This window comes from Urocitellus parryii, chromosome 13, assembly GCF_045843805.1.
Source record: "Urocitellus parryii isolate mUroPar1 chromosome 13, mUroPar1.hap1, whole genome shotgun sequence".
Taxonomy (NCBI): Eukaryota; Metazoa; Chordata; class Mammalia; order Rodentia; family Sciuridae; genus Urocitellus; species Urocitellus parryii.
The window spans coordinates 59,654,408-59,724,357 of record NC_135543.1 but is presented as its reverse complement, the minus strand read 5'-3'; the positions used below and the strand labels follow the sequence as shown (position 1 = coordinate 59,724,357).

The 69,950-nt window shown below is 52.0% G+C and overlaps 1 protein-coding gene and 1 long non-coding RNA gene across 2 annotated transcripts; one reads left to right on the top strand and one right to left on the bottom strand.

Moving 5' to 3' along the window:
* Positions 1–16,759: 16,759 nt before the first annotated feature.
* Positions 16,760–58,341, top strand: Impa2 (inositol monophosphatase 2). The gene is made up of 8 exons (XM_026379196.2): positions 16,760–17,041; positions 31,247–31,380; positions 38,074–38,178; positions 40,395–40,440; positions 42,633–42,741; positions 55,668–55,776; positions 56,442–56,593; positions 57,844–58,341. Exons 1-8 carry the CDS (start codon positions 16,946–16,948, stop codon positions 57,957–57,959), a joined length of 867 nt encoding a protein of 288 aa, XP_026234981.1. The 5' UTR covers positions 16,760–16,945; the 3' UTR covers positions 57,960–58,341.
* On the bottom strand, positions 26,460–42,624 carry LOC144250022 (uncharacterized). The gene is made up of 3 exons (XR_013342384.1): positions 42,455–42,624; positions 27,278–29,346; positions 26,460–26,548 (listed from the first exon to the last, which is right to left on the bottom strand). It is a non-coding gene; the product is annotated as an uncharacterized LOC144250022 (long non-coding RNA).
* Positions 58,342–69,950: the final 11,609 nt, after the last annotated feature.

Genomic DNA, 69,950 nt, shown 5'->3' with positions numbered 1-69,950 from the left:
TATAGCTGGAGGAGGGCATTTCCTCTGCAGTCTCTGCAGGAGACCTTCTGCCCCTCCTGAAGGTGCCCAGTGCTGTGCTCACCTGCCCCTCCTGAAGGCTCCCAGTGCTGTGCTCCCCTGAGTGCTGCAGCCCTGCCCAGGTTTGAGTAGCATTGATTGGGTGAGTTCCCAGACCCTGAATAATGTCAGGCCTCACTGCTCTTCTCTATTATTAGCCCTGATGCATGCGGCGGTGTGTGGACTCATTCTGGCTCTGGGGAGGCCTCGCTGTGGTGGTTGTGCCAGCCCCATTCAATCCCAGGGCCTCCTTCAGAAGAATACCAACCACCATGTGAGTTAGATGGAAGGCTGGGAGGAGGCAGGCAGGGCCTGGGAGCTTCTGTCCCAGGAGAGCCCTAGCAAAGGCAGCTTGCTGTGGCCCCTTCTCCTGAGAGTCCTTCTATCACCCCACACTCTACCTGGCTGCTGCAGGGAGGGAGTGTCCTCTCTACCCCCCAGGGTTCCTAGGTGGGTTCTTCAACTGCATCCAGGAACCCAATTTACACAGGAGCTGATTAACAAGAGCAAAGCATAAAACTTTATTAATTTCATATGTACATGCGGACCTTCACAGGACAGTGAGATGACCAAAGCACCCTCGTGGCAAGGGGTGACAGCCCAGATGGCCATCTGGAGTCAGCAGCAGTGAGTTCCAGGGGTGTCACTTAGAGCCAGGAGGAGAGCAGGGGACTGGGGAGCTGGGCCAGCCCATCCGCTGCAGCCCAAGCACAGGCTCTGGTGAAGAAGGCCATTTCCCTGCCTTCCCGGCTTGCTGCATACAGACAGGCCGAGCCACCTTCTCCAAGACTATCCTTTCTCAAAGGATATCAGCTCAAAATCAGCAACAGACCAATTTGGCATATTTTGAGACAGTTCATCCTTAGCTCCTTCACTGCTATGTCTTTTCTTTCCCCCAATACGCATCCTGATTCACACCATTGTTTCCTTGGACATGTTCTTGTTGGTCAATGGCCAATGGGAGACAGCTGACTGTGGTGGAAGTTTCAGTACCTGCCCTCCTGGGTGGGGGGGGAAACTTGCCAGGTGCAAGATTGCATGTTTGAATGTATTTCATCGCATAGTTGAATAAGTAACCCTCAGAGCTTGCCCAGAAGTCATTGGGATACCTCCAGGCAGGTCTTGCTCCTTGTGCTCCAAACATCAGGCCCTTCAACATGCTGACCTTACAATGGCCAGTCAACTCCACATCCCCCTTCCTTGTCCATATCTGAGATCTAAGGATTTAAGTTTCCTTTGCCAAGTTGTCCACAAAATTTCTTGAAGCCTTATCCCATCACTCATGCCCAGTGATCTCTCTTTAGGTTTGTCATCTCGAAAACAAAAACCTGCTTTTATTCATTCAATTCTAAACTCCCTTGCTGGGCGTGATGGTGAGCACCTGAAGTCCCAGCTACTAGGGTGGCTGAGGCAGGAGGATCATTGGAGAGCACAGTTAGGGGCCAGCCTAAGCAGCACACAGCAAAACCCTATCTTTTAAAAAATAAATAAAGATAATCATTAAGTGCCAATCAGATTTGAAAACCAAGGAAACCAAATAATTTCCTGATGTGAGTATTTCTAGACTGAGCTGGAATAAAATGGGCTGCCAGGACCCAGAGGCCTGGGGACAGGGCGGAGCAGGGAGGGCTGGGTGTGGAGAAGTATGAGCTCTGGGCTAGGCTGGGAGAGCATCCTCAGGGTCCCAGAGTGCACACAAGAGGGAGAGGAAGCCAAGAGGAAGGGGCAGGAGAGTGTCCTCGGAGGCAGCCTCCCTTCTTGGAATAGGTGGTTTCTGAGTCCTGCACTGAAATCCGTCCATAAGCTGGGGTCACCAGCGGCACACCAGGTCCAGTGAGGGAGGCAGCACCTGACCCGCTGAGCAAGGAGTCGCCTTGGGCCAGGTCTGAAAGACCACAGAGTTTTTTCTGGAGCTGGACTCCTCAGTGTCCAGGACAAAGCTGCTCTGACCGAGAACTGAGCTTTCCACTGATTAGTCTAAACAAAGGCATATGTGTTTGGGGGTCACCCTGTATTTCAGGAGTTTAAGTTATTCTCTCATTTTATTTGTTTTTCCAGGCTGGGGACAGAACCCAGGGCCTGAAGCCGGCTGGGCATACGCTCTGCCGCTCAGCTACTCCAGGCCCCTCTTTGACATTCTGCTTCTCTGGGAACCCTGTTGACATGGTGCTCCCTGAGGACTGGGACCTCACCTTTGTCACGTGGCAAGCATGCACACACACATACACACACACACACACACACACACATACGCCGCCAGCCTGGCACTTGGCAGTCGTGCAGAACGTGGCCAAGAGTGGACAGGGGAGGGGGAGGCGAGCGTTTTCGCGGAGACCAGAAAGTGGTGTGGAATGCACCAGCAGACACTGTGTCCTGAAGCCCAGAGGAGAATTCCAAGCAGTCGTCCCCAGAGTGAAATGCCATCGAGGAGAGCCATCTTAAAGGGTTCCTTGTGTGCAGCCCTTGGAAGGGCACTGGTGACATTTGCAAGAGCAGCAGCTCACACAGGGCGAGGCGTGGGCTGAGGAATGACGGGGGTGGTGTCTATGTGAGGAGGGAGCGCTCCTTGGGGGCCATTGGAATGAAGGGGGTGGCATCTATGTGAGGAGGGGGCGCTCCTTGGGAGACATAGGAGTGACAGGGTAGCGTCTATGTGAGGAGGGGGACGCTCCTTGGGGGACATTGGCTGCAAATCAAAGGAGAGTGGTGGAACCAGAGGCACAAGGTCAACAGGAACATTCAGGGAGAGGAGCCTGAGCAGAAGGGGGACACGGTGCAGGCAGATAGACGGAGGGCATGCACTCAGGAGGGACAGGAAGTGAAGAGGAAGGGGGGCAGCAGGGGGAGGCAGGGAGGCCCCCAGCACAAAGAGAAGGGCAGGGTCTGGGCAGAGGAGAAGCAGGAGGAGAATGGGATGGTGAGGCTGCTATGGTCAGCTTGGACCACGGCAGTGGACGCAGTGTGAGGCTGGGGTTTGAGCAGAGAGCAGAGGGCTTGGGAGAAACCAGTGGAGGGAAAGAGTTAGCAAGAACAAGCAAATGCACCACCAAGCAGCACTAAGGTCAGGCAATGGAAAGAGGCCAGCGTTTAGTGAGCACCTACTGTGTGCAGGTCCTTTCCACAGTTTCACTGACTTCTCCACACACCCCACGCAGCTGTCAGCCACCTTGCGGACAAGCAGGTGAGGACCATTCTTTAAATGTTGGCGACACCTTGAAAGTTGTGTTGGGGTTGGGCGAAAAGTCACAAGCCAAGAGAGACACGAACACACAAGACGCCAGCTCACATAAGACGGTGACGGTGACCCGAGAGGCAGGGACCTCCTGGGAGCTAGAGTTCCCGCCTAACACAGAAGAGCCCAAGAGGAGCCAGGGTGCAGTGGGAGAAGAGGGCATGGCCACCCACACACCAGCCTCACCCCTGCACACTGGCCCTGGGAGTGCCCACGAGCTTCCAGAGGACTCCACTGTTAGGGGCTGTTGGGGTCAGAGGGAAGAGGAGAAACTGGGAACATGTCGGAGCAGGGGACAGGGTACTGCCTGTAGGGACCTGAGGGTGACAGAGGCTGGACGGGGCATGAGAACGAGGCAGTGTGTGAGAACTGGGAGGGGCTCGGGGGCCTGGAAGGAGAGTGGCCTTCTAGATCTTTTTTCTTTTCTTTTTTTTTTTTGTACTATGGGGATTGAACCCAGGGAGCTGAGTGGCTCTACCACTAAGTCACATCCCTAGGTCTTTTTATTTTTTATTTTGAGACAAGGTCTGGCTAAGTTGCTGAGGCTGGCCTTGAACTTGCCATCCTCCTGCCTCAGCCTCCGCAGTCACTAAGATGACAGGTGGGAGCCTCAGCATGGCGCCTTCTAGCATTTGTGTCTTGGGAGCTGGTCTAAGCTCTGGATACTACTGACTGTGGAATGTCCAGGAACAGACTTCCTGCTTCAGACCTCTCGTCCCTCAGACACGCAGGCTTTAGCTCCGTCACCAATCGCACTACCTGAGAAGGATGGTGGCGGATAGAGGAGACGTAAAGGGATGTCGACAAAGTTCTGAGATGGTCCCTCCTGTGGTGTTCCATTCTCCTTCATGTCCTGAACCACGGAGAGGGCAGGCTCAGTGTGCTGAGAAACCCCGTCTCTGACACCCTCTTCCCCGGAAGTCATGGGGCAACCTGTTCTGGAACAAGTGTGATTTTTAGTGTTCTGGACGTCCTGAGCCACTTCTGCTGCTCTGGTGTTTGGGGACGGAGCCAATCTTCCTGCCCCTGCACAGCACAGCCGTTTCCACAGAGAACCTTTGGCAAAGGATGAAAAGGAAAGTCTCCTGGAGCCTGGGAGTCGGTGACAACGCGGGCCATCAGAGCCTCAGTGCATCAGCCTGTCTTTATGGCTCATGCGGATCCCGACTGGGGAGGGCCAGGGTCAGCCGGCCTGGCCCACACTGAGCCTGCTTCCTCTCCGAGCCCAGGCACCCACTGCATGTGGGATTGCCTTGGGACAGGCTTAGGTTATACTTTTGGAGAAATCTGGTCCTATCCTAGATCTCTTCCTTCTATTTCCTCCTTCATCCGTGTCTCAGGCGACAGACCATTTGATCCAGAATGACTCGGTGAGAACTTGTGGATCTAAACAATGCTTCGGATTAAACAACACAGATGCAGTTTGCTATTTTTTTTTTTAATTCCTCACTTGATTCTTTTTTCACTCTACTAATTCGGCCATGCCTTCACTGGTTGTTCCATTTTGCAAAACTGTTCAAAATCATTGTTTCCAATCACCTGTTCATATTGGTGTAATTGTTATGCAAGAGAGTGGCAGTGGGTGTAAGTTATTGATAAGTCTAAAGCAATTGTGCCACAAATACAGGCGCTGAGCTGCGGTCCAGCAAACCAGGCATAAAGAAAAGGAGACTCCTGACCGGCTGGCTTTAGGCAGGCCTTTTCTGACCAGCTCGACCGGGGGAATGTGTGTTGGGAAACCACAGCACAGAAGGCTTCTGAGACCTCCTGTGAGGTAGGAGTTCAGGGACACCAAGAGAGTGGGAGCAGGGTTCAAGAAGGCTGCTGCTGGAGGACAAGATGGGAACGTGTTCCTGTTAGACTAAGTCCCATTGCCATGACAACTCCTGCCACTGAGGATGTATCACCATAACAACTCCCACCACAGATGTGGTGCTTTAAAATGACCAATGGGGGTAAAGTGGGCAATATTCTAGTTAGGTTTTTTAGAGTAACCAGTGGGGGGAAATTGGATACTATTCTAATTAGGTTTCACAAGGTACCCAGTGGGGGGACATGGGGCAGGTCTTCAGTCAGGTCTGCACAGGGAAGAGAAGGCCTCATGCTCAGCTTGTAAGACACTAATTTCCAGACATCGGGGTCTTGAGCCTCCTCTCTCTCTGCCCTCTCCACTCTACCTTATGGAGTGCTGCCTGCAATAGATCTGCACTGTGGCTGTTACTTAGGTGTGTCTTGCTCAGTTTTTTATTTGGGACACCAAGAACCTGGACTCCAGCTTGACACCCCAACGGCAGCCAAGTGTCCTCTATGACAATTTAATTCTGTCACTGTCTACCTGGAGGTAGGGTCAGGTCCCAAAGGTGGAGAGCTCAGTCCCAAGATGGCACCTTTACCCTTCAGATGCCAGTCACAAGCCCCAGGTTGTCTGACCCAGACTTCTGACCCACCAGCTAGAAATAAGGATTCTTAGGACCCTCCTTGGGCTGGATTATTTTGTTTGAGCAGCTTGAAGAACTCAGGGAACACACCTTGCCATTTTATTCTAGAGGGTATTACAAAGGACACATGGAACAATTGAAGGTCACGGTATAGAGGAAGGGACAGGGAGCTTGCATGCCCTCTCTGGTGGTACTACCCCCCAGGAACCTCCATGTGTTACCATCAGGAAATGCTCCCAACCCTGCTCCTCTGGGTTTTATGGACACTTCTTTGCATGGACGTGATTGTGACTGCACAAAAGGTTCCTGACCTAAAGCTAGTAGACCAGGTGAGGGAGCTCAGCAAGGCCTGAGCATTAGGATCCCTCGCAGTCTTCCTCCAGAATGGGCAGGATCCCTCTAGCAGGAGAAGTCTTATGACCCACTGTCAGAGAAGTTCTTAAGGGCAGGTTAGAGGCAGAGGAAGAGCCTCCTTGGGGAAGGAAGCCAGGAACCGAGGTTGAAAACCAAAACCTAAATAATATCACAGGGAACTTCTGAACCTTTCCAGGTTCTGAAAGCACCGTTCATATTGCAGGACGGGAATGTGTTCACTTCAGCCCTTGCAAGGGTCTGAAAGGGTCCCACCCAGGCTCCCATGTTGGAAACTTTGTCCCTGGGTTCCCATGTACATGCTAATTGGAGGTGGGGCCTCTGGAGGTAAGTAGAATTAGACAAGGGTGGCCCCTTGCTGCCTCCAGGGCTTCCGAGAGAAGGAAGAGAGACCTGAGCTGACCAAGTTTGCTGTCTCCCAGGCAAAGCCCTCTGCCTTGCCATAACTCAGCAAGAATCCCTCAGAAGAGGCTGGCGCCATGCTCTGGGACTTGCCAGCCTCTGGGACAGTGAGACCAACAAATCCCGATTCTCATCAGTCACCCAATCTGGTTGGGCCATTCACACATTCCCCAGGCTGGCTTGAGAGTGGCCTCGCTGGCAGCCAGGGGTTCACCTGATGGGCACACTCGCCACGGGGCTGGCAGCAGCCTTGAGTCCAGGGCCCCCAGGTTTGTTCTTGCTGAGCACCTGCAGGGGGGGCACTGACACGTGGGTCCTCATGCCCTGCCTGATCTTGATGCAGTCACCTCCAATGCCTCTCCTGGTCAGTTCCTTCTGAGATTCGGGGAGCAAGGGACTGTATCCCGTTTCTCTTTTGCATTGTTTTCTTAACCACAAAACTATTCAGAATCAGGGCAGAAATATGCTCTTGTCTTAAGTAAAATATTTTTATATGGATACAAAATAACAAAACTGTAAACTGTGTGAAATGATCCTCCTAGAACTTGGGCTAAGTGTGGCATTTGTTGAAACATTAGAGGGCATTGTGACTAGTCAAAGGAAAGGTGAGAGCTGTCCCGAAACACGGTGACTTCAATGCTCATGAACACACAGAAGTTTTTCTAAATAAGGAAACATTTGGACGGACTTTGTAGAAGTTAGCTTTACAAACATTAACACAGCTCTCCAAATGGAAATAAAAGGCCTGTTTTCTGTCCCACCTCTACTCCAGGAGAAATGGTCTCAGGAGAGTTGTATGACCTAATACATTTTCATTGTAAGGATTTGTGTGTGTGTGTGTGTGTGTGTGTGTGTGTAGAGAAAATGTTATCCGGAGGTGACTTTAGTCTTAAAAATTCATATTTGAGGGGCTGGGATTGTGAAAGATTCAGTGGCTTGTTTCCTTGTGGTGTTGGGGATTGAACCCTGGGCCTTATACATACAAGGAAAGCACCCTATCAACTGAGCTATACCCCAAGCCCTGGCCTGCTGTTATGTTTGGAGTTTTTTGTTGTTTTTTCCTGCAGTGCTTCCCCCTTAAGGTGAGGTTTCTGCCCAAGGCATGGAACTGACTAGTATTCTGAAATGTTTCCGCACTCCTTGGAGTCTTCCTGATACGACACATTACCACAGGACCACGATAGCTGACTGAACTCCTTTGTCTCTGAAACAATGGTCAAGCCCATCCGACAGAGCTTGTGGCTCTGCCTGGCCCTGTCATCTTATTCCTGTTCCCTGTGTGGTATCTTCTCCTGTCCAGTCCCACTGCCAACTCCATCTGGAACCCTCCGGGTGTGGCCTTCAACACACAGGACACAGCACCCCAACCTCCCCTCCCCTTTTTTGTTCCCTGTGACCGTGGCCAATATTCACCTGTGGAACAAGTGAGTGAACAAAGGACAAATCACGTACTTGAGGGTGCATCCACACACAGAAGTAGGAAATTTGTTTGTTTTCCCCATTAAATTAGGTTCCTCTCCTGACAAATGTTGGTACTGATCATGATTCCTCCTCCTCCTCCTCCTCTTCCTCCTCCTCCTCCTCCTCTTCCTCCTCCTCCTCCTAATCTTCCTCCTCCCCCTTCTTCTTCTTCTCCTCCTCCTCCTCCTCCTCCTCCTTCTCCTTCTTCTTCTTCTTCTTTTTGGTACCAGGGATTGAACTCAGAGGAGCTTAACCCTGAACCACATCCCCAGCCTTTTTATTTTAGGTTTTTTTTAAAGCAAGATCTTGCTGCTATGTTGCTGAGTCTGGCTTTGAACTCAGGATATCCCCCTGCCTGCCATCCTGAGCACCACTACGCCAGACTCAGAATTCCCTTTTGAGACACAAACAAGCAGAATACATTCATCTCACTCGAATCCCACGCTCATCCTTGGCGAAATGTATTCTCTATTAGTAGTGCTGCCTTAGAAGTAGAAAAAAAATATTTCTCTTTTCTTTTTTTGTGCCTCACACATGCTAGGCAAGCACTCCACCACTCACTGAGATACACACCCAGCCCAGAAGTAGAAATTCTTTTTTTTTTTAATTTGTTCTTTTCAGTTACACGTGACAGTAGAGTGTCTTTTGACACATCACACACACGCGGAGCACAACTTCCCATTCTTGTGGTTGCACAAGACCTGGAGTGTCACAGGTCATGTGTTTATTACTTTTCTCTGTCAGTTGTTTATCCCTGGAAGCTAAATGTGTGTGCTCCTGTCCTCTTGCTTACTATTCCTCCAACTCTCTCCACATACATGTGCACACACACCCCTATACTAAAAAGAATTTTAAGTTTAGATCAGGTTTTTTAAAGTGTAAAATAAAACACTTTCTCAATTAAAATATGACTGATTTTGACAGTTGTCAGAAATTCAATAAATATTTTTTTAAAATATCCATTGGTGCATTATAGTTATACATAATAGTAGGATTCATTTTGACATATTCATAAATGCATGCCACATAGTTTGCTCCATTTCAATCCCCAGTACTTCCTCCTCTCCCCTTCCCTGCATCCCCTTCCTTTACCCTATTGGTCTTCCTTCTGTTTACTTTTTAAATTGGCACATTATATTACATGTAAAATTGGAACGCATAGTGATACATTCATAACGTGCCTAGCATAATTTGCAGGAATCATTCTCAGAAACTTAATCTTTCTTCGAAAGGCCTGTGAACCTAAAGCATTTCATGCACAGAGGCCGGCTCAGGAAATTTGCTCCTTGTTTTTGTCTTTAAGCATGGGAGCTAGACACGAGCTATTACCAAAGAGGGAATATTTTAAACAAAGAGTGATTTGTGAGAGATCTGTTCATCTGTTAGGGTGAAGGAAGCTGGCAGGACTGAGCACGTCCTGCATTGGCCCTTCCTGCAGTTACCAAAACCAGGAGAAGAAAGCTTGGACCTCAACACTCCAGCACCAGCTTGAGAAACCAAGACACAAAGCCCCACCCGGGCTTCCTCCAGCATGGTCCTGTAGTGAGTAGGTCAAGTGCAAGATCCCTCCTGGGACAGTGCAGCCCAGCCTCCTTGCATCTCCCCTCAGATGTTACCTATAACTCTGAAGCATCTTTGTGTGCACCAACATACAACTTTCCCCAGGTAAAAAGATTGTTTTTCCTCTATTTTCTCTGTAGTAAAAATACACCCAAACTGAATGGAATATTTTTTTTTTTTTTAAATATTTATTTATTTATTTATTTTAGTTCTCGGCGGACACAACATCTTTGTTGGTATGTGGTGCTGAGGATCGAACCCGGGCCGCACACATGCCAGGCGAGCGCGCTACCGCTTGAGCCACATCCCCAGCCCCACTGAATGGAATATTGTAACAAAATATTTTTAGTTGGGGGGATAGGGGACCACATTGCATGCAAATGAACATAAGTCTGCAATAAAAAAAAAAAAAAAAAAAAAAAAAAAAAAAAAAAAAACAGAAACATTTCCTAGAAAACAACCCAGTTTTAAACTATAGGCAGGAAGAGAGTTTGTCAGTCTATGCCACCTCCACTCATTTTCACCCCAGGAGTCGGCAGCAGATCTAAGGCTTCAGTTACCCAAGGGACAGGATGCCTGTTTATCACTGAAGAACTCAGAGTGAAGCACTGCCCAGTAGGTCAGGGCCAACAAAGAAGATAGGAGAGATAAGCAGCTGTGTACAGGGGACGCAGATGGGAAATCTCTGAACCTTCCTCTACATTTTGCTGTGAACATGTTATGGCATTCGCTGGTAAATAGGTGGAAATGGAGGATACCATGCTCAGTGAAATCAGCCAGACTCTGAAGGTCAATGGTCTAACATTTTCTCTCCTATGTGGAAGCTAGACCAAAATCAGGGGAAGGAAAGAGGGGGTATCCCAGGAAAACAGATAGCAGTAAAGTGTAAGACCATGGGGGAGGGAGGAAGGATGGGAAAAGGGAGGGAGGAGGGAAATGGAAGGACTACAGAATGAAATGGACCCAATGATTCACTACAGTGGGTTTCACCATCTATAAAGCACCAATTACAGTGAATAAATACATAGAATAATAATAGATCAGCAGAGTAAGGGGAACAGTGGGAGGGAAGAGGGGAGGGAAAGAAGAAGTACTGGGGACTGATATGGAGCAAATTATATTCTATGCATGTATGATTATGATGAAATGAACCTGCTATGATGTACAACTATAACACACTGATAAAAACATTTTAAAAAAGAAAAAAAAAAAAAGAAAACTGGGCCATACCCAATGGCACATTCTTATAATCCCAGTGACATGGGAAGCTGAAGCAAGAGGATTACAAGTTTGAGGCCAGCCTGGGCAAGTTAGTGAGACCTTGTCCCAAAATTAAAAATAATTAACTTGTTATTAAATAATTAAAATTAGGGTTGGGGATGTAGCTCGGTGGTAGAACACTTGTCTAGCTCATGTGAGGCACTGGTTTTGATCCTCAGCACCACATAAAAATAAATAAAGGTATTGTGTCATGTACAACCAAAAAAAAAATGTTTTTAAATAATTAAATTAATTATTAAAATGTAGCTCAGCAGCATGTATGTTGTGGCAATTGAATCCAGTGCCTCTGGATTCAATTGCCACTACTAAAATATAAAATTAAATAAAAAGTAAAAAGAAAATTGGGGGAGAGGCTGGGGACATAGCTCAGTTGTGTCACCTACCCAGCATGCATGAGGGACTGAGTTGGATTCCCAGCACTGAAAACAAACAAACAAAGTTCTTTGAGGGGGAGGGGAGATGTGCTGGAACATAGCCAGTGTCCCTTTCTCTCCTACAAGGGCACAGCTGCCTGCAGAGGGGGAGGAGAAGAGGCAGGATTACCTCCCACAGGGCACAGAAGCCCTCTCTCCTGCAGAGGTGAGGAGCCAGGTGACAATGAAGGCTTGGGTGCCTTCCTGTGGGACCTGGGGAACCAGTGAGCTCCTGGGTTCTTCCACAGACACCAACACAGAAGAACTGCATGATAGCAAAGTGAGTGTTCAGGCTCTAGAGGCCTCCTGGAAGCAAACAAGAGACCCACATGAGCAGGCCCAGGATGGTCAGGCTACCCAGGAGAGGCCATGGGGGCTGGGCCAAAGCCAAGGCACAGTGGGCAGATCGGGTCTCAGCTTGGCCAATGTAGGACTCAGCCAAGGCCAAGGAGTATGGGCCTCTCATGGCCAGGTCCATTTGTGCAGACCCACCCAGGGAAAAAGGAACAGTTCGAGGTGGAATTGATTGAATTTTAAACCTGAAATGTCTGAAAAATCACTAAAGTGTGAAATGAAGCATTTCCCAAGAAACTATTGCACTAGAATTCTTTAGCAAGCACCAGTGAGATAACTTCTTCCTCCCCAGAGAGATGAAGCCCAGGCAGATGGACCTGCAGGACAAAGTACCTGAGGCCCTAAGATAAAGAAGTCATGGTTCTGACCTGGTGTCTGGCCTAGCACTGACAACCAGGTAAAAGAACAGGCCCCTGATTTTCCAGTCTTCTCCTAAGAATGCAGCAAGGTACCACCCACTTTATCAATGTATTCCCTGAATGAACTGGTTTGTGATTAACTTTGTTCTCTGCCAAAAGGGTCCTTGCAGGTCCTTGTTCTTCAGAACACACCTTCAAATAACTCAGAATCTGTGTTCCCAGGCCTAAGCTACTTATATTTGGTTCAGAACAATCTATCTTGTTTTTCTTTAAGGCAGAATTGATATTTTGCACAGGTGTGAAGAGTCTGAAAGTAAGTAGGTGCAGTTTTCTGCTATCAGGAGGGAGGTGAGGCAAGAAAGTTCAGTTATGGGGAAGTGAATAGAGTTGCATGTTGTACAACTGAATGTGCAGGTTGCAAAATATGACCTCGAGTCTAGCCTGTTAATTTTCACTCAGGCCATCAGGCATGGAATTGGAAGTGCTGGACAATGATTTCATAGGTCAGAGGGGACATCAATTATTTTTTTTTTAATTTTTTTTTTTTTTAAAGAGAGAGTGAGAGAGGGGGGAGAGAGAGAGAGAGAGAATTTTTTTAATATTTATTTTTTTTTAGTTCTCGGCGGACACAACATCTTTGTTGGTATGTGGTGCTGAGGATCGAACCCGGGCCGCACGCGTGCCAGGCGAGCGCGCTACCACTGAGCCACATCTCCAGCCCAAGGGGACATCAATTATTGAAGTACAATTCCTTACTCTCCAGAATCTATGAATGTGGGACCCTGAAAAGTGATAAAAAGGCAAACCAGGAAGAAATGTGAGTCTGTGAATTCTCAGAAGTTAAAGGTTCAGCTCAGCAGGAGAAGAAGGACTACCACATTAACCCCTTCCTCAATGGCAAGTAACCATTTAGCAGATTTCCCCAGAGTAGGAAAAAGCACCTCCAGGGTTATAGTGGGAATATGTGAGCAGTGACGTAACCTGGCGGTTAACAGCTCTGTGGGCACACAGCTTTGCAAGGACTACTAGAGGCATGTGTTGCTGCCTGTCCATGTGCAGGTCAGGTGGCACCCAAACACAGAGCACTTGTCGGCCATCACCCACCTGACTCTGTACACTACCGTGTGGTGCAGGCTGGCTCCCATCACTGCAGAAACGACCCCTCACTGCTGGGCCAGGGGTGGCAGCAGGGTTGGCTCTGGCCCTGTGAGCTCTGTACTCCCCACTCCCCTGCGCAGTCTGGGCTGAAAGGAGCTCCTTGTGGTCTGTAGTATCGGGGTGCACAAGGTAAATCCCCTGGGTTCCCATTGGAACATGTAGCTTGGGATTTTGTAACAAAGTCCCACAGCCTGCAAGGTTTCCATCGGGTGTGGGCAGGTCTGGTTTCTCCTAGGGTCTATCTCCTTGGCTTGCAGATGATTGTCTTCAAATGATCTTTCCTGGTTTATGACCACTCCCAGTGTCTGTCTTTCTTTTCTTCTTCTTTTTGGATACTGCGGATTTAACTCAGGGGTGATTTATTTGCCGAGCCACATCCCTAACCCTTTTTATTTTTTTGAGACAGGGTCTTACATTGCTTAAGGACTCACTAAATTGCTGATGCTGGCCTTGAACTTGTGATCCTCCAGCCTCAGCCTCCTGAGTCACTGGCTTAATAGGTATGTACCATCCTGTCAGGCTCCCGGTGACTTTCTGTGTGTGCAAATTCCCTCTTCTTATAAGGACATCAGTCATCTTAAATTGGGGTTGGCCCTAACAACCCCAATTTAACTTAATTACCTCTTTAAAGGTTCTACCTCCATCTTCTCCTTATATCCAATTCTCTAGCTTCCCAGAGTTGCTCTGAAACCTAATCTTATTCTGGTTTGTTTCATGGACTGCTACTGGACCCTGCACATGCACAAAAGGCATCGCATGACTCCAGCAGTGCTTGCAAAGCTCTGTGCCCATAGAGCTGTTAAAAAGTTCTCCACCAGGTTACTTCACTGTTCATTCTGGGGTCAGAATTTCAGCGTGTGGATTTTGTGGGAGGGGCACAGTTCAGCCCATAATATCAATCTTCTACAGTAAAGTTAACACTGGACAGAATTTTCCCGGGACTGCTCCTAGGGACTTAGATGAGATGAAATAAACCAAAAATTTATTCAGTGTCCAAGTCAGCTCTGGAGAATAAGATCAGATTTCAGAACAACTGGGGAAGCTAGAGAAACGGATAGAAGAAAACTCTGCCTGAGATTTTGCTTATTTAGCCTTTGTTGTGTTCCAGAGAAGACACCAGGGGAGGGGCTCCTAGGACAATAAGGACATGCAGTCCATCTTAATGCCCCCCACCCTCCCTCTGTCACCCCATGTGATCCCCTGAGGACCAGAGCACTCACCAGGCTGTGGGTGGGAAGTGTCAGTTAGCAGAGCTCAGGACCCTGAGGTTTGTCCTGCAAGATGCAACATGAAGAGGACATCTAAGGCATCCTCATTAAGGATGCTCATTAAGGCAGGAGAGATTTGCATTATCTGTTAGAAAAAGATGATGTTGTATTCAATGACTAACAGATTTATTAAGTACCTATTATGTGACAAGCAACATGCTGATTTTGGAGGTCAGTCACATTGGTGCTTGAGTGACCAGCTTTTTTTGTTTTTTGGTACTGGGGATTGAACCCAGAGGCTCTACCACTGAGCTACATCCCTCCCCCCCTTTTTAAAATAAAGATCTTTTTATGTCTTTGTTTATTTTTATTACTGTTGTATTTATTATAGTAATATTTTTATTAGTTTTTTATGGTGTTGAAGATTGAACCCAGTGCCTCACATGTGTTAGGCAAGTGCTCTACCACTGAGTCACAGCCCCAGTCCCCCTTTTAACTTTCTATTTTAAGGTAGGGCCTTGCTAAGTTGCTCAAGCTGGCCTTGAACTTGGGATCCTTCTTCCTCAGGCTTCCCTGTTGCTGAGTGCCAAACACATGTATATTCCCTCATATAATAGCTACAGAGACCACTTTATAGTTGAGAAAAGGGGCTTCGAGGGCTGGGGATGTGGCTGGGCTGAGGATGTGGCTCAAGCGGTAGAGTGCTCGCCTGGCATGCGTGCAGCCTAGTTTGATCCTCAGTACCACATACAAACAAAGATGTTGTGTCCGCCGAAAACTAAAAAAAATAAAATAAATATTAAAATTCTCTCTCTCTCTCTTTAAAAAAGAAAAGAAAAGGGGCTTCGAGGGCATTTGTAACTTGCACACAGCAAGGAATAAAGTACCTCAATTCAGGCAAGTCTGGCTGCCCCAAGCTTCACATCTTTAAAAAGTCACACTATTGCGCCTTAAGATATTTGTCAGTTAGACAAGGAAGTTATCAAGTCTTTTAATGTAGATGTTTAGATATGCTGAGATCCATAATAAAAGTTTATCAAAAGATATAAAGAAGCTTCCTGGTTGGGTCACAGTTCAGAGAGGAAGGAGAGAGATTCAGAAAGGGGAGCTGAGAAGAGGCCAAAGAGAAATTTCATCACTTCCTGACTATGATCTCTAATGAAAACTTGTAGCCTGGCACCCTGGCACGTGGCTGTAATCCCAGTGACTCAGGAAGCTGAGGCAAGTTCAAAGCCAGCCTCAGCAATTTAGCAAGGCCCTAAGCAACTTATCCAGACCCTGTCTCAACAAAAAATTAAAAAGGATGGGGATGTAGCTCAGTGGTAAAGCATCCCTGGTTTCAATCCCCAGAACCAAAATAAATAAATAAAATAAAAAAATAAAACACGAAAAGGACTGGGGATATAGCTCGGTGGTAGAGCATCCCTGGGTTCAGTCCCCAGCACAGCAACACACACACAAAACCTGCCATGAAGATCAACCACTGAGCTCATTTCGTTTTAAAACGAGTCACTCAGCATAAGAAGGATGGAGTAGAGCACCTCTTTGTCTGTCCTAAACTGGCCAGGGCGATCCTTGGCCTCCTCTTCTGAACCATAAGATGAGCAGGCTTCTTGAGGTAAGCCCTAAATCTGTCCCTACTTCCTCCTGCTGTTTGGAATTTTTGTCCCAGAACGGTACACCTAAAGTTTCTCCACAAATGCCCACTCCCATCCTTAGGTTAACTGAGTGAACAACCGTCCCTTCAGGGTTTCTACACAAACTCATCGTCTCCCCAGGCTCTGGGAAGGGCCAAGCCAGAATGCTTCCACCGAGTCAGCAGCTTTTGTAAAAGGGCTGGGCTGAGCTGCTCCGCATTAAACTCTTGGACACCGCCGTTCCTCTCAGGAAATGCCTGGAATTCACTTTTTCATGGTGCCAGAGGTGGAAGCCTTGCGGTTTAAAGGGTCATTCCTCACTACGGACAGGCTGGCCACAGTCACAGTCCAGGCTCAAGTTCCAGTTTTGATTTTGAGCAGTTCCCGCACTCCGGTGACTGTCACGTGGGTTGGGCTGCAGCCTGAATGGCAGCTCCTGTGCATCCAACCCGCCTGCTTGCTGCCCACATGGGACCCGAGCAGGCGGCCGTCCAGCGACCTCCGCGGACAAATAGCGACCGGTTGGAAGGTGCGGGCCGGATCGCCGCTGCGCGCAGAGGCGCCCCGGGATGGACGGTGGTGGGCAGAGCCGTGGCCTGGTCCCTGGGCTCACCTGGCAGCAGCCCGCCGGGACCCAGCCCCACGTCCCCAACCCTCTGCCCGGCCAGCGCCCGCCGGGGCGCGGGGCCCTGCGGGACGGCTCCGGGCGGGGCCTTAGGGGCGGGGGCGCCGGGCTGCGTGCGGGGGTGGGGAGGGCGGGGTCGCCGCCCAGGGGCGTTCGGGGCACGCCCAGTGGGGCGGGTCGGGGGCGGGCCTCGAGGCGCGGCTACCCGGGCCACGGCCCCCCACGCTTCCCTTCCTTCGGGCGCGGCGGTGCGACGTGCTGTGGACAGGGCGCGAGTTGGCGGGAACAAGAGGAGGGCGTGCGGAGCCTGGCGTCCGGGCGGCGGGAGCCGGGGTCCCTCTTGGACCCTGGAGGACGGACGGAGGTGGCGGGACCCGGCGAGGCCGTGATGAAGCCGGGCGGCGTGGACGAGGCGGCGCTCGCTGGGGGCCCCTGGGAAGAGTGCTTCGAGGCGGCCGTGCAGCTGGCGCTGCAGGCGGGACAGGTGAGCGCGGTGGCCGCGGGCAGGCGGGCCAGGAGGGCGCGCTGCAGCGTCACCCCCACTCGGAGCTCTGGGCGTCCCGCAGAAGTCCCGCGGGGCGAGGGCCCGGCTCCCGGAGCGAGACGTGCGCTGGGGTCCTGTGCGCAGCAGTGCGCGCCGCGCCGGACGAAGTGCTGGGTCGTGATGGGGGAGCGAGTTCTTTGTGTTTGCTCCGGGGACACCTCCTTCCCTGCCCCTTCTCCACCCAGCAGCCCGAGGCAGTGAGGACCTAGCGGGTGCGTGGGGCGGGGGCGCCCCCTCTCCTTTGCCAGTTGGATGGTAGCTGCAGCGTGCTTGACCTTGGCGTTCGGGAGAGTCACTTTGCCAAGGCTACAAGACCGCAGCTGCTGTTTTAAGGACCTTTGAATTGATCCAGTGGCCAGGTCGAGGTTACCCCAGCTTTAAGCCCCAGGCGCTGGCAGAGCTGGCGGGGCTGGTGCTGGGTTGTCTTTCTCCAGGCATCCGGGTCCAAACTTGCTCCCACAAACTGAAAGTGGTTTCACGCAATGATTGGCCCAGACTCAGCCTTCAGGAGGAACTTGTTAGGCTGCCGAAAGGATAAAAACCAAGCCATAGGACTGAAGAAACCCAGCCACGAGGATTTAAAACAGGAGCGGAGCTTCTCTCCTTTCTCCTGTGCATTTTTGTATTCGTTTCCTGCGTGGTCCCCGGTTCCTGCAGTGCAGCCGCACGTAGTAGGGAGCGGCAGCACGCAGTAGGGAGCGCCGGCAGTGTGGCAGGGATAAGGGGGCCTCCCGCTGGGCCTAATTTGAGTAGGAAGAAGCCTTGTCCCAAGTTCAGCTTGTTAAGGTCTGTGCTTGGGCTCGGAGGAGGAGTGTGGGCAGATTGGCCTTCCAAAGAAAAGGCGTTTTTCTTTTCTTTCTAAAAGTCCGAAAATGCTCTAAAGATGCTGGAGTTAAAAAGCGTTTCACTTTGCTAACCATCCTGCAGGAGAAGGGGGCACCCCAGTCCCAGCTGCACAGGCGGTAAAGCAAGAGCTTCAGGGCAACATTCTTCTTGGAAAGCAGATCCACTTGTGTCTGCAAGCCAGAGCTGGCCCGCCCTCCTTCCCCCAGCCTCACTTTGCTTCCAGATCCCGCATCCTCAGAATAGTTAGGAACTTTAGGATTTTATTATAAAACTTGGCTTCCTTGGGGCTTTGAGGGGATGACAGTTTAGGATTCAGTCACTGTAGTGCGAGCTGGTGAGTTGTTACAGGTTTCAAATTTAGATTTTGAAGAACAGAAGTCTTAATTTAAAAAAAAAAATTAACAAATGTTCCTATAGAGCTTGCAGTATCACAGGCCAGTTCTTCACGGTCTTGTGAACTTTAACTTATTTAAAAGGTCATTTATGTTTTTACAGCATGCCAACACAACAAAGAAGCTTTAAAAAAAACAAGGATGGGGGATAAAGATGCTGCCATTAGGAGTCTGGTCAGGAAACCCTGAACTCTGGGCTTCCTTGTGGGCATTATGCTGATGCTGCCCGCCTGGCTGGCAGCGGGTGAGAGAACAGTCTGACAGGGCCAGACATGGCCACACAAGGTCATCATAACCGGTGCAGAGAATGAGGGTCTTTAACTCACACTCCTGTCGTGATCTGGGTGCTGGCTGGAGACACAGCCTTCCAACAGACCGCCCAGGGAGGAAGGAGAGCAGGCCCCACTGCCCACCCTCTCACCTGTACCCAGCACCCTGCTGTCCTGTTAGGGGCTTCTTCTGAGGCCAAGAGTCTGATGCCAAAAGGTAGGGGAGCAGAGAGACAACCTCCCAAGAGGTGGGCTTTGTTGCTTCTGGTCAGTGGAGGCTGGTTCCAGCCAAGGCGCCCTGGGAATCTGCCAGACCTCTCTCTACCCCATCCCCTGCCCCTGTTCCCTCAGCTTCCCTGCCCTCCTCCCTGGTTTTCCACCTCCCTTTCCTTCAGCAGCTCTGGGAGCCACCCTGCCCCTCCAGTCCCAGCCTTTATGCCTTTGCAGAAACCTCTTCCTGGCTGGTAGGCCACAGCCTCCACCCACCCCACTGCTGGTTCAAAAAGCAACAGTCACTAACTTGAGTGTTTATCACATGCAATGTACTTTATGTTTTTTTAATTCTCCTGGGGGTGGTGGTGTCGGGGTTTCTTTAGGCTTGAAGCTTAGGCAACTTAGGGGGCCCTCTTTAAGAAAATACTAATTTACAAATTCCAATTTAGATACAAAAGTCATTTATTTAGAATATGAACAGTCACAAGTGGTGGCCCATGCTTAGCATCCCAAACACTCAGGAGGCTGAGGTAGGAAGATCACAAATTTGAGGCCAGTGGCAGCAATTTAGTGAAACCTTTGGCAACTTAGTGAGACCCTGTTTCAAATTAAAAAATAAAAAGGACCAGGAATGTGGCTCAGTGGTAAAGTGCCCCTGAGTTCAATCCCCAGTACCCCAAAACAACAACAACCAAACAAACAAAAAATCAGCAGTCACAACTATGCATTTTAAGATTAACAAATTCTGCCAATGTGTCAAAACATAAAAAAAGAACAATTTGTTTGCTGCTTCTCGTTATTCTATGTTTTTCATCTTCTTTTTGGCTTCATATTCTTTGCATCTTTGAATGACTATGATTTTTTTTCCATTTTCTTTTGTGGTGTTGGGGATGGAACCCAGTACTTAGAGCATGCTAGGCAAGCACTGTACTACTGAGTTACACCCCAGCCCTTGTATTTCCTTCCTCCCTTCTTTTCTACTGAGGATTGAGCCAAGGGACACTCTTCCTCCTGAGCTATGTCTCTAGCCCTTTTTCCTTTGAGACTAAGTTTTCAAGCTTGGCCTCCAACTTGTGATCCTCCTGTCTCAGCTTCCAGGGTTGTTGGGATTCTTGATGTGTACCATGGCTCCTGGCTGCCCTTACTGTATTTTCTATGGAAGGGAGTAGAAAGGTAAACTCAGCCTTTCCTGTAGCATGGCTGATGGAAATTTATTACCAATAGTCTGCAAAAGTCATTACTGGTAAACAGATATGTGTTTAAGGTTGTCATCAAATTGAGAACTTTCTGCCAATTTTCTTTTCTGTGTTAACATTTTATATGCTAGTGTAAGACATGGAAGACTCTTCCACAGACTTGCGCCTGGGTCTTGCAGTGGAAGCCTCATTTCCCCTGCAGTCTCCACACTCCATCGCCAGCGGCCACACATGGGCTCGTGTGCTCTTCTGGGGTCCTGCCTGGTGGTGCTGACAGCACCAGGCAGGACCCCAGAAGAGCCAGGTCAGTCCAGTGGAAGATAGGACAGGCGTTTTGGACACCACTCCTGTAGAGGATGGTTAATGGGAAGTACAGGTGTGGCTGTACACCCCACAGACAGACCCTACCAACCACAGCAAGCGTGCCTGGCCAAAGCTGCCCCTGCCAGGGGAGGTGGGAGGTCACTGTGGAAAGAGGCGAGGTTGGCGCAGCTGTCAGAGCAGCTGATCTGTGCCCATCCGTCCGAGGTGAGCATTCAGAGATGAGCATTGGCACTTGGAAAAGGCAGAGCACAGCAGGAGAACAATACCCATGGTGCCATCCTGGGATTCCCGACTTCCCTGGTGGCCTCACCCCTTAGCAGGTTGCATTTCCCAAGGCCATTGTCCTGATACCTGGAGGGGCTTGGCCAGGCCCACTGGCATTTTCTTTTTTTTCTTTCTTTTTTGGTGCTGGGGATTGAACCTGGGGTGCTTCACCACTGGGCCAGGCCCCCAGCCCTTTTTGTGTTTAGAGACAGTGTCTTGCTGAGTTGCTTAGGGCCTTGCTGAGTTGCTGAGGTGGCTTTGAACTTGAAATTCTCCTGCCTTGTCCTCCTCAGCTGCTGGTTTCTTTCCTCCTCTTTTGTGGGGCTGAGTGGAACTCCAGGTGAGTGCCCAGTGAGCTCCTGGCCCTGCCATTCTTCCTTGTGTCCCGCGGCTACCTCCACTGGAGTGCCCTCGCTGTGAGTGTGATTCCTGGGGGAGCAGGGTATTGCAGTGTATAGCATTCCTTTTTTTCTTACACAACTTTTGTTTTCCTTAAAGTTAAAAGAAAATGCGTGTGTTTTTTCATTTGCTTGGTTTTCTATACGTAGAAATGTATGGTCAACTGTCCAACTTCCCGACAGAATTTTTATGTGTGGTAGTGCTGGGGATGCAACCTGGGGCCTTGCATGAGCTAGCACGGGCCCCACCACTGAGCTATGCCCCAGCCCCCCAGCAGAGTTTTTAAAATTAATATCCATGAACTATTTGAATTAATGGGTTTCAATGTGACCTTTGCAAGGAGCATTGATCATGCCTTGGTCATGACCATCACCCTACCCTCTCACACCCTCCCTTTCCCCCACCCCTGCCTTGTCTCAGTAGTCCAACTTGCAGGTCACCTGTATTTTTTGGTTCTGCACAAAAGAGAAAACGTGAGACACTGGTCTTTCTGCACCGACTTGTTTCCAGTTCTGTCCATTTTCCTGCAAATGACAGGCTTCCATTCTTCCTTGAGGCTGGATGAATACTTGATTGTGTCTATTTACCATGTTTTCTTTACCCATCCCTCTGGGGGCAGCACCTAGGCAATTCCGCATCTTGGCTGTTGTGAATAGTGGGTACAGGTTCCCGTAAATACGGGCACAGGTGCCTCTTGTATTCTGACTTCTTTTCCTGCCAATATAAACCCAGGAGTGGGATAACTGGATCATGTGATATTTTTAGTTTTTTGTGGAACTTCCATACTGTACTAATTTACACTCTATTAACACTATATAAGTGTTCCTAGTTGGCCTTTTTTTTTAAATGATAGCCATTGTACCTGAAGTGAGATAAAATAAAATTTTAATTTGCATTTCTCTGATGGCTACACATGTTGAGAATTTTTTTTATATATTTATTGGCCATTTGCTATACTCCCAGCCCCTTTTATATTTTATTTTGAGACACCACCTCACCAAGTTGCCCAGGTTGGCCTTGAAATTGCACTCCTCCTGCCTCGGCCTCCTGAGGCACCAGGATGACAGGTGTGTGTCATCACACCCAGCTGCTGTTCCTCTGGATGTTAATCATCTGTAAACGAATAGCTGCAAAGGACTGTGGCTGCAGGAACCTTCCTTTGACGCAACCCCACTGGTCAGTTCCTGTGTGAAGAGGTTCCTCTGTTTTTGTCTCATTTTCAACTCCGGGTCTCACGTTAAGGTCTTTGATGACTTGTGCTGTGGGAGAGAGGCCTCTGGTTTCAGTAGTGTGGACCTCGCTTTTCCCAGCACCGCTTGCCACTTAGGCTGGCCCCTGTGGAGGGTCGGTGGGCTGGAGACCTGTGGACTCCTTCATGGGTCCCCGCTGGTTCCTTTGGTCTGTGCATCTGTTGTGTGTCAGTGCCCTGCTGTTTTGTCCGGTGGTGTCTGTTGCTGTTGTTTTGTGGAACTAGAGAAGGAACCCAGGGCCCCAGGCTTGTTAGGCAAGCACTCCACCACCAAGCTAAATTCCCAGCCCTTTCTTTTTCTTTTCTTTTTTTTTTTTTGCTGCAGGGTCTTGCTAAATTGCTCAGGCTGGCTTCCAACTCTGCAATCCTCCTGCCTCAGCCTTTGAGTTGCTGGAATTTCAGGTGGGCCTGGCTGTATGTTTTGAAATCAGGTATTGTGATGCCTCCAGGCTACACCTTCTGCTCAGGGTGACTTTGCTATTCCAGGTCTTTGTGTTTCCATGTGAACTGATTTTTTTTTTTTTTTCCAGCTCTGTGAGGAATGCCTTAGTGCTCTAATGGGGACCATGAATGTGCAAACTGCCCTGGCCCTCCAGCTTGAGCCACCTGAGGGGTCTGACTCAGAGGGCCTGGAGGGGCTGGGCACCAGCATTCCTAGGGTTTGCAGCTGGCTCTGGGGCTAGTGTGGGCCAGACTCTGGGGAGCACTGCTGTGTGGGTGCGTGGCCCTTCATGCTTGGCTCTCGAGGAATCTCTGGGTGATGTCCAGGTTGGAGCTGAGATGACTAACGTGAATATCCTTGCCTGTGTCTTTTGATTATGTATGAATGCATTTCGCTGGGGATGGGAATTTCTGTTTCATGACCCGGAATGGAGATTTTGCCAAGTGGTTCTTGAGAGGGGTGTCCAGGTCACGCTCCTTGCCCGGGTGGGTCGGGCGCCCAGGCTCTTTATCCTCCACACTGTGGCCCTTCTCCTCCTTAGCCATGCGATGGACATGAGCTGGTGTTTTACTGCGGTTTATTCATCTAGTTATTTAGTGTTGTGGTGCCGGATGGAACCCAGGGCCTCCAGCATGCTGGGAATCCTGCACCAGCTGGTTATTGTGGTTTTAAATGCTTTTACATGTTTATCAACCTCTGTGATGTTTGTTTTTAGAATGGGGTACAAAAACAGTGATTAGAAATATAGTTATTCACCCAACAGTGTTTGTCCAGCAACTCTGGACTTAGCCTTTGCTCCAAGTGTGGTATGCAGTTTGGGGTTGAGTGCCATGTGGCCCAGAGAGACCTAGTTTGGGGGGCTGAGGTGACAGTTTGCTATTGGATTGGATGTAGGGGCAAGACAACAAGAAGCATCCAGGATGACTTCAAAGGTTCACATCAAACTGGGCACAATGGCATATACCTGTGATCCCAATGGCTTAGGAGGCTGACTCAGGAGACTGAGACAGGAGGATTGTAAGTTCAAGGCCAGCCTCAGCAACTTAGTGAGACATTCAGCAACTGAATAAGACCTTGTCTCAAAATAAAAATGGCTGGGGATGGGGCTCAGTGGTAAAGCCCCTAGGTTCAATCCCAAGTACTCCCAAAACAAACTTTGGTCCCTGAAAATCTCTGGTCGAATGGGTTGCCATATCCCCAAGATGACCTTCACCTTCATGTGGGGAGGTGAAGGTCAGGGTTTAGCTCTGGGAATGGGAGGCAGGAGCTGCTGGTGGTTTCCAAGTGGGGAGGCTGAGTGTGCCCAGAGCCAGAGAAAGGCTGAGAGATGTAGCATGGAAGTCACTGGTGGGTGGCATTTAGGGCTGAGTTTGTCCCTGTGGTGAAGAGAGCAGGCTTGTCCACCCATGAGCTCCACCATAGCATGGTCAGGGAGATTCCCGAAGACCAGGTGTGGGTCGTCTTGGGTGGTGCCCTTCTCTGAAGAGACTCCCACTGCCCGGCCAGCACTGACTCACCTGTTGCTGGAGAAAGTGGGGAGGCCGGTTGTGATCTTGGGCTCCCTTGTCCATCCCCAGTCCCTGTGTCACCTGTCCCCATGTCCCAGTTCCTGCTTGGCTCTACAGGGTGGGTCTGTCTGCATGAATGTTCTAAAACTTTCCCCACCATTGAAAACATGAGCAAAGAGAGCGTCCTGGTGAAGCAGCTGGTCTTCCAGTGTCCAGCCCACGGTCCTAACCTGGCCCGAGAGGACACCTGTTGTTCTCCTTAGATAATGTTGTGAGAAAAGTGACATTTTTATGCCCATTTTGCTAACGAAAGCTTTCCGAGGAAAATGGCAAGGAGTGCCTTCCTTCCCAAGGTCATCGCACCTGTGACCTTCTGCCCCTTGGGCATGCCAGGTGTCCTGGCCTCCGGGGGCCTGAGAGGGGCACTTGGTAACCCAGCTGAAGGTCTGCCTAGTGGAGACTGTGCCTCAGGGGTGGGGAGAGGCAGTAGTAGCCAGGGGAAGGTCGTGGTGAGCTCCAGGCCCCGCTCCCCAGTCCTGGGATAGAGGGCTGGGTGGTGGCCCAGAGGCCCTGGGACGGGAGGGGGAAGAGGATAGGAGTTGGCCCTGTTCTGTCTGAGGCCTCGTGTTGGGTCTGAACCTCAGGCTGGCCTGGTTTGCAGCTTCTTTCCTCCGGAAAGCGAGGGAAGGATTCAGCTGGTAAAGGCATCGTGAGCTTGAGCTTGAGGCTAAGCCAGTCTCAGGATGCTCCTGTCACTGTCCCAGCTCCCTCCCAGCCTGCTGGGGCCACCACAGGTGGCCCAGAGATGGAGGCCAGTCACAGCAGCAAAGAGGAACATGAGGGTAGGGGTCACGCCAGGGCCTGGGAGGTGGGGACAGCTTCCTGGAGGAATGCGGCTGAGCTGTGCCCTGTCAAAGAAAGGCCAGTCGGCTGGAGAGCTGGCAGTGGGCTCTGGAGAGCAGAGGGGAGGAGGGATCTGGCAGGGGCATAGGAAGACAGGACAGGGACAAAATGCCCTTCCAGGAGTCGCACGCCTGTCTGAAGCCCAGGGTGGAACGGGGAGGCTCGGCCCTGGGCAGGAGAACCTGGGGTCACAGGGAAACCCGAGGTTGAGGGTTGAGACCGACTGAGGTCTGGAACTCAGTGATGGGTTGTGGGTCAGTGGCCTTGGGACGAGCTGTGATCTGAAGGGGCCTTGGAAGAAAGAGCTCCGCGTTTCTGTCTTGGCAGGAGGACCGTTTCGCTCTTGCTGTGTGGCCCTAGGCAACCTGCTGACGAGTCGGCCTCAGTTTCTGCCCCCTCTCGTGGGGCTGGGGTGGATCCCAGGCCCTACACGTGTAAGAAGGTGCTCTGCTGTTGAGCTGTACCCCAGCCTGTTTCCTCATCTTGATCGTGAGACTTCTTCTCCGTGATGTAGCGGGGATTAAATGAGTTGGTACGTGTGAACTCTCAGGATGGGGCCTGGGACACGGCACAGTCAGGATGAGCCTGGCCCTCTGGGGAGCACAGCTGCCCAGGGCAGGCCCAGGCCTGGTCCTAGGGCTTTTCTCCCTGTGGTGGTGTGATCAAGTGGATAAGGGACAGTGCGGTGGGGGTAGGAGGAAGCTGCAGAGGAGGACTGGCCAGAGGGCCTGCTAGGTATGGCTGGACTGGGTGAGGAGTGACCCTGGCCCTGAACCAGGAGGTGGAGGTCCTTTAACACTGCAGAATTCCTGCTTAGTCTAGGGAACTCTGGTCTCTTTGGGCCTTTAATTGATTGGGTTCAACCCACCCATGGGAGCCTGCTTTATTCTGCCCATTGGAATGCTGATCTCATCTGAAAATACCTTTGCAGAAGCCCTGGGAATAGTAGTGTCTGACCAGGTATCTGGGCACCCTGTAGCCCAGTCAGGTTGGCACATCAAGTGAATCATCACACCACACTCACGTGTTTTCAGGGCACATCACAAGGGCCACGCCTGAGGAAGCAGCGACTTTCCAGACTGACAAAGCGGAGGTACAGTGCCCCCCTGGAGATACGGTGCCCCCACCTGGAGGTACCCTTTGGCTGAGCTATTCCACATGCTGGAAAGGAAGGAACCTAGACCTCAGGGCAACGTTCTAAGCTGCGCAAGCTGCTCCGCAGTGACAGCGTGAAGATTGCCCAGGGCCAGGAGCACAGGACCACGATGGTGTGCGGGCAGGAGCAGGGCCTCTGGCTGAACATGTTGGCCCTGGGTGTCTGGTGCTCCAGCCAAGGTGGGCCTCTCTTCTGGGCCTGGAATTCAGTCTTCAGCGACGGAAGGCCCGTGTTTTATGAGCTAAATGTTTACCGAGTGATGTTTGGAAGGAGACCCGGACCAGACCTGCCAAGTGCACACTGCATTAGTGAGTGGCTGAGGGCACCAGTGGACCCACAGCCCACACTGCCCATCGCCCCAGAGCAAGAAGGTCTTAACCTCCACGGCTGAGAGAGGTGTAGTCACTCCCCAGGGGTCACCATTGTCCCGCCCCTTCCCCGGGCTGGAGGGCAGGGCCCTGGGTGTGTGAAGTGCAGCCCTCCCGTGGAAGCGCCATTCTCTCCTTTCTCAGTGTAGGAAAGCTTAGGAAGCAAACCTTTCTTTCAGCATCCTGTTAGGTTTGGGGTTTTGTCTGAGGTGTCACGTTTTGTCAGATCCGTGTTCTTTCAGAACTGGCGTGGTGAGGTCTACATGCCAGTTGAAGGCGGTTTGTGTGGCAGGACCAGGATTGAACCCAGGACCTCGCATAGGCTGGGCAAGCGCTCTACTCTGAGCCACGCCCCAGCCCTTTTTTATTTTTTATTTGGAGACAGGGTCTTGCTACCTTGCTGAGCCACGGGGAGGTGATGGGGCAGAGGTGCTGCCTGCCGCGGCCTTCCTGAAGCTTACACACAGCGGGATGTTCTGACAGAGCAGAAATGAGCAACTGAGTTCTGAAAAGCCACGACAGAACGTTGCTCCTCAAGTCTCATGTCTCCTGCCTTCGCAGGCCTGTGGCCAGGCCCTGTCCCTCTGGTGGGCACTCCTGGGTTTCAGCAGCTGTCCCCAAGCCGCCCACTCACCCTGAGCACCTACCTCGCTGTCACGCAGGAGCCGAGTGTGATTTGGAAGCTTGGGGTTAGAGATGGCTCTGCAGATGCCCCTGTTGAAGGGTCTTCCTGGTTTGTCAGGGGGCGTGGCGTGCTGGCCTGGCCCGTGCAAGGCCCTGGTCCGTCCCCAGCATCGCCAAAAACAGTAAAAGAATGTGGTGTCTCCGGAGTCTGCAGCGTCTCGGCCACTAGTGTGGCCCTCAGAAAATCCCTGTCTGCTCATTCAGCGGACACTCACGGAGACCCTCCATGTCTGTCCTGCATGACTGCATGCCCACCTGTGGGCCGTGCACCCAAATGAGTAGACCCCAGGGATTCCTAGGTGACCGTGCTCTGGCAGCCCCTGGGCTGGCTCGTGCAGTGCTGAGGTCTTCCTCTGGACGAGCCAGGTTGGCAGGAGATGGCTTGTTGGGGGGGGACCCTTCAACTAAGTTGGAAAGGAGGACAGTAGGCCTGGAAGGGCTGGCGATGACCGTGGCCCTGGAAGGAGACTCTAGGGCGAAAGATGCCATGGGCAGGAGCATGAATGTGAGGTGTGGTGGGAGGTCATGGGGCCGGGTTGGAGGCTGATCCTCCGCCTGCCAGGCTCACAGGCATCAGCGACAGACGTCCGTCCAGTGAGTAGGAGGCAGGGTGCAGGTGGCTGTGCTTCCTGGGCCCCTCTCCTGGTTCTGAGGTGGTGGCATCTTCCTGCAGTGGCCATGGCTGCCCTGTCAGCGCCACACATCACAGACTGGTGGGGGGGGGGGAAGCAGGGGACATAGGAACTGACTGCAGTGTCCTCTGAGGGTGGGACTCAGCTTGCAGGTGTGGCCACTGTCCATCTGCTCTTGGGCAGCATTGAGCCCCTAGCCACACCCAGCAGCACAGGGGGCAGTGTGGACCCCCAGGCAACTCCACACCTGGCTACAACATGGGGGTTTTGTTCCCAATAGGGAAAAGGGGGGCCTGGGTAATCTGGGGTCAGTTCTCTCTACCACAAGGCCAAGTTGAAAGCTGTCTGCCTGCGAGGGCTGACTTCCCCTGCCCAGCAGGGACACTGCAGGGCAGCGTGTGTGCCGAGGTGTGGGAGCGCGTCATGGTGGGAGCTGGCGTGAGGGCCTGCAGCAGTTTCTGGCTGGCTCCAGAGGCAGGGCTCCCTGGTGAAGCCAGAAAATGTGGCTTTAGGCCTGTCGGGACTTTCTGTATATGTGTCGTGGTGCTGGGATGGAACCCAGGGGTGGCTCTACCACTGAGCCACATTTCCAGTCCTTTTTATTTTGTTTTGAGACAGGGTCTCACTAAGTTGCTTGAACTTTGGATCCTCCTTCCTCAGCCTCCAGAATTGCTGGGATGTTGGCGTGTGCCACTGCACCTGGCTACTTCAGAGTCTCTCATCCAGACAACAAGAAAGTCGACCACAGGGAGCAGACAGACGAAGGTTGTCAGTGTCCACGTTGACATGGTGGTGCAGGGACATGCGTGGCCCAGTCCACTCCTACTGTCTGACGTCTTTCATTCCTTCACCCCTTGACTTCTGTGCACCCCCTCCACACCAGGCGCAGCTCCGGGCTGCAAGGGGAAGAGCCCGCAGCAGAGTCAGTCTGCTGGTGGAAGCTTCCGGTGCAGGGAGAGAAGCACAGTCAGCCCCCCACTCATAGGAGGACTGCAGCTGGGGCAGGTGGAGACAGAAGGCCAGCACAGACAGAATCCCTGGTGCCCTGTGGGAGTGGGACGAGATGAAGGGCCAGAAGGGAGCAGACCTGGCGTGGGCGGGGGCCGTGGTGCCCAACGATGCCCGCAGTCCCTCCTCTGACGTCCTTGCAGTGGCCCTGCTCTCTCTGCCTCTCCTAGTGCTGCCCATCCCTCACGGAGCTAGGTGGGCATGGTTCCTCAACTCTTGGTTGCAAAAATAACAGTTGCTTATTATGGGATAGGTAGGATGTAGGCATCAGGAGGGAGGCTGGCACAGCTCTCTACAGTGGAGAGATCCATCTGTCTGAACCCTCAGGCCACCTTCCGTAGGGCAGCTGCTGATGGCCATGGAATATGTGCCTGTGGCTTTGTGACCGCTTCCTGAAAGGACACACAGTCCAGGTGAATTGCCTGACGCCTGCCTGCCAAGTGACCATCCCAGCTCCTGGGCACCCTCCTCCCTGGGTGAGGGCTGCTCCACCCACTGCACCCAAGTGTGCTCCCAACACTGGTGTCCAGCAGAGTCTGTCAGAAATGTTGCTCTCCAGCCAGGCACCGTGGTGCTCACTCCTGATCCCCACAACTTGGGAGCCTGAGGCAGGAGGATCACAAGTTCAAGGCCAGCCTTAGCAACTTAGCAAGAAGAGCCTGTCTCAAAAATAGTAAAGCGCTGGACAGGTAGCTCAGTAGTAGAGCTCCCCCGGGTTCAACCCTAGTACCTCAAAAAAAGAAATGTGGATCTCAGACCCCAACCCATTTCAACAAGATCCCAGAAGCTCTGGTGCCAAATCCACTCAGACCACATCCTCTGGTTAGGGGCCTTTCTGACTACACACATGCACACACACACACTCTGTCTGCAGAAGCAGGCCCCTCCCACACTGAATCGCATCACCATACAGGATGCCAGCTGCGTGCCAAAGAGCCTGTGTGGACCAGCCCAGAATTCAGGGTTCCTGGAGACCCGCAGAGGCTATGAGAGTGTGAACTTTATCATCAAAGGATTGTGGTGATGCTTTTGGAAAGAGACTGCCGTGTGCAAATTGGAGTGAGAAGGACAGGGTGCTGAGCAGGATGTTGCAATTGCCAGGTGTCAGAGGGTGGAGCTGAGGGGCGGAAGTGGTCCTTGGAATGTGGACTGTGTGCCTCTTGTACTTCCCATCACGTTCCAAATCCATTCTGTGCATCTGTTTAGCAACCAAGATTTGTACCTGTCAAGGCTCAGGTATGGGACCAGCCAGCACTAGGAGGGCCTGCTGGGTGCTGTGGCCCTGGGGCCCTTCAAGGTCCCATTTGCCTGCCTGCTCCTCTCTAAGGCCTCTGCTCCAGTGCAGTCATCCATACATGGCCTGACCCCAGAAGGGCTCAGGAGGTGTGTGCAGGTGGCACGGGGTGGGCCAGGTGCTTGAGGCTGGACAGTTGGTGCAGCTTTTGAAAGAAATAAAGGATTTTTGAGTGGCAGCTGGTAAGCAGAGATCTCCTCATTAGGTGTTCTGCCTTCCTCACGATGAGGGCAACATGCAGTTGTGGACAGACAGAAGTGGGGAAGAAAGGTCTGGCCGGAAGCGAGGTCGTGATTTAGTCCCAGCTAGAGCTGACCTTCCTGCAGGGGCTGGGGATGGAGTCACTGCCTCTGGGGCTTCCTGTTCAGGTCTCCTGTGGGTCCCAGGAGCCTTTGGGAGATTCTGCTGCCCCCCAGTACTCACCCCTGTATTTAGACAGGATGTGTTGGTGGCTGGATCCTTCGCCTGAGCCTCCCATCCCTCTGCATGTCTCTGTGAAGTGGGGACATGGACTAGTGCAGGATAGCTGAGAGGTGGCTCTGCCCCCATAGCTGCAGGCCCCTGCTCCTCAGTGTGCACACGGGTGGTGTGGACTCGGGAACATGTGGCATCCTGTTCGCTTCATCGAGAGAGCTGGACAGGGAAGGTTTCATTCAGGTCTCAGGGTAGAGTGCACAGGATTCTCAGGGCCACAGGTGTTCTCCACCCTCTTATTTTGGACAGGTCTGAGCTAACTTTCCTTTTTTGGAAACCACGTTTTTCCTTTCCTCCAAGGAAACCTTGTTTCACAGGTAGGAGAGACATGGAGAGGCAAGTCTGTCTTGTGAGAGGAGTCCTGGCTGGTGGCCCCAGGAGCCTGGGGATGCTGAGCCCCGAGGGGTCTGGGATAAGCGACCGGGTGGACCTGGCAGCACAGAGCTGGCCAGAGGGGCAGTGGTGGGGGAAGGGACGCGAGCTCTGGGTATGAGGTGCCACCTGCTGTTACATTCTCATTTCAGATCATCAGGAAAGCCTTGACGGAGGAGAAACGAGTCTCAACAAAAACATCAGCCGTGGATCTTGTGACAGAGACGGATCACCTCGTGGAAAATTTGATTATTTCTGAGTTGCGAAAGCGGTTTCCTTCCCACAGGTGAGCGTTTTCCTCGGGGGACACACCCGGCACACTCAGCCAGGCCCATCTGGAGGTGCTGCTGTCACTGCCCAGTGGACATGAAACCCCTGGCCGCAGTCTGTCCTGGGCCCTGCGGAGTAGGGGAGTGAGCCCACCTGTTTTCCTGCTTATCGCGGTAACCTCGTGTCCCCAGATCAAAGACAGAAGGTGCTACTCTTAAGCGCACATGCTTCACTCGGGAGGTGCCTGGCGCGTCCACTAAGCTACCCCTGTTTCCAGAGGCATGGCCAAGCCTGACCCAGAGAGTCCGGGAGCAGGGACATCCCTGGCAGCTGTGCCTACCCTGCCTCCAAAGGAGGACGGGACACGGCAGACGTCAGCCACACAGGACCCGGTTCCATCGCCAGTATATAGTGACACGGGTTCCCCTCACCCAGACCAAAGCACATGGGGACACGGGCGCTCTGTCCCCCAGGTCTTTGTAAGGACACAGTTCTCATGATGGCTAAAGAATTTAGCCAGAGTTTGCTTGTATTCTTTGAGAGGAAGGTACTGCAGCCACCAGCCAGCTACGTCTAGGACTGTATCAGTGTCACCCTGGAGGTTGCTGCGGCCTCAGTCGTGTGTCAGACGGGACGGCAAGGGCCAGCTCCTCCATCCAGGAAGAGGTGTCGCCAGCAGGGCTGGCATGGGTAGGGCCTCGTGAGGTCGCCCCCGGGGTGCCAGGCGGTGTAGCAGGTGCTGCAGGTTTGCTGTGCGGTCCTGGAAACGTGGGAGCCCGCCAGGTGAGCCCCGGGAGTCCGCCATCGGTCTGCGCGAGCATGCGTTGCTGTGCACGCAGGTGGACATGCGTCTCCATCCGCGGGGCCCCTGGACGCTGAAGCCCCTCCGAGTGGAGGATGGTAGAGAGGGCGTGTGGGGCTCCCCGGAAGTGTCTCCATCAGACTCACCCAGCCTCGGTCGGGGTGAGTCGGATGCCTTCACTTGTCCAGGAACTGTGGGTCCCAAAGTGCAGTCCGTGGTCAGCACTGCCCCGTACCTCCAAGGTCCCTTGCCACACCCTTCTTCCTGGGCTCTGAGGGCCAGTGCTGATGCTCAGTTTATTTCAAAAATTCAAATTAAGGGGCTGGGGATGTGGCTCAAGCGGTAGCGCGCTCGCCTGGCATGCGTGCGGCCCGGGTTCGATCCTCAGCACCACATACCAACAAAGATGTTGTGTCCGCCGAAAACTAAAAAATAAATATTAAAAATTCTCTCTCTCTCTCTCTCTCTCTCTCTCTCTCTCTCTCAAAAAAAAAGAAAAAGAAAAAAATTCAAATTAAGTAAAATGATTTTTAGCATATCTAAGAGGTTTTTTGTTTATTTTGTTTTGTTTTTGTACCAGGGATTGAACCCATGGGTACTCAGCCTCATCCCCATTCCTTTTTATTTTTTATTTTAAGACAGGTCTCACTGAGTTGCTTAGGGCCTTGCTAAATTATAGACTGGCGCTGGCTTTAAATTTTCGATCCTCCTACCTCAGCGTCCCTAGTCACTGGGATTACAGGCGTGTGCCACAGCACCACAAGATTTTTATTATTTATTTATTTATTAATATTTATTTTTTAGTTCTCGGGGGACACAACATCTTTGTTGGTATGTGGTGCTGAGGATCGAACCCGGGCTGCACGCATGCCAGGCCAGTGCCCTACGCTTGAGCCACATCCCCAGCCCTTTTTTTTTTAAAAAAAAAAAAAAACCGGGGTTAAGACATGGTGCTCTACTACTGAGCTATGTCCTCAGCTCTTTTGTTTTTATTTTGAGACACGGTCTCACAGAGTTGTTGAGCCTGGCTTTGAACTTGCTATCCTGCCTCAGCCTCGCAAGTTGCTGGGATTACAGGCATGTTCCACTGAACCCTATAACTACGATTTTCTTTTAAATACCAGAGTAGCTGGGTATGGTGACACATGCCTGTAATCCCTGTGACTCAGGAGGCTGAGGTAGGAGGATCTGGAGTTTGAGGCAATCTGAGCAACTTAATGAGACCCTGTCTCAAAATGAAAAATAAAAATTGCTGAGGGTATAACTCAGTGGTACAGCACTGCCAGGTTCAATCCCACATAGTACAAACAAAAACAACAATAAAAATAACAAAATGCGAATTGAATTGTTTTAGACCATAGGCCAGTTGATATATTTGCAATGAGGGAAAAATGCATATTATAAGTAAGGTGTTGTTATTTTTCTGCTTTCAAGAACTTAAATAACATCCCTGAAGCAATATGGTAGTGTAAGGTTGCCTGTCATCCTTTCTTAGGAAGGACTGGCAGTCTGAGCTTTGATCCTTCCTCATTTCTAGTCTTTTGTGAAACATTATTGAAGATTTATTGCAACTTTCTTGTTTTTAATAAAATAAAAGAGAACCTGGAGGTTCCTGGAAGTTTTATCATTTTATTTGACTCATCTGTGAAATTTTGAAATCTTGGGTCCCTGACCTGGAAGACGAGTGCACACCCACTCAGAGAACAAGAAGGTTCCAACTCGCCTGTGCCGTCAGCCCCAGCAGCTCCGACCAGTCACTGCGCTTCTCAGGGCCCTGAATTCCTCACCTGTGAAGGAGGAACTGACCCAGGTTGTCCCTGAGGTGCGGTGGCACCCTTTGACACACCATGGTGATGGCAGAGGTAAGCCTGCAGAGCACAGCCAGGAAGCAGCTGGGTCTCTGGAGATACCGGTGACATTGACCTCGCTAGCAAATCTCAGGCTCGCCCTGGCTTTGTTGGGACCCCTGAGCCTGCTTTTGGTCTGTGATTTGGGGTGAGAGCCAAGCATGGCTGCTTTGCAGACATACTTTTTGTGGGTTGGGCTTTTTGTTCTTTTTCAGGACTGGGATTGAACCCAGGGCCTGGTGCTTGCTGTGCAAGTGTAGCTCCTTTGAGATATCCGGTAGCCACGTGGACCTGTTACTGGTGATAACACTGCTGTAACCGTGACATCGTCCCCTCCTGAGAGCTGGTCCAAAGTCACCAGGTAGGTGGCTCAAGTGGAGGAAGAAAATGGAGGCTCAGACTGCCCTGCCTGGCCAGCACCTTCTTTGCCTCTTGCAGGGGCATGCACCCTGAGCTCTGCAGAGTCCCAGCACAGTGCCATGTCCACTGAAGGCACGTGTCAGGCAGAACGACTGATAGTCCTCCACATGGAGAAGACGGATCCCCACCACCAGCACCTGGACGTCACTTCCTGTCGTTCCCATATGCTCTACCCTGGGCTCTCATGTTATCCCTGGGTCAGAGCAGAACCAGGCTGCAGCTTGAGAAGATGTGGTTGAGGAGCATCGGTTAGCTCTGCAGTGGATGGAGACCATGCTGACCCTCCTGTCACAGAGGGACACTCTTGAGAAGCCAGGGAACAAGACACTCTTAGAAGCACTCGGCTGTCAAAATCACAAGGAAGGTTTTGTTATGACTATTGGAAAAAGCAGGCCAGTATTTAAACTGGGCTGCAGCAATTGTGGCTGTAATTGTAACCAGCCTTCCAACGCTGCTTGGTGCTCCTCTCCTGTCTGTCAGACGGGCTTTCCAGAGGGTCTCTGAGCTCCCTAAGTGAAGTCATGTGCATTGGTTCTGTTACATGGAGGTCCTGGCGGCTTCTAAGAAGGTGTCTCATGTCACACATCTTTCGAGAGCAGACTCTCCCAAGTCCTGCAGAGAGTGGTAGAACGTTTTTTCCCATCCATAGACATTTGCTTTTATGAAGAAAGTCAGGGTTAAGTAAATAAAATTCCACTTCTTCCCGCACCTGCTGTGGCTGCCATGGAAGTATTCTGGTGCCTTCAGAGACGGGATGCAGCCATTGTTGCTATCAGCACTAGGAGCCGAAGCCAGGCTGCTGCACCCCTCCTGGGAGGCCAGTAGGGAGGCGAGGGGGCTTACGAGTAGAGTGGACAACAGGTGAGCAGAGGGGGACTTGAGGGCTGAATGATTGACTCCTGGAAAAGCCCAGGGCTCAGGTGGGTACCTCTAGTGCTCCATCAAGTGCAGAGTGGAGCATGGTTAGCAGGCGTGCAGTGGGCCCCGGCTGGGGTTCTGTACATGGGCTTGCAAGGGGACAGACAGGCCTCCTGGTGTCCTGAGATGTGCAGGGTGCCCAGGGCTGCCCAGGCAGTCCGATGCAGGGCAGACACTGTTGTACGTAGACACGCACACCCTCCTTCAGGGGCCAGCAGTTTCCTCTCCAGTCTCCTACTTGAGATCAACTTGGAAAGAAAAAGAAGCCGGCACCCTCCCACTTCCTGGGAACTTGTGTATGTGAGTCTTTCCTGCTCCCTCTTCTCTTGAGCCATGTCTCTGTTGCTTTTGTCACCCTCCGTCACCCTTGTGCCCAGTTTAAGCTTTAGCATTCACTCCTTGTGTGTGTGTTTTTAGGGTGTGGACCGTTTTCTTTATAATCATAATTATAAGCCACTCCAGGAAAGGGAAATCACGCAGCAGCAGCAGCAGGAGTCTTTGGCTGAGGGAGGTGGCAGAGTGGATGCCACCTACACAGTCCCTGCCTGAGATCCTTCTCAGCTCTGCTCCTGCCTGTTCCCTTCGCTCAGGCATGCAGGCTCCTGCACCAGCCCCACCCTGCCATCGTTCCATCTAGACCTGTCTGGGGATACCAGTCCCTGGCCATGGGCTCTGGTGGGTGCACCCACACCTGGGCCAGAGGCAGTGGCAGGATGGGAGGGCTCACCTCCCAGGTAGAGGGGCATGTGATGCCCACAGGAAGCTCGGAGCCCGAGCCCCAGGGGAAGACCATGCCAGCTGTGTTACCTAGCTTGGTGTTCATGTCCCCATGCCTTGCCTGCTCACTGCGGATTTCCCCAGAGGCCCAGAGGGATGGTGGACACAGCCAGCTGAGGTGACGTGTGTGTCCACGGGTTACTGTCAGATGCTCTATACAAAGGGGGCCAGGGTGCAGTGTGTACAGAGCATGAACTTGGTGCCTGTGAAAGGGTGATGCCAGCCCTGGAGCTGCAGGGGCCTGGAACGTTGCAGTGTGTGTGAACAGAAGTGATGTGAGAACACAGGCAGGTTGCCCTTGTCTCAGGCGCTGCCGCTGAGCACAGCCCTGGCAGACGCGGGCTCTGTTGGCATTACTTACTGTGACAGTTGCTGTGTCTACCGAGCACTTGAAACGCTGCTGGTGAGAACTGAATTAAAGAATGGAATTTTTTTTTTTTTTTAAGTGGTGCTTCATACCTGGTAAGTAAGTGCTCTACCAGGAGCCACATCCCAGCCCTTTAGTTTTAATTTAAATTCAAACAGCCCCCTGTGGTGAATGACTGAGGACTGGGTGGAGCAGCCACTACAATGGCATCCTGTGCATCTTGTCTGCAAGCTCACTGTGGCCAGACCTTAGGGCACAGGTTCCTTGGGGAAAGTGACTTCCTCCAGAGCCCAGTAGCCTGCTGGGTAGAGCGCCAGATGCCAGCAGTCCATGAGAAGCTTCTTACTCCTTTTCTCTCTTTGTAAAAATGTTTTGTCGGCAGTGCTCTTTCTCTGATGGTGAGGTGGACAAGGCCTGAGAACCTACTAGAAAACAGCAGGGCTCTGCATTTCCATACAGACCCAGTGTGTGCTGGTTCCTGCCTTGACCACAGCCTGGCACCAGGGCCCCGCCCTCAGCGCACTTGGACAGTCTGGACATGCCCCTGCATGCCCAGTGCCAGGCTGCCTCGTGTGCAGCGGGACACCTCTGGGAGCTTCAGCAAGTGCCAGAGGCTGTGCCGTGAGGCAGACCCCTGCTGGAGGAAGGTCACCGCGGGGAGGGTGGACAGAGGGGAGCAGGAAGGGTGAGGACTTCTCAGTGTCTGGACCGAGCAGCTGGGTGCCATTGGAGAAAGCTGAGTTTCTTTTGGTGTCCGTTGACCCTGAGGTCTCGATTTTCCTGTTGGGTTCCTTCCCTTGTGAGGACAGCTTAGGGGCCTCATTGACAGAGGGTCTCAGTACCCTGGCCCACTGCAGGAGGCTGGAGCAGGCGGCCATGTCCCTGAAGAAGGAGTATTGGAGGGCATTTGGAGTAGGGGGACCTTGCTGGGCACCTCATGACAGCAGGCAACAGGTGTCCTGGTAACCGCACCCTTGCCAGCTTCACTTGCTTTCTGGAGGCCAGGGAGGGGAGAGTGGGGAAGGTATCTGGGTGAGCCAGGAGGTGCAGGCCTGCAGAGCTGGATGGCAAGGACGGTTGTCACCTGTGCCCCAAGGCACAGCAATGCCAGAAGGAAAGCGGCAGCTGGAGGCCTGGGCCCGGCCCTGCAGGCCAGCACCTCTCGGTCTCCCATCTCCCTCACAGGCCTGCTCTTTCTAGACTCAAGTGAACACAGTTGAGCGTCTGCTGTGGGAGGCCTGACGCCAGGTCCTCACTGTCAGCAGGTCTGCTGGGCTCTTGACAGCTCCCCTGCTGAGGTCAGTCTGGTGGTGTCTGGTGTGTGATTTGCAGCACTGGGCCCTGAACACAAGCTCTGCCACTGAGCCTCACCCCCTGACCCTCACCCCAGCCCTGTTGCTCTCAGTCCCACTGAGTCAGCAACTGACCGGTCTTTTAAAGGCTCTGCCTCCATTTGACCCTGAAAAACCCTCATGAAATCGAATAAGCCCTCTTTCTTCTAACAGAACTGGAAGCAGTCTGACGCCTGTCACTTGGCCTTTTTGGCATATTTTCTCAGGCTGTGCTCCCCAACCGCAGGTTCATTGCAGAAGAAGCCACAGCCTCTGGGGCCAAGTGTGTGCTCACCCCGAGCCCGACGTGGATCATCGACCCCATCGACGGCACCTGCAACTTCGTGCACAGGTGAGTGTGGCTGGGAGCACCCCGACAGGGCTCTGCTTCCTCGGAGGGCCTGTCTTCAGTAGCAGGCTTTTGAAGTCGGGGTATGTGGACAGAGCTACGAGGGTTCATAGTCTCATAAAGGTTATTATCAAACCCTGAAAAACTTAAAAAGGTTTTCCATTTGTGAGACACTTACAGAATATAGGTAAGGAATTCTTGTTTTTAAAATGTTGTGTTTGAATCAAAAGGAGCTCAGTAGAGGAAAGGGAGGTGGGAGGGGAAGTGCTGGGAATGGTACTGGCTGGCTAAATTATATTATTATATTGTGTGTATGTACAGATGGGTACTACAAATCCTATCTTATGCACAACTATAGTGCACCAATAAAAAATGTGGAAAAAAAGTGTTTGCCAGGTATAGTGGTACACACTTGTAATACCAGTGCCTCAGGAGGCCAAGGCAGAGGATCTCAAATTCAAGGCCAGCCTCAGCAACTTGGCAAGACCCTGTCTCATAATAAAAATGGGAATATAGCTCAGTGTTAGAGCGCTTGCCTAGCATGTCTGAGGCCCCGGATTTAATTCCCAGTACTAAAAAAAATAAAAGTTTTATTTAATGTTGGCTGGCTTTACGAAGTGCCACTTAAAAGCAGGTGGGTAGAAGACAGAGCCACCCAGCAACTTCCAAGCTGAGGTGCAGAGAGTGGCATACGCTGACAAGATTTGAGTCACCTTCAGGACAGGAGCAGAGCTCAGGTTACAGAAAGCAGGAGATTCTGGGAGGTTGGGAGCCCAGGGGAGGTGGGGCAGGGAACAGAGCTGTAGGACTGGGGAGGTGACAGGTGCAACCTTGGGAGCTCCCTGACGTGGCGGTTGTGGGCCCCGTGCTGCTTATCAGGGTCAGTACAAGTGGCCAATGACCCAATGTCATGGAGCGTGATGTGGCTTCTGCAGAGGGCCGGTCTCCCACTGGGTGGTGCCTGGAGCCCCTGGAGAGACTCCCGTTCCACAGGTTGGGTCAGTCCTGAGCTCACGGGCCATACCTGGGCTCTGGGCCACAGTTGGGCTCTGTTGGAAGCATGGGCAGAGCCAGGCCACGGGGCGCCTGGCTACTGGTGCTACCCCAGGTTGCCACCACAGTGTTTATACGTAACATCCCTCTGAACACCATGGCAAGCATGACTGCTTTCCAGATGAGGTTATCTCCAGAGCTCAGTCACCCAGACAGGGTCACCCTTTCCTGTCCATGGAGTCATGCTGCCTGGTGCCATTGGGCTGTCATATCAACTCAAGCGTGGCCCCTGCAAGAGTCCCTACCTTGGTGTCGCACCCAGCAGAGCCTCGTGAGTCCTGTCCAGCTTGTCAATCAAGGTGCTTGTGAGGGATGCAGTGGCTAAGCCCTGTCTGTAGTGAGGGGTGGACCCTGGTGGCCCCGTGCTCTCCAGGGCTTCCCTCTGCATCCTGCAGGGGGACCTGGGGCCAGAGAGGCAGCTGAAAAGAGGCTCTCATGTTGATCTGGCAATTCCAGAACCCCAGGACCGTAGCTGGAGCAGTCATAGTGACCAGGTAGAGGCCAGCATGGCCTTTTAGTCAGGCAGCAGGAGGAGTTGCTCATGTGTACCTGCAAGTTTGTACTGGCCTTTCCCTACTCCTTCTATGTCTAAGCTCTGGGAACTCCAACATCAAGGAGGGATTATCTGAGCAGCAGCAACAGAATCACCAAGTAAGACTGCAGACGCACTGTGACAGAAATGTCCCTCTACCTCTGTGGCTCACCCACCATGTACTGAGGGGGGACACAGTCAGAGTGTTACTGGTATTAAAAAGTAGCCTGTGGCCTCCTCGTGGAGGCCGCCACCTAGGGCCCATGATGTCACCTCCTGGGACCTCTGCACCTCACTGGGAATGGGGGCTGGCCGTTGGGAGGTCTCTGCTTCCCTTTAGGTCCCTGAGAACCAGAGGCTGATTATTCAAGGCCTGGTGGCTGATTGTTCAGAGGGCCGCTGGCTCGCCTGCTTCATGACAATCTCCTCCAAGGTCAGCTGTCCTACAACATGGCCAGCTAAATCCGTTTTTCTTGGCAGCAGTTAGTGAAATTGTGAGAAGTTGTTTTTAAAAACCTAAGTCCAGCCAGAGTGTGGAGAGGGCCCGTATGCAGGGGAGCCGCCTGGCCCTGGGGCTTCAGCACCTGGGGCTGGTGCTCCCGATGGGTGTGTAAACCCTCTGTTTTCTCTGTAGGTTCCCCACTGTGGCCGTCAGCATCGGGTTTGCCGTCCACCAAGAGGTACGAGGCCCCAGCCCTGGTCTCCACTTCTGCAGTCCTGCCTCTTGCCGTGTGCCTCAGTCGTGACTAGTGAATCCAAGTGTGTGTGTCCAAACCTCAGGAAAGAAGCGAGCACTGACCATGGCGGTGGGTGCATTTGGGTCTCTGTATCCCTCACCGCTGCAGGTGGCCGGCCCATGCTTCCACCCAGGTCCTTTTGTGGAAGGAAATATTCTGAAGCAGATGATCCAAGCGAGTGTCTGTTTGACCCCCCAGAGCGTGTGACCTAGTCACAAGCCAAGAGGAGCTCCTATTTTTGGATAAGGTTTTGGATCTCAGTATTCTGTTACTTCTTCCTTCTCTTCCCCTGGCTACTAGTATGAGAGCGTGGCTCTTTCAGGGTTCCCAGAGACCTTCTGAACTAAGCAGTGTCAGGAGACCTGCCGGAGAGGCCTGGGTCGCACTTCAGCCTTTGGTAACCGGTTCAGGCGGCAGCTGTGGGAGCCTTCCTTTCCGGTAGTTAATTGTCTGAACAGCGCTGGGAACCAAAGCCTTTTCCTCATCTCCTGTTAGAAGGTGTTCTCAGTGTCAACACGGCTGCCCAGCTCAGAAACAGAAGTTTGCACACACCTCGGACACCTAAGTTGGAGATCCCGTGAGGATTTGAATGGGGGAATTGAACAGTTCCCGGGTTTCTCTGGTCAGTGTCATCACTGAGACCAGCGAATGTGGAGGCCTAGCAGCACCACAAGGGTTAGGGCTCATGGCCTCCAGGTTTCCAGCAGGTTGAGAGCAGGCTGCTGGAAGGAGGTCACGTCCAGGAGGATGACCAGGTCCTCTGCCCGTCTAGGTCTGCTGGTTGGTCCTGTGTCCCTGTGGACAGCAGGAGGTGCCTGCTGGTAGTGATAGCTCCTGAGAAGGGGAACCGCTCCTCCATTCCTGAGCATGCCAGGACATTTCCCTGGGTCTTGGGGCCTGCCACAGGCTGGTCTCCACCAGCACCTTTTGAGGCTTACCCTGTTAAAGCCAGTGCAGGAGGCTGGGCAGGAAGGGTCACTGGGAAGCTGCAAGCTGTCTGCAGGCACTAGCTGACTGGTCCCTTTTGCTGTAGGGTGGGACCCTTCCATGTGGTTGAATCACCCCAGTGCCAGCCAAGACCATCCTCAGGCATCTGATCTGGAGCTTTCCATGTTCCAGAGAGATGTGAATGTGGCTCACCCTAGACCGAGTGTGTGTGTATGTGTGTGTGTGTACCTGTGTGTGTGTTGGGGGGGGGTGTTGACCCATATGCTGACTGCAGGCAGAGGGAGGAGACAGGTGTGTGGGGTCCCATCGCGGGCCACACTGGCCTCTCCTCTGTGCCATTTCTTGCTGGGAGGCTGTTGGTCCTCACTTTAAGGATGCTGCTGCTATTTGTGTTCTGCCCGCTCAAGGACGGGTCCCTCTGGACAGTGACTTGTCTTTCTGTGGCTGCCCTGGCCTCTGTGTTCTGTTGGCTCCATGGGAGTGTTCATGATTTTTCATGCATCAGCCACCTGGAGAGTTTCTGATGGTGTTTGATTAGAGTCACGGGTAGCGTTTTCCCCCCAGGAAAAAAGGCCTTTCTAGCCAGACCAGTGGCATGCTCCTGTAGTCCCAGCGACTCGGGAGGCTGAGGCGGCAGGGTGGCTGAGTCCAGGTTGGGCAACATAGCAAGACACTGTCTCCAGAACAAAAAAGGCCTTTGTAGAGAAAGAAGACTGCTCAATAAGCATTGGTTATTAATGCTCGGTTATGATAATTTTAATGTAGATTCATTATTTTTTAATTATTTTTTTGGCAGCATTGAGGATTGAACCCAGGGTGCTCTACCACTGAGCTACATCTCCAGCCCTTTTATTTTATATTTTGAAACAAGGCCTTGCTAAGTTGCTGAGGTCTTGAACTTGTGATCCTCCTGCCTCAGCCTCCTCAGTCACTGGGATTGCAGGTGTGCGCCCCCACGCCCAGCCTATCGTAACATATTTTTAAGTGTAATTATTAAGAGAAGAGATACCTTTTTGCATCCAGGTCTGGTTTGAACTCCAGGTGCTGTTCTTCTCCTTTCCCTTGAGAAAGGTGACTCCTGTCCCCTCGCCGTTGCACTAGACTGAGCTCTAGAGCTGTCTTCGTCCTTGGATCACTCTGACCTCCCAAGCCCTCATGTGCTTTCTTCCCACCCCTGCACCCTGCAGCTGGAGTTCGGCGTGATCTACCACTGCACAGAGGAGCGACTGTACACGGGCCAGAGGGGCCGGGGCGCCTTCTGCAATGGCCAGCAGCTCACGGTCTCCAGGGAGACAGGTAGGCTTCGTGCTACTCGCCTCTAGCTTCTCCTGGAAAGTGCCCAAAGCCACCGTCATGTGACAGGGTGCAGATCTCCTGTTGAGAGCTCCACCTCCCTAGGGACATTGTGTTCCTGATGGAACTGGAAATGGAGCCTGTTCTGTGTCTCAAGGTTTGCTGGTGTGGCCAGGAAATTTAATAGTCTGTCTTGTGCTCAGATCTGTTATCTTTAAGACTAAAAGAAGCCCAGTGGCTGCTTCCCAGTTGGTCTCTGGGACTGGGTGAGGGGTTGGGGCCCAGGGAAGTAGAGCATCCAGACATGCCTGATGGTCCTCAGGTCCTGCCGTGTCCCCAGAGGCCTGCTGTGGCTCCCTGGGTGTGGAACAGTAGCCGTGGTGTGGAAAGCAGGTCCACGTCTCTGGGAAGGTGACCACCAGGGGGACGAGTTGTATGGGTCAGCATGTTGCCGAGAACCTTAGACCTCCACTGTGACGTGACTCGCTCTTGTTACTTAAAGCAGAACCTTGGGGACCCCCCAGTGGGGTCCCTGCAGAAAGGGCTACCAGCCCCTTAAGCCACCTACCGCTGCGTGGCCCGCCTGCCCTTCACAGCCAGTTCAGGTCTCCAGGCCTCTCCAGTCACACGTCAGTCACACCAGGGACGCTTCACTGCACATAGAACAGTCTGTAGGGGACACAATGATGCCAGGCAGAGGAAAGGGTTAGGAAGAGAAGCAACTAGATGAGAAAAAGGCTTTGGTTAACGTGTGTGAGTGTGTGTGTGTGTGTGTGTGTGTGTGTGTGTGTGTGTACACATATATATACATATATTTTGTTTTATTTGGGGGAGGCACCAGGGATTGAACTCAGGGGCCCTTGAACACTGAGCCACATCCCTGGCCCTATAGACTTATTTTGTATTTTATTTAGAGGCAGGGTCTCACTGAGTTGCTTAGCTCCTCACTTTTACTGAGTCTGGCTTTGAACTTGTGATCCTCCTCCCTCAGCTCCCGAGCTGCTGGGATGTACATCTATATTTATCACAATTATTCATATATTAGTTGTGTAAGTTGATGGTTCTCAGTGTGACATTTTCGTATGTTAACCACTGTGCTTTGATCATGTCACCCTTTCTTCTGCCCTCCCTTACCATCCCCTTCCCTAAAAGCCCCTCTGGGAAGACCAAAAGATCCTGTGTGGTGGCACGTGCCTGTAATTCCAATGGCTCGGGAGGCTGAGGCAGGAGGATCACAAGTTCAAAGCCAGCCTCAGCAATTTAGCAAGATCTTGTCTTAGAATTTAAAAAGGGAGTAGGGCTGGAGATGTAATTCAGTGGCAAAGAAATTGCATGCCTGAGGCTCTGGGTTCAATCCCCAGTGACTGACTCACTCACTCTCTCTCTCTCTCTCTCTCACACACACACACACACACACACACACACACTTCTGAATATTCCTGTGACAGTGTTTGAAAAGGTGGTGGGGGTATAGCTCAGTGGTAGAGCAGTCACGCAGCATGCAGGAGGCCCTGGGTCCTAGCCATAGTCTCTCTCTCTCTCTCTCTCTCTCTCTCTCTCTCACACACACACACACACACACACACACACACACACAGTAGCAAGCACAGCTCCTGCTCATGCCTAACTTCCATGTTTCAGAGGCTGGACATTCAGAGACTGGGTCTCCCAGCCCCAACTGCTGGTTTCCACTTGCTGACTCTGGCCTCAGTCAGAAAGCACAGTGGTCTCCCTTCTGAGGTCTGCCTGCCTCCCTTACAGCCTCCCTTCTGTGCCCATTGCTGGCCTCTCTTCAGACTTCCTTCCTTCACACCCTTTGCCTCTACTTTTCCTCCGTCTCCTTCCCTGGCTGACACCTGTGTGCCTAGGGGGCCTCAGAGGTGACTGTGGGTGGGGGCAGGGTGAGCAGGGGTACAGCTGCCTGCTGGCTGCTCCCTGCTGGGCAAGGATTGTCCCTCTCCTGTGTGACGGCCTTGGCGGTTGCCACAGATGCCCCCAGGTCTTGTATAGGCCCAGGGCAGAAGGAGGGGACAGCCTCAGAGGGGGCCCCTACAGGACCAGCTGGCCCGTCTGTGCCCCCCGACTCCAGGGCAGACCCGGGCAGCTGCAACCTTTCTCTGCCTCTCCTCCTGGAGTGTTTTGCTGGACTGTGTCCAGAGCGCTGGCATTAATTTCAGCTGTGCACACAGGTGGCACCCGCTCGGGCCTCACTGCAGCTCAGTGGCCAGGAAGGTGGCCAGGAAGCGTGTTAACATGTGTGGGTGAACTTTGCTCTACATTTCATCTGATTACAGCACTAACCTCTGCCCACACTTGCCTACTTCCTGGCGAGCCGCCCACATCTCTCAGTCCCGTCCTGACTGCACGTCCTGGGGGCTTTCAGATCCAAGCCCTGGCTCCCCTGAGTGGCCCCAGGGCTGCACATGGTCCGGTTTCCACTGTACTCAGCCTGCAGTCACCTGGTAACAGCAGAGGGGACAGCTGCTGTCCCCACAGAGGTCCTTGCTCACACAGGAATCTCTGAATCACTTGCCTGCCAAAGCTCACTTGTGAACTATAAAGTCCAGTGTGTCACTTTCGGCCCTGGCCTCCGTCTCCCCAGCAGGATGCAGTGACTCCTGGGCAGCACGCTTGTCAGGCTCCATGCAGACCTGGCCTCAGGTCCTGACTCTGCTCCTGCTGAGCTGGGCCTGGGGCGAGTCAGGTGACCTAGCACCTCAGTCCTCCTGCTGAAGGTGCAGATGCCCAGGGAGGAGTGGTGACCGCGAGGACGGAATCCAGCTAGGCACAGAAGCACCCAGGAGTGCTGCAGGGTGGTGCACGCCTGTCGTCCCAGCAGCTGGGGGTGGGGGCTGAGGCAGGAGGGTCACAAGGCCAGCCCTGGGGGTCTAGCTCAGTGGTAGAGCACCCCTGGGTTTAATCCTCAGTAACCGTGAAAACAAAACTGAAAAACCACCCAGCACAGGACTTGCATAGCATTCCAGACAAGAGCTGCTGCCAAATAAGGACCTGAACCTCTCCCAAGACCATCAGCTGCGCCCTGGGTAGAATTAGACACACACACACACACACACACACACACACACACACACACAACACACCGCTCACCTGTCTGCTCTTCTGCCCTCCCCTCCACCTTTCTGGAATGTCTTCAGTCTCCAGATTTAAAAACAAAATGGCACCAGTGGAGTTCAAGAGTTGGACACAGGGGCTGGGGATGTGGCTCAAGCGGTAGCGCGCTCGCCTGGAATGCGTGCGGCCCGGGTTCGATCCTCAGCACCACATACCAACAAAGATGTTGTGTCCGCCGAGAACTAAAAAATAAATATTTAAAAAAAAAAAAAAAAAAAAAAGAGTTGGACACAGGCTAGCATTTTACTAGCAGCTTCTCCTTCCAGCTCCACCCCACTGAGTCGCAGAGGTGTACACAGGAGATAGGAAAGCACAGCTCAGAACCGCCCCGCATCTTTATCCCCAGCCCTGCCCCACCACAGCCCTGCCCCACCACAGCTCGGCACTCCCTGACCCCCGAGTGTCCAGCGCCCCCTCGCCAGGGCCTTAGAGGATCTCTGAAGCACACTGACTGCTCTCTGCAGTCCACTGGCAGAGCCAGGGGGGCTGAGTGGGGGAGCTCTTGTCCAGCACACACGGGGCCCTGGGTCCCCAGCTGTCAACAGCAGAGGCATGCTAGCATCCCTCCCTGCCAGAAATGAGTCATTGTTAAAATTGTTTACGGTCCTGACAGGGTTTAAATGTTAAACTTAACTCCTCTCTCCTGCCATGCTGACCCCCAGCTCGTAGGGACACTAGGGCGATAAAATTAATAACATTACACCCCCATGGTACACATGTGTGTTTCAGAATAACAGTGCTAGCCCTGCTGTGGATGAATGGTTATCGAAATATTTTTGGGTTTGTCACTTTGCTTTGTCCTCTGTCCTCCACGGATCTACCGGGAGGATGCAGTCGGGTCTCTGTGGGAATTGCTGAGGCAATCCTCTGGGAGCCCTTGAGTTCATCCACCAATTGAGCAAAATTGTAAACCCCCCACCCACCCACCCCGCAAAAAAATTCAAGCTTTTAAGTGAAATTGGAATTTGGGAAAACTTGTGTCTACCACCTTGAGCAGGACACCTTCTCAACAGTTAAAGGCTTCCAAGAAGAGAGGTAAAATGAATGAATGTGACATTTTTAGCATTTAATGGTGAAGTATGTCAACATTTGGAAGAATTGATAATCTCAATGAACCCATTTTCCAAATGACCAATGTGTGATGTTACAGCAAGATCATTCCTGGGCCAGAGACCCCACTTACAGTACCAGGCAAGGCTGGATCTGGCTGGGTGGCAGAGCCCTTGCAGGCCCTGCGATCCTTCTGCAGCATAGCCACCCGTACACCACCACCACCAAACCCCAAAAAGACAAGTACAAGGCAGCCCAAAGGATGTCACCGTAACTAGGTGCCAAGACGTCCACTGTGTGCACATCTGTGATCCCAGCTATTTGGGAAGCTAAGGCAGGGGGACTGCAAGTTCAAGGCCACCAACTTAGATCCTGTGTTAATAAAATCTTTAAAAAGGGGTTGGGGATGTGGCTCAATGTCAGAGTACCTCCGGGTTCCCTCCCCAGTACAAAAAAGAATATTCTCAATTATCTGAAAAGACAATTAGAATGCTCCTTCCTTTTCCAACTCCATAGCTGTATAAGGCCAGGTTTTCTTCACACACCAACCATATATCACCACAGCCTGAGTAAAAGGCAGATATGAGAATCCATTTGTCTTCTATTAAGCCAGACATACCAAGAGTCAGAAAAAAAAGCGAAACAAAGATACTCTCCTAATTATTTTTTTTTTTTGCAAACTATGGTTATTTTCCATAAAAAACATATTATTCATGTGATAATGTAACATGTACTTCATTTTTAAAATAAGTTAATAAATATTTCAACATTTTCTTATTTTAATTTCTAACACACAAACATCCAGAGTGAGCTCAGGGTTTTTCGGCCACCTTCTCAGGAGTGACACTCGGTGATTCCTGGGTCAGAGCCTGGGAAGTGCTGCAACACGGGAGCACCTCAACAACCCAGGCTGGATGTAAAGGACAGGGTCAAGGACGGTGGAGCATGCAGGACCCAGTGGTGCCAGGTCCTGGTGTCATATGCAGAGCACAAGCCAGGTAGGAGGAGCAGGGCTGCCACCTGTCACTGAGAGGGAAAGGACAGCATTTAAAAAACATACTGGGGGCTGGGGATGTGGCTCAAGCGGTAGCGCGCTCGCCTGGCATGCGTGCGGCCCTGTTCGATCCTCAGCACCACATACCAACAAAGATGTTGTGTCCGCCGAGAATTAAAAAAAAATAAATATTAAAAATTCTCTCTCCTCCCTCTCTCTCTCTCTCCCCTCTCACTCTCTCTTTAAAAAAAAAATAAATAAATAAATAAAAAGCATACTGGAACACTAGGAGAAGGCACAGTCTGCAAGCTCAACTCCAAGGAGAATGGATTGGGTACAAAAGATAAAAATGTTAACATCAAGAAACTATTAGGACAAAAATATAAACCTGTAATAAACCAAAAATTATACCAAAGAATACAGAAACAAAATAGCTGCTGATTTAAAAGACACTTGAAGTAAACACGGGGAGGATGAGCTGCTTCATTTTCCTCAGTGGAGAGCTCTGGGAGCGGAGTGCAGGGTGAAGGGCAGGGCACAGGGCCCTCTGAGTACCTTGCTTTTATAGCCTCGACATTGGAACACTGTGCTTTTTATAGAAGTATCAGATTCTTTAAAAGTAACCCCTCTAAGTTAGAAACAACACAAGACAAACACCTCTCACGAGGTTTCCTGGTGGCCTTGTCGCTCCCAGGCCTGCCTTTCTGGTGACAGAATCCAGCCCACCCTTTCCTGTCCCTGGTGTCTGGAGTGGTCTCTGCTGTCGGCCAGTGGACCACTGTTGCAAGATCTGAAGCCAGTTTGATTCTTTCCAGGGACTTCAGTTTTTTGCTGGGATGCTTAGCGCTTCTCTTTTGCTTTAGAGTACAGTAGCCTGTTGGGGTAAAGTTCAGCGATGCTGCTTCATTAGGTTTTTTTTTTTTTTTTCCTTGTGGTGTGTGTTTGGTACTGAGGATTGAATTCAGGGGCACTTGGACCACTGAGCCACACTGCCAGCCCTATTTTGTGTTTTATTTAGAAATAGGGTCTCACTGAGTTGCTTAGTGCCTCACTTTTGCTGGGGCTGGCCTCGACCTCCAGAGTTGCTGGAACCACAGGCATAGGCCCCCCTGCCTGGCTTTTTCCTATATTCTGTATTTATTTTACATACAGATACTTCTGTTTTGTGGACAACTCTTTCTCTCATTCTTTTATTGACTTAGAGATATTATTCTGCTCCTTATTCTTTCTTTTCTTAAAATCGTGTGTGAGATTCAGCCATGATTCTTTCAGTTACTTATTTTTCCTTGGAATCTGTAGCTGTGCTTCAGGCTTGGGGACTGGGGCGGGGCGGGGCTGGAGATGGGCTGGACTGGGGCCGGGCTTCAGAAGGCGGGGGCGGGGGCAGGGCGGGAGACTGGCTGGGGTGGGCGCACCGAGGTTTCTGGCTCTAGCGCTCCCTCTGCTGCTGTTTCTGCCGCACAGTGGAGAGGCTGGCCTGGTCCTGTGGTCTTCTTGGCTCCCTCCTCCCCCGGGGCTCCCTGGGTCTTCTCTTCCTTTCCTCCGTTACTCTCGTCCAGTGACTCTGGAATGAGCTCCTGTGAGTGTGAGCTCAGTGCTGAGCCTGCCTGGCCACGGAGCCCTGAGAAGTCTGTCAGGAGAGAACACAGGATCCATCCCCTTCACACCTGCCTACCACCAGGACCCTGGCCCTGGCTGTGCCCAACCCCTCTCCTGGTGGCCCATGTGGCTTCCAGGAAGTGGCTGCTGTGATTTCCAGGATGTCCTGTCCCTGGGTCCGTTGGACACTTGATTCTTCCTCCACTTCCTCCCGTGCAGACCTGAGGCCACAGTCTGTAGCTGTGGGAGTTTTGCCTCCACCCACTTGTGATTGGGGTTTGGGTATACTTTGTGGGGATAGATTTGGTTGGGGGTGGGTGGTGGTGGTGGTGGTGGTCTGTTTTATTTTGTTTAGTAGAGGACATGTATAGTTTTGGTTTTGTTCTCCTGGTTGCTCTGTTTTTATGAGAGGGTATTTGGGGAGGTTAAACATTGTGGGCAGTTACATAGGTTTCCAGTTCTGTTTTTCCCATTGTATTGGTCAATTTTCTTAACTGTGATAAAATACCTGAGATAAGTAACTTAAAAAGAGGAAATATTTGTCTTATCTCATGGCTTCAGAAGTTTCTTTCAGTCCTTGGTCACTTGGCCCCCTTACTTTGGGCATGTGGTGAGGCAGAGCATGATGACTGAAGTGTGTGGCAGAGGAAGCAGCAGGGAAGGGGCCAAAATCCCAATATCCCCCTCAGGCACGGCCCAGTGACCTCACTTCCTCCCACCAGTCCCACCTCCTATACACTGTCCCCTCCTGGTGGCACCATAGGCTAGGGAGCCCACCCTTAGCACATGGCCTTTAGGGGACAGTGCAGATCCAACCAACAGCACTCAGGATTCTAAGCAGACTTGCCTTCCCCCCTCCCCAAATTACTTGGTTGTTTAAAAAAATTTATTTGGGCCAACATCAAACAACCGAAAAACCATTGTAAAGTGACCAGTGGTGTTTAGTACATCCAGAGCGCTGTGTGGCTATCGCCTGTCAAAACTGGTCTACACCAAAGCCGGCGCCCAGCCTGCAGCCCCCAGCTCCCGCTCTGCTTGCGTCAGAGCTGAGGTGAGTGTCCATGTGAGTAGGTCTTGGTGGCCTGCAGGGGGTCTGGAGGATTAGGATGTCTGCAGAGGGGAGCTGCGCATCAGCAAGACCAGCTGGTGTCTCCCAGGAGAAGGTCCAGATCTCTGTCCCCGAGTGCCTCTCTCAGGTCCTCTTGTGCTTGGATCTGAAGTGTCTCCAAAGCCTGTGTGCTGGAGGTAGGCCTGGTGGGAGGTGGTCCCTGGGGTGCATCCCTGAAGGGGATACCGAGACCCTCAGCCCTTCCTCTCCCTCTGTGCTCCCCAGCTGCTGAGGTGAGCGGGCTTCTCTGTCATGTGCTGCTGCCATGATGTGCTGGCTCAGCACAGGCCCAAGCAATCTTGGACGAAAACTCTGAAGCCCTGAGCCAAGATACACCTTTCCTCCTTATGAGTGGATGATCCCAGGGTATCTTGTTCTAGTGATGGAAAGAGGACTAACACAGTGTTCACAAAAGGTGTGGAGCTTCTTGGACAACAGTAGTACTCTTGATACTCAATGCTTTAACTTGGTCATGCTCAACAGAACAAGGGTTTTCAACCATCAAAAGTCACAAAATCTATTTTAATTCTAAAATATGTTTATTGAAAAAATATACAGAGGTGGCCTACTTCAAGACTGGTCCTGTGTTTTCTGCTGTGGCTAAATGTATATAACATAAGTTTGCCCTCTGGTCATTTCTAAGCCTGCTATGCATGGTGTTAATTACATCCACAGTGTTGTGTGTCCTTCACCTTGAAGTTTCCAGAATTTCTCACTCCAGACGGAAACACTGTACCCATTAAGCAACAGCTCCTTTTTTCCACCACCCAGAATCACAGAATAGTTTAATTTAATCTGTTTTTTTTTTTTGTGTGTGTGTGTGTGTGTGTTAGTGTTTTAATAAGAGCTAACATATGGCCAGTATAGGACGAAGGGTGATAAAGCACAGACATGGTAGGAATCGAGAGAAACTGGTCGTAAGATGACATCAAGGAGAGGGAATCGTGACACGTGACCTTTTCCCCCTCATGTCTGCGGGTGGCTCTGGGCTTCCTCTCACCACATGCTGTGTAGCAGGAGTAAGCAAGAGTGAGTCTGAGCTTTCAACAGACTTTACAGCTGGGTGGGCAAGCGGGCAGCCCATGGTAGAGCATTTGCCTGGCATGTGTGGCAGGCCCTGGGTTTAATCCCCAGCACTGCAAAAAAAAGAAAGAAAAATGAGCAATCACATAGAAGCTCTGAGCAAAATCCTGGCCAATTGCATACAAAAACATATTAAAAAGATAGTGCACCATGATCAAGTGGGGTTCATCTCAGGGATGCAAGGTTGGTTAAACGTATGGAAATCAATAAATGTAATATGTCACATCAGTAGACTTAAAGACAAGAATCATAGGATCATCTCAATAGATGCTGAGAAAGCATTCGATAAAATACAGCACCTCTTCATGTTCAAAGCACTAGAAAAACTAGGAATAGTAGGATCATACCTCAATGTTGTGAAAGCTATCTATGCTAAGCCCCAGGCCCACATCCTTCTAAATGGAGAAAAATTGGAAGCATTCCCTGTAGAAACTGGAACAAGACAGGAATATCCTCTTTTACCACTTCTGTTTAACATACTTGTTGAAACTCTAGCCAGAACATTTAGAAGAAATTAAAGGGGTAGGAAAAGAAGAGAACTCAAAGTATCACTATTTGCCAACAATGTAATTCTATATTTAGAAGATCCAAGAAATTCCACCAGAAAACTTCTGTAACTAATAAATGAATTCAGCAAACTAGGAGAATTCCTTTATTTCACGGTGTCTGCTAGGAGCCTGCGTGGACTTCTGTGCCCCCTGCCCCTGGAGCTGCAGGGCCTCCTGTAGGGCCTTCCTGCCCAGGCAGGACTCCCTCCTGTTAGAAGCCTGGTGATGGCAAGGCTCCTGGGAAGCCTGGGCCTCAGGCTGTCTGCAGCAGAGGTGAGTGAGCCCTTGCTGTCACAGCCCTGCTCTTGTGAAATCATCCCAGGCTCTTACTGGAAGTTCCTGCTCCTCCTGCCTCAGTCCTGCCTGGGGCCTCTGCCTGTCCAGGCTGGCCTGGCTACCCTGCCCTCTGAGCAGGGAGGCTGGGCAAGGCCCTGGCCCTGGGGTGTCACTTCCTACATACCCTAGGAACCAAGTGCTTCTCCCCCTGTGGAAAGGGCTTGCAGCCCCAGCTCCTGGGGAAACCCCGGTACCCTCCTTCCTTGGTGTCTTCCCAGGGCCAGGAGAACACAGCCCAGAGTGCCCTGGTTTTGAGTCTCCTCTCTGGATCTTGCCCTCAGATGAGAGCGGAAGTTGGCTGCTTGGGGTCAGGTCACTACTGCTGTGACTTCTTTTCCCTCCATGGCTTCCAGTACCAGTTCTTCCCTCTTCCTGGCCAAAGTGACAAGCAGGCTATCTGATTCCCTACCCTCTTCTGCCTCTCCAGGCTGCTTTCTTTTTTTAATGGACTCTTATTTTAGTGTAGTTTTAGGTTCACAGCAGAATTGAGCAGAAGGTGCCAAGTTCCCTGGTGGCCTCTGCTCCCAGGCATGACATCCATCATCAGCATCCCCTGCCCAAGGGATACATTGGTCATAGTCAGTGAACCTACAATAGCTCTCATGAGCACCCTAAACCCAGGGTTTGCAGTACCACTTGCTCTCGGTGCACACTCCGTGAGTTTGGACAGAAGTCTGAGGACGTGTATTCAGCGTGTGGTGTTTTACAGAGGAGGCTTGCTGCCCTGACATCATCCAGACATTGCCTGTTTAGCCTTGGCCTCATCTCCCACCCTGTCCCCAAACCTGGGGCAACCGCTCATCTTTTTTACTATCTCCACAGTTTCGCCCTCTCTAAGGTATCATAGAGTTGGGATCATACACTACATGGATTTTACTTAGTAATAAACATTTACGTTTCCTTCCCTCGTGACTGGATAGCTCATTTCCTTTTAGGTTTGGGTACCATTTTGTGGTCTGGCTGTCCATAGTTGACCCATCACCTGCTGAGCCATCTTGGCTGTTCCCAGCCCTGCTGTCAGGAACACTGCTGTGGCCACCTGTGTGCAGGGTCTGGGTGAAAACAAGCCTACAGTTCCTTTCTGTAAATTCCAAGGAGCTCAACTGCCGGGTCACATGTTAGAGGACGGATGTCTGCAAAAAGCTGCGAGCTGTCCCCTGAAGGGCCTGTCCTTCCGCATGGCCACCAGCGGTGGGTGACAGTTCCTGCATTCCGTGTTGTCAGAGTTAGGGTTTTGGCCCTTCTGACGGGTGCGCACTGGTGACCCATGGCTGTGTTAATTCACATGTCTTCTAAGAGGTTTGCTGCAGAGCATCTTGTCATTGCTTATTTGCTCTCTGAGCCTCCTCTTTGGTGAGTCCAACTTCTGATTTTTAATCTTAATAGGTGCTCTCCAAATGCGATATATCTTTTAAAAGAACATTTTTAACAAATATGTTTTACTTATATAATTATATATATTTGTAATTATAATGTGTTAAGTAATTCAGAGTTAATACCCCCCAAATAGTGTTACCCATAGTATTGAATTCTTGGACTAGCCAATAAAATCCTATTTAACACAAAAATTCCTCCCATATATTTCAAATACTAGTAATTTAACCAAATAAAAACAAAAAGACTAGTATCAGTGGGATTTTTGTTTTGTTTTGCAGAGCTGGGGTTGGACCCCAGCACATGCCAGCCCAGCGCTTCCCCCTGAGCCACACCCCAGCCCCAGTCTGTCCTGGGGCTGTTGTTTGAGAGAGAGCTTCTTTCATTCTTCATTCAGGGGCTGCTCCCTGCACCTCTGCTGGGCCTGGCCCTCTGCTGGGCCTTCTCTGCCCCCTGCAGTCTACTGGGCCTTCTCTGCACCCTGTGCCTCTGCTGGGCCTGGCCCTCTGAGCCTTCTCTGTCCCCCTGCAGTCTACTAGGCCTTTTCTGCCCCCTGCACCTCTGCTGGGCTTTCTCTGCCCCTTGCCGTCTGCTGGGCCTGGCCCTCTGGGCCTTCTCTGCAAAAGTCTTTTTTCCCCTTCCAGAAAAGCACCATCTCGGTTGGTCACCAAGTGAGGGTGAGGCTCAGAGAGTAGGCAGGGCCAGCGACCTGGACCCCGTTCTCATGGTGGCAGTGACACTTGAAGCCCTGGCCCCATGGCCCTCCATGCAGGGCGCAGCTGCCAGCAGGATTGACGGTGCTGGTATGACTATGGCCTCCCGAGGACAGGTGCTTTGCTGTGGAGCCTGTTTCAGGGAGCATTCAAGGTCAACGTGGCTGCTCTGCCAGTAGAGAAGGGACAGGCAGGGTATGGAGGCTCCTTCAGAGGTGTCCCCCCAGAACCTGACTCACAGAATGAAGCAGCTTCCTGGAGGCCATTCCCGTCCTGCTTCCTGAGCACACCTGGTGTGGCTCCACCCTACCTGGCAGCATGGCTTGACAGACGAGACAGGACTGGTGTGTGTTGGTGTGCGGCAACGCAAAGAAACCACCTGAGTCCCCGCAGTGTCCCCATCATGCCCCCCATGCTCACAAGCCAGGCTTCCCTGGCAGTGTTCCCCAGGCACCAGCCTGTGTGGCCCCTGCACACCTGGGGCCCATAAGTGCCCAGCCTGCCCTCCTGTGTGCTACGGCCTTGGCCCCAAGACCACGCTGCCTTTAAAGTGTTTCCTCCACAGGGCACCTCCCGCTGCGCGATCACAGCAGTTAGGGAAAAGCTCGGATTAAAGCCTTCTAGAAAGATCCATCTAATGAAGAACCCCCACCCCTGCCCCATGTTGTGTTTCCAGCAAGGACTCAAGTTTGTTTTCATGTGTTAAAGGGTGGTGCTTTTCATGAGCTGCATTCTCCCAAGGTCTCCATGTCACGTCTGTAACATGGAGCCTCCCAAAAAGGGAGGATTACAGAGGCCTCCCTCACACTCCGTGGCAGGAACCAGTGCGGAAGGACGGGGCGGCCACCCCCCACCTCCTGTTTTCCAAAATAGCGCTCAGAGAGACCTCAGAGAATCACCACTCACAGACAGCCCAGCTCTGAGGAGGAAAGAGAAGCTGGCGTTGAAGTTGCTTCGGGGAAACCTGCTCATGTGGGGAGTCTCTCTTGCAGATCTCTCGAAGGCCTTGGTCCTGACGGAAATCGGCCCCAAGCGTGACCCTGCTACTCTGAGACTCTTCCTGAGCAACATGGAGCACCTGCTGCACGCCAAGGCTCATGGGTAGGATTTCAGTCCCAGAAACGCACTGTGGTCAGAGGGGCCAGAACCCAGCACATGCTAATGTCTCCCCAGGGGCTTGAAGAGGGAACACCCATGTGTCGGGCCTCTACGCAGAGGTCCGGGGACACCATCCTCAGGAGCCTCCCGGGCTGCTCAGGTCACCAGGCATCAGGAGACGGTGTGGCCTGTGTGCCTTCACGTCACTGTTGGAGGGTCCAAGTAACGGGCTTCAGTGCCTCAGCTGGTGAGCCCTTCCAGGGGACGTGGCTCCGGACAGTCTCTTGCTCTGATTTGTTTCTCATAAATGTTAATTAAAGCCCAAGAGCATCCTCTGCCCTCCCTCTCCCCCAAGTCTGTCCCACAGGAAGGACTCATGTGGCACATGATGGTCAGCTGAATCAGAGCTTCAGGCTTGAGCCCCCTGGCCAAGGTCCGTGCCCAGGCTGAGGTCCAGGTAGCACAGGATGCTGGCGCGGTTGCAGAGAGCACTGCTGGACAGGGTCACTGTAGGCCCTGTGTCCCCAGCTGGCCGGCAGAAGCCTATGGTTCATGTTTGTCCCCTGAGTGTGCCTGGCACAGCATAATAGGATAAAGGAGTAGACACGCCATGGCAAGAGCTCAGCATGAGCACTCGGCCCACCTCCCTGCATCTGTCCCCAACCCAGGGTCCGAGTGATTGGCAGCTCCACCCTGGCGCTCTGCCACCTGGCCTCGGGGGCCGCCGATGCCTATTACCAGTTTGGCCTGCACTGCTGGGACCTGGCAGCCGCCACAGTCATCATCAGAGAAGCGGGTGGCATCGTGATGGACACTTCAGGTCAGCTCTGTGGCCCTCTGCTGCTTTCCTATCCCAGGGCCTGGCAGCAAAATCTAGAGGCAGTGGCACTGTGGTGGGGCGCTTCCCAAAGTCCCCACTGCACTGGGTCCCCTTCTTGCAGACGCAGCCCAGGGTCTGTTGGCCTGGTAGTAGCAGCACCACTGCGTGCTGATGCGCTGTGGGGTTTTACAGGCTCCACACACAGCCAGACCCCAGGACCCCCCAGGACCCAGCCAGGCAGACAGATGTGAGCCCCACAGTTGAGGCTAGGCACTTGCCACAGTCCACAGCCAGGAGTGTTACCAACACCTGTGCCCAGCATGGGCACCCTGCAGGGTTTCAGGAGGATGGGTCAAGAGGAGACCTGCTCTCCTGCCCCAGGCTCCTTGACTCCCATGGCTGACCACTCCCATGGCGTCTTCTTCCCAGACATGAGCTCCATGTGCATCAGGGCTCCCTTCGTGTTCACGCTGCACCCACTTAGCTCCTGCACATGTGCTCCAAGATGTTCAGGAGTCCTGAGGATGTGGCAGGGCTTCAACCCTCCTTTCCCAGCTCTGTCCAGGGCTCCTTAGCAGGGGCACCTGGCTTACTTCTGATCGGTGGGCACATAGGGTGGCTCTTTTGGAACTTGACTTCTACCTTTCTCCTTTGAAAGGCCTTAACTGAGCTTCCAGAAAGGTGTGGAAGTAAAGCAGTGTTGATCTCAGGTGGTGAGACTAGACAGGCCAGCTTTACGTTAACAAGAGTCCGGCACTCTGGATTTGGCCACTCGAGCACCCGAGGCCCCATCTGTGCACACGGATCTCTAGCCAGGCAGTCAGTCCTGCTTCACACACTCTGGAAGACTCAGGGCTTCACTGCCCACGAGCCCGGGGGGAGTGCAGGCTCCACCCTGCCCAGACTGGCTGAGTCAAGGGGAGCCTTGGCGCCCCACACCCTGGTGACCCATGTGCTCCCCTATTCTGGTCCAACCATCCTGTGGACTTACTGGACTGGACTGGACATTCCATGCCCTCTGAGCAGGGGCAGCTTCAGTCTCCTCACTGTGTGGCCTTGGCCACACTAGGGTGAAGCCGGGGCAGAGGCTCGCCTCCCTCCTGGCAGATCCACCACCTGGACACCTGCTGTGGAGGGCCCGGCCTCAGGCACAGTCATGAGTTGTCCCCCTTGGGGTGCATGTGACAAGTTGCCACATAGGCTGCCTGGCCCCATCCAGTGACCCTCGTCTGCTCTCTTCCCGTCTCCAGGTGGACCCCTCGACCTCATGTCGTGCAGAGTGGTCGCTGCTGGCACCCGGGAGATGGCGATGCTCATCGCCCAGGCCTTACAGACTATTGACTATGGGCGGGATGATGAGAATTGAGGGCACAGATGGCAGCGTGGCCCAAGGACCCGGGACAGAGCCTTCCTGGAGGCTGCCTGGGGGCCTGTACCCCAGGCCAGGCGTCTTCTCCCCAGGAAGGAGACGCGGAGCTAAAGTGGGTGGCTGGCGTGTTGATCCACGTCTCTCACAGGACTTGGTGTGTGGCTGGCTTCCTGCTTTAATCCCACATAGCTTATTCAGGTCGGTACATGTTCTTCTATCAGGGCTAAACCTGAATCTCAGGAGAGACGAGTGGTGATCCAGTCTTCCCTCCCCAGAATCCAGACCTCAGGTGATCTTCAGAAGTGCTGGTGGGAGCAGATTTGTTCTCAGGACTCCCTGCCCCAGCTTCTGCAGAATGCAATAAATAAGAATCACTGCACTCCACGCATCTTCCCCTCTGTGCCGCCTGCTTCCCCAAACGCCGTAGACGCAGGCTCTTGGGAAAGGCTTGCACATTAAAGTCCAACGGGGACGGTGAGGGTTGCTTGTCCACATCTTGGAAAGCAGTAGGAAAACATCATCCTTATCATATTGGTGTTCAGACTCCAAGATGCCTTCCAGGGCAGAGTGCAGGGAAGCCAGTAGCTGAAAACCATCTCTGAAATGCTGACCTGTTTAACGAAGAGAAATTGTAATGTATTTCCTGGGCCTTATCTGTGACTGTCTGGGAAATGGAATTATTGATATGGATAATTCAAATGAACTGACAGGCCAGGAGCCTTTTCTGAAGTTTAAACATTGAGAAAGTCAAAAGGCCAGAAATTTCAACCCACTCCTCACTTTCCCTCACCGTCCTCCCTTGCCATCGATACACAGAATGGTCCAGACCTCCTTGGAGGAGGGTGGAGCTGGTAAAATCACCTGTCACTCTTCCCCAGCTGTACCTCTGTGTCTTGACAAGACACAGCTGGCTCAAGGCCTCTGCCCTGACACTTGGGCCACGCAGGACCCTCAGTCAATGCTCCCGGGCAAGCCACCCAAGGGCAGCTCACTGCAGACCCAAGTCCTGAGAGGAGTCCTCGGGATGTTCTTGTTGGAGTGAAATACCCCAGTGCTGCCTTTCTCCCTCTTCCTCTTGGGTCATATTTTCTTAAATTCACCATTGTAAGGAAGGATAAGCACTAGGAAAAGTGCCCATGTGTGTGGATCATTCTGTGATTCTGCAAGGCCAGCTTTAAAACGAAACTTCTCAGGGAAGAAGCAGGGAGTGAGTGCACCCGGGTGAGGGCACTTTCCCTTTCTGGTCTGAATGGGGTGGCCAGGAGAACCCCCAGTATGTGCCTTATTCAAGGACCAGACGTGTGAGGACTTGGTCTTGTTGGGATGAACTATCCTAGTGCCCGCTGAGTATGTGGTCACTGCTTCTGATTTCCACAGGCACGTGCCTGACACTAGCATAAGGATCTGGGGCCGTGTGGGGTGGTGCAGATAAATAGAGGCATTGCCATCCTCTCCAGGTTCCGTGGGTCAGCACTGCATAGAGTGGATGCTCGGGAGTGCTTACTCCACAACCGCCATTCATCCTGCAGCAGGCACCACAGCCCCTCTGCTGTGCAACGCACATCCTTCCCCAGGTTGGTCCTCCTGAGGTCTTCAGGAGTTCCCTATGGCATCCTGTGCACCAGGTCACCCCCACTGGGCAGTGTGGAGCAGGCCAGTCCTAGGTCAGGGCAGGGCCACAGCAAGCTACCAGTCACATTGTTCCATGGGTGAGGTCAGGTGAGGAGTCCGGGTGTGTGGATCATTCTGTGACTCTGTAAGGCCAGCTTTAAAACGAAACTTCTCAGGAAGAAGCAGGGAGTGAGGGCACCCGGGTGAGGGTGGGTCGGGCAGGGAGAGCTGGGGGCTGCACAGCTGATGGCAGTCCCAGGTCTGTGCCAGAGCAGTCTGTACAGTATCTCTCCTCCACCCGTGGCCAATCTCGCTGTCCTGGCTACCTGCTGGAGGCCAGGCCAGGAGGAAGGAGTGTTGGCCCTGGGTCCGCAGGCCCCATTCTGGCCCAGACTTCCTGGCCTCTGGTGCAATCTCTCATAGGGTGCTCAGAGGGTGAGCAGGGTGCTTTGCACACCACTGTCCATCTGCAAATGTGAGCCCACCCCAGCATCTAGAACCCTCCGTCTTGGTGTTTCACTGGGTGAGATGAACCAAGATCATGGAGTACAGCGGTCAGGACATCTGGCCAAGTGCAGGGCAAGTGCTACATGTGCAGAACCCGTCTGACGTGCTGAGGTTCACTTTCTCTTTTCCTGAATTCTGTTTATGCCAAAACATTAGGACATCATTAAGGAACGTTTCCTCCGTCCCCCGCTTGGATGCAGGGCACCAGTGCCCCTGCTCCTTCCCAGCCCTATTCTGCTTAGTGGTCAAATGGGAAAGTGCCCTGCATCCATGAGAGCTGTGCGGGGCCAGGCCTGCTAGGTGGCATGCCACTGCTGCCCTGCACTTCCCAGAGCTAGAAGAGCCTCCGAGCACCTGCCTTACTGTGTGGGTCCAGGTACCTCTGGAGCCCTTGCAGCCACAGGCAGAGAGGGAGTTCAGGAGCCTGAAATTCACCTGGCGTCTGCAGCCGATGCTCATCTTCTGAAAATATTGTGTGTGTGTGTGTGAGACTTGAACGTGTGTGTCATGTATGACAGGCTCTCCACAAGGTCGTTTTGGGGGGAGTGACCAAAATATGTAAGCTTTTTCCAAATGAGATTGGTCTTAACATGTTTTGAAGTTTCATGAGTATTGTAAGAAAAGTTGCGGCCAGGGGAGGGAGCCATAGATTCTCGTTGGGGGACCTAGGAGGGTGAGGGTCAGAGGATGGAGTGACTGACCCAGAAGGACCTCTCACGTTCATCTTGGGTGGTGTCAGAAATAAATGAGCCACTTTGCAGACCGGGTTCTAACTCATGTCATTTCATGATTCATTGTTTCCAGAAGAAGAAATTATATATGTATTTTTTCAGTACCAGGAATTGAATCTGGGGACACTTGACCACTGAGCTACATCCCCAGCCCTTCTTATTTTTAATTTTTTTTCGTTGTCAATGGACCTTTATGTATTTATTTATATGTGGTGCTGAGAATCCAACCCAGTGCCTCACACATGCCAGCAAGCACTCTACCACTGAGCCACAACCCCAGCCCCCTTTTTATTTTATTTTGAGACAGGGGCTCACTAGAAAGTTGCACAGGCTGGCCTTGCACCTGCAATTCTCCTGCCTCAGGCTCTCAAGTCACTGGGATTACAGGCGTGCACCACTGTGCTTGGCTTTTTTTTTTTTTTTTCCTCTGCTGGGAGAGTGTTCTACCACTCAGCTACACCCCAATAATGACCATTTTTAAAAATTGTTTTGGTGAGCCCCTCCCCGAATGCTACCTCACCGCACTGAGTGTCCCCTGCCATAGTCACAGGGACAGGTCTCTCATGTGAAGTCAGGCACTTCACATGGATGTGAAATGCCAAATATATACAAGAGTGGGGGATTTCTGCCAGTTGATGGGGAGCCTGTAGAAAGGGCTATTTTTTAGGCAAGGAGACCGGTGTTTTATACAGAAATGCCCAGGACCCTCTGGTACATTAGGGGTTGTGCAGGGTGTGTCCCTGGGTCCCTGCAGAGATCAGGTCCATACTGAGCCTGTGTGAAGCAATGGGGGCCGAAGGCCACCAGAGCCCTCCAGGGACTCCTGGGTGCTCTCTGGAGCCCTGTGGTGTAGGCGCAGCCGCTGGCCCAGTTCAGACAGTGTGAACGAGATTGTCCCCTACTCTTGATGGTGGTAACAATTAAAATAAAATTTAAAATTTTAACTAAAACAAAAATTTTGCCCTTTCAGTCTTGTAATCTGTAGGTTATGTTTTTGAATGCACATAGACCACCACTTTGCATGCTACCTTGAGTGAGCCTACTTAGGTAGTGAAGGTGTGAGATATAAACTAAAATGATGTATAAGGGAGCCTTCATTGACACCTACACATCTTGGAAGTAAAAATCTGAAAAGCAATACCAAAATATGATAGAAAATAAATTTATCTCATTTTGAACATAAAATATTTTAGGCATTCACACTTGTGGCTTTGAAAACCTTGATGGGGATCACTGAGCATGATCTTTTTTTTCTGGTGCTGGGGACTGAACCCAGGCTTCATGCATTCTGGGCAAGCTTTCCACCACTGAGCTACACCCCTGCCCCGAGCACAAATTGTTAATGCTTAGAGGTCCGAGGGGAATGTGCAGAGAGCAGGTAGCACAGTGGACAAGGATCAGCGTTCTGGCTCACAGTCGTGGCTCTGTGCTAATGAACTGCGTGATCATGGGCAAGTTGTTCAAGGAAACCGAGGCACCAGGTGGTCCCTAAAAGGCAAGCATATTAAAGAATCTTTTCCAGATTCCTCCCCTTGGTCATGGACCTGGTAAGTCTTATGCATACCCTGCCAAAGTCACCATTGGGATGCAGAAGCCCTGTGACAGACAATAACTTTTGTTCTTCATCAGCTGAAACGTTACGTATTTTCATCATTTACCCAAGAGTGAGGCTTGTGAAACGAATATTCCTGTGTCATTCACGGCACCTACTGCTCAACACACGACGGTTCATCTTTTTATAGTTGTTACTCAACAGTGAATGTTGAATACCTTCTGGTACCTCTCATTCTGGATGCCTCAACTATTGGAGGAGACTAGGACATTCAGTCAGATGGGCTTTGCCTCATTAACTCTTCTCTGTCAGCTCTGCAGCCTGCATCCAGACTTTGGATGGAGCCTCAGGAAATCCTCCCATCCCCCTCCTCTGAGCCATATCAAACTCTGTGCTTTCTACCTGGAGGGAAAGTATAAAAGGACCAAATTTTTAAAAACATCAGTGGCCTAAAAGTTTGGGTAAGTCTTAGAAGCACCAGGCAACCTGAACCAATGCTTGGTGGCTCATGGGGCCCACGGACTGTGCCCAGGGTGCCGCTCCACAGCTGAGTAGCCTTGAGCACCTGTGGAGACTCAGGGCCTCTGTAAAATAGGCTAAGCCGGGCTCTGTACAGGGTTGTACAGAGTGGACGAGGAAGTGCACCAAGCAGATGTCCCCAAGGGCGGCAGGCTGCGGGAGGCCCCAGCTGCCTCAGCAGTGCCTTCTTGGCCTGGGCTTCCCCTTCCTCCTCTGGAGGCCACCTGAAGGAGCCTGAGAAGATAGAACCTAGATGTTCACATAGATGGTGTCAGGGTGCCTGGCCCGGGCTCACCCAACACAGGGGCCTCCCGCGTCCTGGTGTTCACCTGGACCTGTCCCTCAGCACCACTCCGTCCCCACTTGTGCCAACAGCAGCCCCAGGACAGGTGGAAAACAAACAGTGGGTGGGGGGGGCAGCATGCGCATCAAGGACTTGGAGGAGGAAAGGAGAAAGGTGGTTCAAGTGGCCCAGGAGGGCAGTGTCTGAGCCAGGAGCACAGGTAGGACATTAAGAGCCTGCAGGAAGGTGAGGCAGGACCACTGAGCTGCGCTGCAGGGGCCATAAGAATCTAAACTTGAAGTTCAGGGAAAGAGGACATCAAGAGAGGGGGTGGGAAGGAGATGATGTGGGCCTCGGAAATGGGAAGGCTCTGTGGTGTGACTCAGAATGTGAAGTTCAAGTACAAGCCGCTCCTTAGCTTGCCTGTGTGTGGTGTCACCCGCCAGGCCTCCTGGAGACAGAGGTTTGTGGCTAGTCAGCACATGTGTCCTAAACCAGGCCCTTGCCCCAGGTCCTGGGCAGGTCAGCTGGAGAGGGAGAGGCAGCATGAGCAGGCCCTGGTCAGGATCACAGGGTGCAGGGGGAAATGCATGTGGCTTTGGAAGGCTCTGGGGGACACAGCACTGCTAGTAGGGCCCTGGAGGTGATGGTTAGACTGGACACCTCAGAGCCCTGGGTCACTGCATAGCAGCCTGCAGGACACCTGGACTTCCCCTGTCACTAGCTCTCCAGCTCCTCTGCTGCTGGGAGCTGCTGGTGACCCTCAAGTGAGGAGAGGGAGTGCCCCACTTGGGTGCCAGGGGATCAGGGAGAACTTCCTCTGCTAGAGGTGCCTCCCTGCTAGAATGATCCAACACACGTCTGCATGAAGTCACAGTGGCACTGTGACAACATCTCCTGGAGGCTTCTCAGACTGAATAATGGAATACAATGTGTGTGTGTGGGGGGTCCCTTAGGGGTCATCTGGTCCACCCTTCTGACCTCCAAGTGCCAGTCATGGCCATCCCTCAAGGCATCGCAAGGCCATGGACGGCACAGGTCCAGTGCTGGGCCATCTCAGGACTGCTCTGTCCACACTGCCCATGGTACCCTGGGCTGCTGATAATCTTGCAGGTCCTGGTAGGAGCAGCGTCGCCGGGGCCAACCCACCGCTCCTGGTCATTCTTGCGTCCCAGGTGCTGGCTCTGGCAGAGGCACTTCCTGCCCAGGCTTTGCGCCCTCTGCTGTCCACACCCGGAGCTGCAGGCACTCTCCAGATCACAAAGGTGGACTTGTCAAGATCCAGAAATCTAACCGATTCTATCTTAATTTAACCCAAACTGATTAAATGTCATTTCCAAGGTCTTTATGGCAGCCTTCATGAAAAAAAAAATAACCTCTTGCTAAAGGCCTGGTTAAGCTCTGGATGAACTAGCTTTCTTACTTTTTGTTTTTTGGTGCTGGGGATTGAACGCAGGGGCTCATGAGGGCTAGGCAAGCCCTGGGCCCCTGAGCCCACCCGGTGGCCTCTCTGCACCTGTGCTTTAGTCTTTGTGTTGACCACTTGTGTTATATGTGGACAGGGCCCACCGCACAGACCCAGCATACACTGCCAAATTCCTGTAGTCTGCCCACACAGAGGCAGGAGCACTGCTGCCATTTCCCCCGCAGGCCAGGGACAGAGGTGGGACTCTTACACTATGTTTCAGCTTCATCATCAGTAAAATAGAGATAATAATAGTAGCCATTTGTAGGGTAAGAACTAGATGAGATACATGTTGTCAGGGAAGGGAAAATTTTCCTGCATCCTTTTTGGTCCAATTAATGGGGGCCTGCAAATTTAAAAATTAACAGGAGGAAAAGCATAAAACTTCTATTCATATTCACATGCACAGAAGTTCACAGAAAAAGAAGTAAGCTCAAAGAAGCAAACAGATCGGAGGACTTGGGTTCCATTTTAATAAAGGAAATGGGTTTGTTTCAAGGGAATCAAGGGCCAGGAGTATGTGGGGGACTGTGAAGATGGGTGACTGTAGTACAGGTGTCAGTGCATGCTCATCTTGGTGCCTTCCCCATGTCCCCCAAGGAGTCACACCCCTTCCTAGTGTGGGAGTAGGGGCACCTTCACAAGGGAAATGCGTACCTTGATTTGAGCAGAACAGGAGTGGGCAGAGAGCTCGTCCTGCACTGTTGAGTCCCAGTGCCTTTGACTCCAAGTAACCTATGCCACGGGTGGCATGTGGGAGGTATTCAGGGTCCTTTCACATGGAAAGTACTTAGCACTGTTCCTGCCCAAGTCCCATACCCACAGTAATCATTTGCTATTATTTTATATTTACTGTAGATCTTTGGTGGTGGTTGTTTGTCTTTCTTTTTACCACTGAGCCACATCCCAGTTCTTTTTCTATTTTTTTTTTGTTTTGAGACAGGGTCTCACTAAGTTGCTTAGGGCCTCACTAAGTTGCTGAGGCTGGTTTTGAACTTTCAGTCTTCCAGCCTCAGCCTCTAGCGTCACTAAGTTTTCCATTGCTGTAACAAAAGCTCCTTAGAAAGAACAGAGGCTTACTTACCTCATGGTTTTGAAGCCTGAAAGTCCACACAGCATGACCCAGGCTCTGGAGAGGGCTGCCCTTAGTTGCATCACCTCCCAGCAGATGGCAATGGCAGGAGCGCATACAGGGGCAAGTGACCACAAGGCCACACAGATGCCAGCAGGACAGGTCCCAGGTGCCCTCTAGGGCATGGCTCCAATGGGCCTAACCCTAAAGGTCCCATCACCAACATCATGACTCCCAAGACCAAGGGCCCAACCTAGGGACGTTTGGGAGGAGAAGCTCCAGGGTAGCAGGCTCCAGTTATCAGAGCCAGGGACACAGGGCAGCATAGTGCTGGTGGGGGAAGGGGAAAGGTCTGTGCTGGATCCTGAAGGCTGAGTAATGTTTAGAGGGAGGAAGGGAAGCCTCCAGGGCAGAAGAGACTGCATGACCACAGGGGGTCATCTGGGATCTGTGTAGTAAACGCAGTCAACACACAGAACACACAGTGCTCTGCCACTGAACCACACCCCCAGCCTTTTTCAAATTTTGAAACAAGACCTCACTTTTCTGCTGTCCTTTTTATTTTTATTTTATTTATTTATTTTACTTTATTGGTTATTCAAAACATTATTCTGCTATCCTTAATAAAGCTTCTACTTTTAATTTGCCGATGCTGGCCTCAAACTTGTAATCCCATAGGGGTGTAGGCAAGGCGGCCAGAGGGTGGTCATCGTCCTGGGTGACCCAAGGCCACACACAGCACACTGGAGGATCCCCATGTGGCTTTGTGAGCCACCTGAAGACTCTGCCATTTATCTTGCTGTCTGGGAGGCTCTTCAAGGTGACCAGGCAGATCTCTATTGGGGAAGGAGGGAACGAACTGCAGCCTCCAGGTAAATTCATATCCAATTAAAGTGAACCAGGTGGTTGTTAAAAGACTGTCTGATGGATGGCAAATCCCATATGCATATGGAATAGTCCAAAGGCAGTCGATAGCCCAGTATGGTATAGTAACACACACCTGTAATCCCAGCCGCTGGGGAGACTGAGGCAGGAGGATTACAAATTTGAGGGCAGCATCTGCAAATTAGTGAGGCCCTGTTTCAAAATTTTAAAAAGGCTGGGGGTGTGGTTCAGTGGCAAAGCACTTGCCTAGCAGTTTCAGAATCAGTGAGCCAGTTTCTCTCTCGGGGACCATGGACCCTCAGAGGTCACCTGTGGGAAAACAAAGCCTCTGTCTATACTTTCTTATTCCAGAGGCAGTGGGAGGAGCCTAACCCCTGGTGTGACAGAAGAGTCATCCTGGGCCCAAAGCTGGTGGGTATGCTTCCTGCACAGACTTAGGACCTGGGGGAGCTTGGAGGCCTCCTTAGCTCTCTGCCAGGACCTCAGCTGGTGTGGGACGTCAGGGTGAAGCCAGATTTGCAGATAGGTAGGTAATGTAGTTAGGTAAATCTGGTCTAATATTGAGTAAAATCAAGAAGGAAGGCCATATTGAGAATGGAGTCCAGGAAAAGGGGAATTGAAAAAGTCCCCAAGGCCCAGAGCCCATCCCAAGGAAATGTTAATGAGGCAGCTCCCAGCAAACAAAGAGATGCTAATCCAAAAGCCCTTCCTGCCCAGATTACTCTGGCTCAGCTGTGCCTCACCTTTTGGGCCTTTCCACTTACATTTAATCAGTGCCAGACAACAGAACAAAGGACAGAAATGTGGGGAATCTGAAAGTAAGCCTATAAAAGAGGGAAGACCACCCCGCTTCCATGGATTCCAACTCTTGGGTCCCCTTCTTCCTCTGGGGAGGGGAGAAGTCTTTTCTGCTGCCCTTAATAAAGCTTCTACTTTCCACTCTAACCTTGCCTCGGTGTGCTTCTCTAGTGTTATACTTCAGCATTGGGGAAGCAAGGACTTGTCCCCGGTAAACAGCGGTAACAAGGGCACACAGCATGCCTGGGCACCTGTGCTTCAGCAGGCCCTGAGAGCCCCAGCCCTGGACCACCTCCCACAGCCCATCTTCTCCGGAGCTCAGAGAGCACAAGCTCGCCAGCACAGACTCCCGGTGGCATCGCCCACTCCGGCTCTGGCGGAATCCTTACGCAAGTGCAAAATGGGAGAAGGTGGACCAGCGAAGGTGGGGACGAAGGCCAGAGAAAGGCCCCCAGCCTCTGGGGCGGCTGGCCAGCCGGTTCCTCACCACGTTAACAGTTGACACTACCACACTGCACTCACACAGGGTCAGTGGGTTGGTTGGTCCCAGGCCTGTGGCATCTGCTGCCACCTGCTGGCTGGCCCTGGGTGGACGCCCTCTCTGAGCCAGCTTCCAGCCTCACCTCCCCCAGGGCGGTCCCAAGGTCATCTGAGGTGCCAAACCGGGCTGGGAGGCTGAGTTGTGCAAGCTCCAGACAGGCCAGAAGGTCTTCTCCCTGGGCATAGGCAGAAGGCGGCCTTTGCTGTGTTTGGGCTTGAAATAGCTCCACGCATTCCCACCCTCCTCCCAGGCACAGCGTTAGCCTCTGGAGGAGTGCGAGCCCAGTGGATGAGGGTCACTGCCAGGATTCCCCGCTTGGCATGGGTGTCATTCTCGTCCCTGCGCTGGCCTCTGATGGATCTCTGGTCAGCTACCAGGTCAACACAATAAAGGGGGGAAAGGTGGCCGAGAGGCTGTGCTATTCTTAGAGAGTACAGTGCTGCACTGGCAGGGCCCTGTGAGGTGGAGGCTGCCCAAGTGCCCGTGGCAGACGGACAGATAAACCAATGTGGTGTGTGCAGCGAGGAACATGGAAGGGGAGCCTGACTGCTCAGCATGGATGACGCCAGGGAGTTCCACGCAGCCGTGGGGAACGGGGATCCTCACCAGCGGGGGAAACGGATGGAAGTGGGAGCATCAGTTAGGCAGAATTAGCCGGACTCGAGGGTCAGGGTCTTACCCTTTCTCTCCTGTGTGGAAGCTAGAGAGGAAAAGGGGCGGGAAGGAGAGAGCTCCTGGGAATAGAGGTGAGATCAGGAGAGAAGGGGAGGGGCCGGGAGGGGGGAGGAGAGGAAAGGGAAGGCACTGGGAATGATGCTGACCAATTCGTCCTTGACAAATTTACCCATGGAAGCGCAACTAGATGTAGGTGTTCTCCCTAATCCCAAGAGGACTCTGATGTCCTCTCCAGTCTGTGACCCTCCCTACCCGAGGCAGCAGCTATTCTGGTTTTTCTCCCCAAAGAGGAGAAAAACTTTGTTCTCAAAGTCACCAGGCCACCTGCTTCGAGCCTGGCTTCTCTGACTTCGCTGCTGAGGTTTAAGGTTCAGCCACCTGCTGTGCAGATCAGCCCTCTGTTCCTCTTTATTGTAGGGCGGCAGTCTGTTGTATAGATTTGCCCACGTTGGTTACTCTGTCCTGTCGATGGGCAGTAGCACTGTTTCGGTTTGGGCTATTACAAATAAGGGAGCTAAGGACCTTCTGGCACAAGTCTTCTTGGGAACAAATGTTTCATTTCTCCTGATAAATAAGTATGGGGTTTGAAGTTTGGGGTAATGGGATCAAGGTGCATGTAACTGTATTTAAAAACCTCTACAGAAATCTCCAAAGTGGCCAGGCCATTTTTTGCCCCTTCCTGTCTTTCATTAAAAGATGAAGCTATGATTGACATTTAAAAGTTCACCCTTGTTGATGTACGTTTCTGCCAGTGTGGAGAGATACAGTCAGCTGCATAACACCAGCACAGTGGAACGGCACATCAAGCCCATCAGCCCCAGGGCCACGTGTCCCCTTGGTGGCCACCCTCCCCCAGCCCCAGCTCCCTGTGACCACTGATCTGTTCCTATATCTTTGCCTTTTCCAGAATGTCGTAGAAATGGAATTCTCCAGGTGTAGCTTGAGTCTGTTTCATCCACTTGGCATGATGCCTTCTGCATGGCTCCACTTACCAGCTCCTCCACGTGGCCAGCAGTCATCCATTTCACAGACCTACCAATCGGTGGCCCTTCCCCAGTGGTTTCCAAGTTGGGGCCATTATGAATGCAGCCTCTGTAGGTACTCACACACGGGTTTTTGTGTGCGTAGGTCTTTGTTTGATGCACAAATGCACTAGGTGCCTAGACTGGGAAGGGCTGGGCTGGGGTTGAAGGCTGGCTCTAAGGACCAGCCAAGCTCTAGTCCAGCCCACATCCCTGCATCAGGCTGTAGAGTTTCAGCTGCACCTCGGGCACTCGGGCTGTCAGGGCTTTTTAGTTTTCATTTCTTAACTTTATACCTCTAATAGATGGTATTGAGAAACTAATGTG

What these genes read in the sequence shown, in the direction of transcription:
- Impa2 (XM_026379196.2), top strand. Translation starts at nt 16,946, where the DNA reads ATGAAGCCGGGCGGCGTGGACGAGGCGGCGCTCGCTGGGGGCCCCTGG. An exon ending in TGGCGCTGCAGGCGGGACAG is followed by an intron (nt 17,042 to 31,246) that starts GTGAGCGCGGTG and finishes TTCTCATTTCAG; the next exon opens with ATCATCAGGAAAGCCTTGAC. An exon ending in CATCGTGATGGACACTTCAG is followed by an intron (nt 56,594 to 57,843) that starts GTCAGCTCTGTG and finishes TCCCGTCTCCAG; the next exon opens with GTGGACCCCTCGACCTCATG.